This window comes from Portunus trituberculatus, chromosome 36 (assembly GCF_017591435.1).
Source record: "Portunus trituberculatus isolate SZX2019 chromosome 36, ASM1759143v1, whole genome shotgun sequence".
Classification (NCBI taxonomy): domain Eukaryota; kingdom Metazoa; phylum Arthropoda; class Malacostraca; order Decapoda; family Portunidae; genus Portunus; species Portunus trituberculatus.
In genome coordinates this window covers 3,214,573-3,286,661 of record NC_059290.1, presented here as the reverse complement: position 1 = coordinate 3,286,661, position 72,089 = coordinate 3,214,573, and the positions used below count along the sequence as shown (strand labels likewise).

Here is a 72,089-nt window from a genome sequence, read left to right as displayed (position 1 = left end):
CCACCATAGATACAACATACGACTAATTGTTAGCTTGAAAAAAAGTATTCATGCACGACACACTAACAAACGAGGACTTAACAATAAACATGCTATACACAAAATAGATTACATACCTTTTCCTTCACAGGCCATATTGAAGCTGAAATCAATACAATATCATAACAATATAAAGTAAGTCCTCGTTATACGGTACATATGCGTTCCTGAAAACCTTAGCGTAAATCAAAATTACCGTATACCGAACCCATTACAACATGTAATAGTAAGAAATGCGTTCCGGCACGTCAAAAGTCACCAATACACAATTTAAAGCTACACGAATTTCTTTGCAGACGACACAAAACTTTTGAAGAAAGTTGGCTCGCACGATGATGGTGGAACTCTACAGCAGGAATTAGATAGACAATGGGAATGGAGGAAAAGATGGGAGATGGAATTCGACATTAATAAATGTGGCATAATGGAATTTGGGGAGAGCAAAAATAGGATAACAAGACACAAGAGAGAGAGAGAGAGAGAGAGAGAGAGAGAGAGACAGAGAGAGAGAGAGAGAGAGAGAGTGTGTCTTGGGTGGTAGGTTAGCTTAAAATACATTATCATCATAACACACGCTGAAACACACAAACACACCCAAAACTGCACCCAAACACTTGTAATAGGAAAAGAAAAAAACACATTCAAATGCAGAGAGAGAGAGAGAGAGAGAGAAAGACACATGAATCATACAATCAAAACACACCCAAACACAGTAATATCAACATTCATGCATCAAAACACCAAACACACCCAAACACACTCAAACATACCAAAACACATATAAACACACTCAAAACACATACAAAACACCTCAAAACACACCCCAAATGCACCCAAGAACCCTAAACACACTCAAAACACCCCAAAACACACCCAAAAAGACCCAAAACACACACAAACGCATCCAAACACACTCACACGCATCTCTTCCTTATGTGTGTGTGTCCTTGATCTGAGAGAAGGTGTTGATGGTGGTGGACAAAACGGGTGTGGTGTTTTTCAAGGCCGTTTTAATCTCCGTCCTTGACTTCAAATACATCGGCGTGTCGTTTTCTGCGGACCTGCAAACGTTTGGTTAGATTAGATTAGGTTAGTTAAAAATAAATAAATAAATAAAAAAAATTACAAGGTTAGGTTAGACTAAGAGAAGAATATCACATTCAAACAACAAGATCGCATAGTAAAAACCTGAGGAAGGAAGATGTCTAAGACATGTTACAAAATAGAGTTTTCAAAGATGTGTTGAGACGTGGAACAGTTTGGGTGAAAAAGTGATGTCAGCAATGAGTGTGCATAATTAGGGTAAAGAAGTGGTGTCACCAACGAGTGTGCACAGTTTTAAAGAAAAATTGGATAAGTGTAGATATTGAGACAGGGCCACACCTGTGTAAGGCCCAGGCCCTATAAAACTACAACTAGGTAAATACACAAACACATAAACACACACACACACACACACACACACACACACACACGGTAGTTCAGTGGTTAGAGCGCTGGCTTCACAAGCCAGATGACCGGGTTTGATTCCGGCCGGGTGGAGATATTTGGGTGTGTCTCCTTTCACGTGTAGCCCCTGTTCACCTAGCAGTGAGTAGGTACGGGATGTAAATCGAGGAGTTGTGACCTTGTTGTCCCGGTGTGTGGTATGTGCCTGGTCTCAAGCCTATCCGAAAATCGGAAATAATGAGCTCTGAGCTCGTTCCGTAGGGTAACGTCTGGCTGTCTCGTCAGAGACTGCAGCAGATCAAACAGTGAAACGCACACACAAACACATACACACACACACACACACCAGCCATCACCACAATCACACCACACACGGCATTAAATCTCCACCTCCAGCCATCACCACAACCTCACCACACCAGCATTCAATCTCCACCTCCAGCCACCTCCACCACAACCACTCCACACCAGCATTCAATCTCCACCTCCAGCCATCACCACAACCACACCACACCAGCATTCAATCTCCACCTCCAGCCGTCACCACAATCACACCACACCAGCATTCAATCTCCACCTCCAGCCGTCACCACAACCACACCACACCAGCATTAAATCTTCACCTCCAGCCATCACCACAACCACCCCACACCAGCATTCAATCTCCACCTCCAGCCGTCACCACAACCACGCCACACCAGCATTCAATCTCCACCTCCAGCCGTCACCACAACCACACCACACCAGCATTCAATCTCCACCTCCAGCCGTCACCACAATCACACCACACCAGCATTCAATATCCACCTCCAGCCGTCACCACACCACAAGCATCCAGCATTCAGCACACACCAAAATCATACCCACACACACATGCACAGACCACTTAAGACAGCCAGCACACACCGAAATCATCCCCAAACACTCCACACACATGCACAGACCACTTAAACCTTAAAACTAAACTAAAACACACTCAATACACCATGCAACACCTCAAAATTCCTCAGAACACACCCATATATTCAAACACCCCTCTACACCACACTCAAGATATGTAAAATATACCTAAAAATATCTCACACACAAAATACACCCAAAACACCCTGCAACACTACCAAACACACTCAAAATACTTCAGATATAACCCAAAACACCAAAATGCGTTATAAAGAACGGTAACATTAAAAGGGACTTACCTAAATATTGTGGCTTGGCTCCTCCTCTTCTTCCACTTCCATTTCTCCTTTCTTCTTCGTTCTCCTCCTTTTTTCTTTCTTCTACTGCTTCCATCTACACGCCTGAGCCTAGAAACACATAAAAACACTTAGAAAACACGAGATATTAGGCAAAATATTGAGGAAGTGGAGGGAGAGTACCTATTGTGGCTTGCCTTCTCCTCCACTTATTCCTCCCTTCCTCCTCACCCTCCTTTATTTATCTTTCCTTCTTCCTTCTGCTACTAATATCTACACACCTGAGCCAAGAAACACGGGAAAACACGTAGAAATCACTAGATATTAGGCAAAATATCGACGAACTGGGCGGTAGGGAGGGAGGGACACCGGCCTGGGCTATGATGATTGGCTGTGACGTCATCAAGAGCGCAGGAACAGTGGCTGAATTACGTAAATAATTTTAAAAATGACTTCAAGAAAAAACGAAGCCAAGGCCGAATGCTTACTTTTTTATGACTTGATAGATACTTTAATTAATATCCAAAACATCAAAACATCTCCTGCTTAACTAGTTTTAAAAAACGGTCTAAACTAAGTATATAAAATGTATATAAACATTTCCACTTATAACGCTGCCAAAACGTCCAGCCATTTCGACTTTATATTTATTTCGAAAAATATTAGACAATATAAACTCTCTTCTCAGGCATCCAACACTGACCTAGAACCAGAAGTGAACCAGTGAAAGAGCATTTATGTAAAACAAAACCATTAAACTCTAAACTCATTAAAACCTCTTGTAAAGTCCACCTATTTTCACTTGGCGAGTATTCTAACACATTCTACAGAGTCTGAGCTTTCTTTTAAGGCATTCTACAACGAGTTTGACCGTCAAACAGAAACGTAAACAAATAAAATCGAAAAAATTAAACTTACGTTAAACGGGACAAAACACCACTTCAAAGTCCTCATATTTCACTCAATGGATTGATTTCACGCTTAAAAAAGTACAGACGATTCTTTGATCAAATAAAGGCCCAGTTACACCTCAAAATAAAAATCTTGATATCAGGAGATGGAAAATTTGGACGGTTTTGGCAGCTCCTATTTAAGCTATAAAACACCACTAAACGCCACATATTTACCGAACACAGGCGCGGAACACACTTCAAACACAACCAAATATTTACAGAAACCATAAAATCACATCATGGAAGCGTAATATTATTTTTAGAGAATATATCAAAAAAAGTATTGGAACCCGCAGGTTGCCACGGGGGACAGGGGTGGAGCACGGGGGACGGGGCGGGCGGGAACACTGCAGGGCGGGTTCCATAATCCTTATGTTGCATTTATTATCTCACCACAACAAAATTAAGCCCCATCGAGAAAACTTGGCCAGGGAACATGCAATGGTACAGTAGTAGTGTCTCCATTCTGACACATGTTTGGCTTACGGTGAGTCAAAGAAGCAAATAATAGCTGGTAATACTGACAACTGCTCCTTATATATATATACCCATCACCTTTTCAACATTTGGGCCCTGTTTTCACTCTCATATGCAAAGAAAACCTACAAATAAGAGAGTGGACTTAGAAATACCTGAAATAAATGATGGTGAGGCGTTGTGGAGAGTCGTGGTGAAGAGTTGCATTGCTCTCTTGTCTCGCCGCTGGTGCTGTCGGGAATGTCATCACTTCACTTTGTGTGTGTGGGTGTTTGGCGTATATGGACATGTTGCGGGGTGTTTGAGTGTGTTTATGGGGTGTATAAGCAACACCAAACACCACACGGCCATCATCACCACTGTTTGTTGACATGGAGCAGACGTGCACTCGACACACCACACTTCTTTCCCTCCTTACACACTAATCCCTTATCAACACCACTGCCACACCTTACACACCTGTTCCTTGGTGCATTAATAACCTCCACCACCTCTGTCACGGCCCTGTCACCTCTATACAGGCTGAAAATATAACGGCACTCAAGTGAGCTCAACCGTGTGTCTCGGCGGGAGGTATATACCGACGCCATCATCAGCTGTGGCTCTCTAAAGGAATTCACTCTCTTCTCCTTCCCCGCTATCAATTCCAATACTATGTCCTTGTATGTGTTCAATTCTCAGTGTTAGAAAATTATCACGGAATTATGTGTGGGATATTCAGTGTTATCATGGTTTTAGTTTATTTAAGGATACAAGTTGCCGTATGAGCTTCAAAATGTCGACATTTCTAAACTCAGCATTCACAACACAATACATTCCAATACTATGTCCTTGCTTGTGTTAGATTCTCAGTATTTGAAAGTTATCTGGTAATCATGTGTGGAATACTCAATGTTTTTATGGTTTTAGTTTATTTAAGGATACAAGTAGCCGTGGGGAGGACATTACCACACATTACATAACATAACATAAATAATAGGATAACAAAGGGCCACCAGGACCCATCTAGGTTATCCTGTATCAGTCGCACAGCGACCTCGTCATCAGTACTTAAAGATACACTTACAAGTACACAATACATTATATACTAATTTTAAATATTTGGCCCATTAACAGGGCTAAGTCCTGCAGTGAATTCCTCTACAATCTGTGATCCCCATACATGGGGATCATGTCTTGTTTAACTATAGTAAATTTCTTATAAAAACTATCATGGAGCACTATACATAATTATAAATCTAATAAATTTAAGTGCTTATCTATTCTGCTTTTAAACATTGTCAAACTAGTGCTATTTACAACCCTCTCTGGCAATGCATTCCAGAACTCTACCACCCTATGACTAAAGAAATATTTTCTTATATCTAACCTGCAGCCTTCCTTTCTAATCTTCCTGCCATGATTTCTAGTCCTACTTCCTCCTCTAAGGGAAAGGAAGATCTCACATCTATGTAGTCTGTATCTGAGAACATTTTAAATAACTCTATCATATCCCCTCTTATACATCTCTTCTCAAAGGAAAACATGTTTAATTCCTTTAATCTATCTCTATACTCCAGGCGCTTTAATGCTGGTATCATCCTAGTTGCTCTTCTCTGAACTGCTTCTAACATGTTGATATCCTGCCTATAATGGGGTGTATGCAATACTCTTACTGCAGCCTAACATAAGAATTATATAAGCTACGCACCACTTCCTTACTTTTATAACTAACATTTCTATTTATAAAACCCAGGATCCTATTTGCCCTATTTCTTGCTTCTAAACATTGCTTTGAAAATTTCATGTTCTAATCTTCCTTTATCGTATACCTAGTGGCCATGGCGTTAATACTAGCCTTAGAGGTTTCGTTGATCTCAAGGGTGCCTTCGACAGGACCAAAAAAGATGTTATTATGGAGGAACTCATTCTCAAAGGTAGATTATTAGGATGGATCAGGGACTATTTGTACAAGAGAACAGCACAGGTTTGGTTTCAAGGTCCAGTCTCCTCTGAAGAAGTCTTTGAGCTTGGAAAATCAGAATGGAGTCCTTAGTCCAAAATACACATGCCCAAAGGTACATACACAGTATGTGTGTAAGTACCTTTTTGTAGTGTGTTGAGTCAACACTTATAATAAAGGTAGCAGAAAAAAAAAAACAATGGTTTATTTGTGTTTTTATTTCATATTTAGTATCTAAACATGGTATTTAAACAATAATGAATACTTCAATGCTGTCTCTCATCATAATTGTTGCTATCATTGTTCTAAAAATCTTGAAGACAAAACTATAAGTCAGGGTACTCTAGTTACTCAATCCTAATGATGATCCAAACTGTAAGGCAAACTGTGTCTTACATGATAAAGGTGTTAACCTAAGGCAACACACAAACAAACAAAGGGGTCTCACAAAATAATAACAAGGTGGGAGGCCCAACTTAGTTTGATTTGTGTCTTAACGCTTAATTCTCTTCCAAAGGGATTATTTTGAAAAAAGTGAAAAAGTTAAGCAGTGAAAAATTGACATTTGAGTAATTATCAGGATAATGGGTAGGAATGACGTGTAGGAGGGGCTTAGTTTCACAGAACAGAAAATACTTGAGTCACTAATGATTATAATGGAACACATGCAGCATGTTGAGTGAATTTCAGTTTTTTGAAGCATACACAATAAATGTAACAAGCAAAAGAAGTAAGGTATTTATACAGAGAAAAGTAAATTAGTGTACATGCAGACAAAAGCTACATAGTTGATCACATCAAGTACTATGCAAGATGCCACAACAGAGCGTACACCATTACCACAGACCTCAGATATTATTAACATTATATATCAGCGTTGAAACTAACACAATAAGCATATCACCATTCAAAGTTACAAAATAAAAGATGCATGTTTAAGCACCTAGAAGCAGGTGGGGGTGGTTTTGTGGGAAGAGCCACGTGTTTGTAAGCCCTAGCTAGCTACAGCCAAAATATCACTAAAGAGTATGGAAAGCAGAGACGTCACACAAGCAAGTCAAATATACATTAAGCATTTTAACACATAGCTAGGTATCCTACATCAATGCAAACAAACATGTTTCAATTCAGAACAAAAAATCATACCATTGTCTTTCCATTCATGAAAACCAGTTAGACTGGCAATAAAGTCTATTTGGTCAAGGATATGAATATAATCAGTGAGGCAAAGCAAAGCAATACAAACTACACACAAGTGTAATAGGAAAACCTAAAGGTAATAACATTCACTTCTCATGCACAAAACTGTACTACAACACAATAAGCACACTTTAGTATTGGCTAAACCTAAATCAAGCAAACACCACCATAGATACAACATACGACTAATTGTTAGCTTGAAAAAAAGTATTCATGCACGACACACTAACAAACGAGGACTTAACAATAAACATGCTATACACAAAATAGATTACATACCTTTTCCTTCACAGGCCATATTGAAGCTGAAATCAATACAATATCATAACAATATAAAGTAAGTCCTCGTTATACGGTACATATGCGTTCCTGAAAACCTTAGCGTAAATCAAAATTACCGTATACCGAACCCATTACAACATGTAATAGTAAGAAATGCGTTCCGGCACGTCAAAAGTCACCAATACACAATTTAAAGCTACACGAATTTCTTTGCAGACGACACAAAACTTTTGAAGAAAGTTGGCTCGCACGATGATGGTGGAACTCTACAGCAGGAATTAGATAGACAATGGGAATGGAGGAAAAGATGGGAGATGGAATTCGACATTAATAAATGTGGCATAATGGAATTTGGGGAGAGCAAAAATAGGATAACAAGACACACAAGAGAGAGAGAGAGAGAGAGAGAGAGAGAGAGAGAGAGAGAGAGAGAGAGAGAGAGAGAGAGAGAGAGAGAGAGAGAGAGAGAGAGAGAGAGTGTGTCTTGGGTGGTAGGTTAGCTTAAAATACATTATCATCATAACACACGCTGAAACACACAAACACACCCAAAACTGCACCCAAACACTTGTAATATCAAAAAAACACATTCAAATGCATAAAAAACACATGAAATACAATCAAAACACACCCAAACACAGTCAAACACACCCAAACACACTCAAACACACCCAAACATACCAAAACACATATAAACACACTCAAAACACATACAAAACACCTCAAAACACACCCCAAATGCACCCAAGAACCCTAAACACACTCAAAACACCCCAAAACACACCCAAAAAGACCCAAAACACACCCAAACGCATCCAAACACACCCAAACACACTCACACGCATCTCTTCCTTATGTGTGTGTGTCCTTGATCTGAGAGAAGGTGTTGATGGTGGTGGACAAAACGGGTGTGGTGTTTTTCAAGGCCGTTTTAATCTCCGTCCTTGACTTCAAATACATCGGCGTGTCGTTTTCTGCGGACCTGCAAACGTTTGGTTAGATTAGATTAGGTTAGTTAAAAATAAATAAATAAATAAAAAAAATTACAAGGTTAGGTTAGACTAAGAGAAGAATATCACATTCAAACAACAAGATCGCATAGTAAAAACCTGAGGAAGGGAAGATGTCTAAGACATGTTACAAAATAGAGTTTCCCGCAAAGATGTGTTGAGACGTGGAACAGTTTGGGTGAAAAAGTGATGTCAGCAATGAGTGTGCATAATTAGGGTAAAGAAGTGGTGTCACCAACGAGTGTGCACAGTTTTAAAGAAAAATTGGATAAGTGTAGATATTGAGACAGGGCCACACCTGTGTAAGGCCCAGGCCCTATAAAACTACAACTAGGTAAATACACAAACACACACACACACACACACACACACACACACACACACACACACGCCCGGTAGTTCAGTGGTTAGAGCGCTGGCTTCACAAGCCAGATGACCGGGTTTGATTTGCCGGGTGGAGATATTTGGGTGTGTCTCCTTTCACGTGTAGCCCCTGTTCACCTAGCAGTGAGTAGGTACGGGATGTAAATCGAGGAGTTGTGACCTTGTTGTCCCGGTGTGTGGTATGTGCCTGGTCTCAAGCCTATCCGAAAATCGGAAATAATGAGCTCTGAGCTCGTTCCGTAGGGTAACGTCTGGCTGTCTCGTCAGAGACTGCAGCAGATCAAACAGTGAAACACACACACACACCAACACACAATCACACACACACACACACCAGCCATCACCACACCTCACACACCACAACGGCATTAAATCTCCACCTCCAGCCATCACCACAACCTCACCACACCAGCATTCAATCTCCACCTCCAGCCGTCACCACAACCACACCACACCAGCATTAAATCTTCACCTCCAGCCATCACCACAACCACACCACACCAGCATTCAATCTCCACCTCCAGCCGTCACCACAACCACTCCACACCAGCATTCAATCTCCACCTCCAGCCGTCACCACAACCACACCACACCAGCATTCAATCTCCACCTCCAGCCATCACCACAATCACACCACACCAGCATTCAATCTCCACCTCCAGCCGTCACCACAACCACACCACACCAGCATTAAATCTTCACCTCCAGCCATCACCACAACCACCCCACACCAGCATTCAATCTCCACCTCCAGCCGTCACCACAACCACGCCACACCAGCATTCAATCTCCACCTCCAGCCGTCACCACAACCACACCACACCAGCATTCAATCTCCACCTCCAGCCGTCACCACAATCACACCACACCAGCATTCAATATCCACCTCCAGCCGTCACCACACCACACCACACCACAAGCATCCAGCATTCAGCACACACCAAAATCATACCCACACACACATGCACAGACCACTTAAGACAGCCAGCACACACCGAAATCATCCCCAAACACTCCACAAACATGCACAGACCACTTAAAACCTTAAAACTAAACTAAAACACACTCAATACACCATGCAACACCTCAAAATTCCTCAGAACACACCCATATATTCAAACACCCCTCTACACCACACTCAAGATATGTAAAATATACCTAAAAATATCTCACACACAAAATACACCCAAAACACCCTGCAACACTACCAAACACACTCAAAATACTTCAGATATAACCCAAAACACCAAAATGCGTTATAAAGAACGGTAACATTAAAAAGGGGACTTACCTAAATATTGTGGCTTGGCTCCTCCTCTTCTTCCACTTCCATTTTTCCTTTCTTCTTCGTTCTCCTCCTTTTTTCTTTCTTCTACTGCTTCCATCTACACGCCTGAGCCTAGAAACACATAAAAACACTTAGAAAACACGAGATATTAGGCAAAATATTGAGGAAGTGGAGGGAGAGTACCTATTGTGGCTTGCCTTCTCCTCCACTTATTCCTCCCTTCCTCCTCACCCTCCTTTATTTATCTTTCCTTCTTCCTTCTGCTACTAATATCTACACACCTGAGCCAAGAAACACGGGAAAACACGTAGAAATCACTAGATATTAGGCAAAATATCGACGAACTGGGCGGTAGGGAGGGAGGGACACCGGCCTGGGCTATGATGATTGGCTGTGACGTCATCAAGAGCGCAGGAACAGTGGCTGAATTACGTAAATAATTTTAAAAATGACTTCAAGAAAAAACGAAGCCAAGGCCGAATGCTTACTTTTTTATGACTTGATAGATACTTTAATTAATATCCAAAACATCAAAACATCTCCTGCTTAACTAGTTTTAAAAACTGTCTAAATTAAGTATATAAAATGTATATAAACATTTCCACTTATAACGCTGCCAAAACGTCCAGCCATTTCGACTTTATATTTATTTCGAAAAATATTAGACAATATAAACTCTCTTCTCAGGCATCCAACACTGACCTAGAACCAGAAGTGAACCAGTGAAAGAGCATTTATGTAAAACAAAACCATTAAACTCTAAACTCATTAAAACCTCTTGTAAAGTCCACCTATTTTCACTTGGCGAGTATTCTAACACATTCTACAGAGTCTGAGCTTTCTTTTAAGGCATTCTACAACGAGTTTGACCGTCAAACAGAAACGTAAACAAATAAAATCGAAAAAATAAAAATTACGTTAAACGGGACAAAACACCACTTCAAAGTCCACATATTTCACTCAATGGATTGATTTCACGCTTAAAAAAGTACAGACGAGTCTTTGATCAAATAAAGGCCCAGTACACCTCAAAATAAAAAATTGAAATCGGGAGTTGGAAAATTTGGACGGTTTTGGCAGCTCATATTTAAGCTATAAAACACCACTAAACGCCACATATTTACCGAACACAGGCGCGGAACACACTTCAAACACAACGAAATATTTAGAGAAACCATAAAAACACATCATGGAAGCGTAATATTATTTTTAGAGAATATATAAAAAAAAGTATTGGAACCCGCAGGTTGCCACGGGGGACAGGGTGGTGGTTGGGGGGGGGGGGGGGGGGCCGGGCGGGAGGTAACATCCGGGAACACTGCAGCGCGGGCTCCATAATCCTTATGTTGCATTTATTATCTCACCACAACCAAATTAAGCCTTATCGGGCAAACTTGGCCAGGAAACATGCAATGGTAGCGTAGTGGTTCCATTCTGACACATGTTTGGCTTACGGTGAGTCAAAGAAGCAAATAATAGCTGGTAATACTGACAACTGCTCGTATAGACCCATCACCTTTTCAACATTTGGGCACTGTTTTCACTCTCAGATGCAAAGAAAACCTACAAATAAGAGAGTGGCCTTAGAAATACCTGAAATAAATGATGGTGAGGCGTTGTGGAGAGTCGTGGTGAAGAGTTATTGCTCTCTTGTCTCGCCGCTGGTGCTGTCAGGAATGTCATCACTTCACTTTGTGTGTGTGGGTGTATATGGGCATGTTGTGGATGTGTTGCGGGGTGTTCATGGGATGTATAAGCAACACCACACGGCCATCACCACTATTTGTTGACATGAGCAGACGTGCACTCGACCCACCACACTTCTTTCCTTCCTTACACACTAATCCCTTATCAACACCACTGCCACACCTTACACACCTGTTCCTTGGTGCATTAATAACCTCCACCACCTCTGTCACGGCACTGTCACCTCTATACAGGCTGGAAATATAACGGCACTCCAGTGAGGTCAACCGTGTGTCTTGGCGGGAGGTACCGACGCCATCAGCTGTGGCTCTAAAGGAATTCACTCTCTTCTCCATGCCCGCTATAAATTCCAATACTATGTCCTTGTATGTGTTAAATTCTCAGTGTTTGAAAATTATCACGGAATTATGTGTGGAATATTCAGTGTTATTATGGTTTTAATTTATTTGAAGATACAAGTAGCCGTGGGGAGGAGCTTCAAAATGTCGACATTACCAAACTCAACATTAACAACACAATATAGATTCTCAGTATTTGAAAGTTATCTGGTAAATGTGTGAATACTCAATGTTTTTATGGTTTTAGTTTATTTAAGGATACAAGTAGCCGTGGGGAGGACATTACCACACATTACATAACATAACATAAATAATAGGATAACAAAGGGCCACCAGGACCCATCTAGGTTATCCTGTATCAGTCGCACAGCGACCTCGTCATCAGTACTTAAAGATACACTTACAAGTACACAATACATTATATACTAATTTTAAATATTTGGCCCATTAACAGGGCTAAGTCCTGCAGTGAATTCCTCTGTAATCTGTGATCCCCATACATGGGGATCATGTCTTGTTTAACTATAGTAAATTTCTTATAAAAACTATCATGGAGCACTATACATAATTATAAATCTAATAAATTTAAGTGCTTATCTATTCTGTTTTTAAACATTGTCAAACTAGTGCTATTTACAACCCTCTCTGGCAATGCATTCCAGAACTCTACCACCCTATGACTAAAGAAATATTTTCTTATATCTAATCTGCAGCCTTCCTTTCTAATCTTCATGCCATGATTTCTAGTCCTACTTCCTCCTCTAAGGAAAGGAAGATCTCACATCTATGTAGTGTGTATCTGAGAACATTTTAAATAACTCTATCATATCCCTCTTATACATCTTGTGTAAAAGGAAAACATGTGTTATGGTGTGTGGTGACATCTCTCTACTCCAGGCGCTTTAGAGCTGGTATCATCATTGTTGCTCTTCTCTGAACTGCTTCTAACATGTTGATATCCTGCCTATAATGGGTGTATGCAATACTCTTACTGCAGCCTAACATAAGAATTATATAAGCTACGCACCACTTCCTTACTTTTATAACTAACATTTCTATTTATAAACCCAGGATCCTATTTGCTATTTCTTGCTTCTAAACATTGCTTTGAAAATTTCATTTCTAATCTTCCTTATCGTATACCTAGTGGCCATGGCGTTAATACTAGCCTTAGAGGTTTGTTGATCTCAAGGGTGCCTTCGACAGGACCAAAAAGATGTTATTATGGAGGAACTCATTCTCAAAGGTGTAAAAGGTAGATTATTAGGATGGATCAGGGACTATTTGTACAAGAGAACAGCACAGGTTTGGTTTCAAGGTCCAGTCTCCTCTGAAGAAGTCTTTGAGCTTGGAAAATCAGAATGGAGTCTTTAGTCCAAAATACACATGCCCAAAGGTACATACACAGTATGTGAAGTACCTTTTGTAGTGTGTGTTGAGTCAACACTTATAATAAAGGTAGCAGAAAAAAAACAATGGTTTATTTGTGTTTTTATTTCATATTTAGTATCTAAATATGGTATTTAAACAATACTTCAATGCTGTCTCTCATCATAATTGTTGCTATCATTGTTCTAAAAATCTTGAAGACAAAACTATAAGTCAGGGTACTCTAGTTACTCAATCCTAATGATGATCCAAACTGTAAGGCAAACTGTGTCTTACATGATAAAGGTGTTAACCTAAGACAACACACAAACAAACAAAGGGGTCTCACAAAATAATAACAACTTAGTTTGATTTGTGTCTTAACCCTTAATTCTCTTCCAAAGGGATTACTTTGAAAAAAAAAAAAAAAAAAAAGTGAAAAGTTAAGCAGTGAAAATTGACATTTGAGTAATTATCAGGATAATGGGTAGGAATGACGTGTAGGAGGGCTTAGTTTCACAGAACAAAAAATACTTGAGTCACTAATGATTATAATGGAACACAGCATGTTGAGTGAATTTCAGTTTTTGAAGCATACACAATAAATGTAACAAGCAAAGAAGTAAGGTATATACAGAGAAAAGTAAATTAGTGTACATGCAGACAAAAGCTACATAGTTGATCACATCAAGTACTATGCAAGATGCCACAACAGAGCATACACCATTACCACAGACCTCAGATATTATTAACATTATATATCAGCGTTGAAACTAACACAATAAGCATATCACCATTCAAAGTTACAAAACAAAAGATGCATGTTTAAGCACCTAGAAGCAGGTGGGGTGGTTTTGTGGGAAGAGCCACGTGTTTGTAAGCCCTAGCTAGCTACAAAATATCACTAAAGAGTATGGAAAGCAGAGACGTCACACAAGCAAGTCAAATATACATTAAGCATTTTAACACATAGCTAGGTATCCTACATCAATGCAAACAAACATGTTTCAATTCAGAAAAAAATCATACCATTGTCTTTCCATTCATGAAAACCAGTTAGACTGGCAATAAAGTATATTTGGTCAAGGATATGAATATAATCAGTGAGGCAAAGCAAAAACAATGTACAAACAAACTACACACAAGTGTAATAGGAAAACCTAAAGGTAATAACATTCACTTCTCATGCACAAAACTGTACAACACAATAAGCACACTTTAGTATTGGTTCAACCTAAATCAAGCAAACACCACCATAGATACAACATACGACTAATTGTTAGGTTGAAAAAGTATTCAGAGAGAGAGAGAGAGAGAGAGAGAGAGAGAGAGAGAGAGAGAGAGTCTTGGGTGGTAGGTTAGCTTAAAATACATTAGCATCATAACACACGCTGAAACACACAAACAAACACACCCAAAACTGCACCCAAACACTTGTAATATCCAAAAACACATTCAAATGCATCAAAAACACATGAAACACACTCAAAACACACCCAAACACACCTGAATATACCCAAACACACCCAAACAGGATTTTTTTTTTTCCAAACATACCCAAACACATCTAAACACACTCAAAACACATCCAAAACACCTCAAAACACACCCCAAATGTACCCAAGAACCCCAAAACACACCAAACACCTCAAAACACACCCAAAGACACAAAACACACCCAAACAGACCCAAAACACACCCAAACGCATCCAAACACACCCAAACACACTCACATGCACCTCTTCCTTATGTGTGAGTCTGTAATACACTTTGTCCTTGATCTGGGAGAAGGTGGTGATGGCGGTAGACAAAACAGGTGTGGTGTTTATCAAGGCCGTTTTAATCTCCGTCCTTGACTTCAAATAAATCGGCGTGTCGTTTTCTGCGGACCTGCAAATGTTTGGTTAGGTTAGATTAGGTTAGTTAAAAATAAATCAATAAATAAATAAAATGACAAGGTTAGGTTAGACTGAGAGAAGAATATGACATTCAAACAACAAGATCGCATAGTAAAAAGCTGAGGAAGGGAAGATGTCTGAGAGATGTTAAAAAATAGAGTTTCCGCAAAGATGTGTTGAGACAAATCTAGGTTGGGTGAACAAGTGGTGTTGGAGTTTGAGTGTAATGGAGTTTGGGTGAAGAAGTGGTGTCAGCAATGAGTGTATGGAAGTATTTAAAGAGAAAAATTGGATAAGTGTAGGAAAAATATCTGGGGCCACATACAGCAAAATCTGAACCCAAACACATAAGTAAATATTACAACTATCATATCAATACAACAAGGTAAATACTTCAAACACAATAGCACAATACACCTCAAAAATTCACAGTCATAACACATCTAATCGTTTGATCAATGAGGCAAACATCAAACAACACATAAACACATCCAACACACACTCAAAACCCCCAAAACATCCCTAAACTCACTCATCACATGGAGGGTTGAAAGGCTAAACTGCCAGCCATCACCACCACACCTCAGCTGCGTCCATCACCATGAAATTATACAAGAGTAACAACCTCCAGGACATTAACTCAAAACACACTCAAAACACACAACACTTCAAAATATCAATAAATAAACCCATAACTAAACAAAAACACTTAGCACACACCAAAATCACCTCCACACACACACACACACAATTAAACACATCCAGCACACACCACAACCACACCACACACACACACCACTTCAAACACCCAGCACCACCAAATCATCACCACACACACACACACACCACATTCAACACTCAGCACACCAAAACCATCACCACAACACACACCTCTTAAAATACCCAGCACACACCAAATCATCCACACACACACCACACTTCACACACACTCCACTTCAACCACACACACACACACCAGCACTTCAACACTCCACCTCCACACTCCACACACACACATGCACAGACCACTTAAAACCCTTAAAACTAAACTAAAACACACTCAATACACCATGCAACACCTCAAAATTCCCCTAACCGCACTCAGAACACACCCATATATTCAAACACCCCTCTACACCACACTCAAGATATGTAAAATATACCTAAACACATCTAACACACACTGAAAACACACAAAATACACCCAAAACACCCTGCAACACTACCAAACACACTCAAAATACTTCAGATATAACCCAAAAACACCAAAATGCGTTATAAAGAACGGTAACATTAAAAAGGGGACTTACCTAAATATTGTGGCTTGGCTCCTCCTCTTCTTCCACTTCCATTTTTCCTTTCTTCTTCGTCCTCCTTCTTTTTTTTTCTTTCTTCTACTGCTCCCATCTACACACCTGAGCCTAGAAACACATCAAAACACTTAGAAAACACGAGATATTAGGCAAAAATATTGAGGAAGTGGAGGGAGAGTACCTATTGTGGCTTGCCTGCTCCTCCACTTTTTCCTTCCTTCCTCCTCACCCTCCTTTATTTCTCTTCCTTCTTCCTTCTGCTACTAATATCTACACACCTGAGCCAAGAAACACGGGAAAACACGTAGAAATCACTAGATATTAGCAAAATATAGACGAACTGGGCGGTAAGGAAGGAGGGACGCCGGCGCTATGATGAGTCACCACCTTGGCTGTGACGTCATCAAGAGCGCGGGAACAGTGGTGACTCGTCTGAATTACGTAAATAATTTTAAAAATGACTTCAAGAAAAAACGAAGCCAAGGCCGAATGCTTACTTTTTTATGACTTGATAGATAATTTAATTAATATCCAAAACATCAAAACATCTCCTGCTTAACTAGTTTTAAAAAACTGTCTAAATTAAGTATATAAAATGTATATAAACATTTCCACTTATAACGCTGCCAAAACGTCCAGCCATTTCGACTTTATATTTCTTTCGAAAAATATTAGACAATATAAACTCTCTTCTCAGGCATCCAACACTGACCTAGAACCAGAAGTGAACGAGTGAAAGAGCATTTATGTAAAACAAAACCATTAAACTCTAAACTCATTAAAATTCTTGTAAAGTCCACCTATTTTCACTTGGCGAGTATTCTAACACATTCTACAGAGTCTGAGCTTTCTTTTAAGGCATTCTACAACGAGTTTGACCGTCAAACAGAAACGTAAATAAATAAAATCGAGAAAAATAAAACTAACGTTAAACGAGACAAAACACCACTTCAAAGTCCACATATTTCGTTCAATGGGTTGATTTCACGCTTAAAAAAGTACAGACGATTCTTTGATCAAATAAAGGCCCAGTTACAGCTCAAAATAAAAAAGTTGAAAATGGGAGCTGGGAAATTTTGAGGGTTTTGGCAGCTCATATCTAAGCTATAAAACACCACTAAACGCCACATATTTACCGAACACAGGCGCGGAACACACTTCAAACACAACGAAATATTTAGAGAAACCATAAAAACACATCATGGAAGCGTATTATTATTTTTAGAGAATATATCAAAAAGTATTGGAACCCGCAGGTTGCCACGGGGGACAGGGTGGTGGTCGGGGACGGGCGGGGGCCGGGGGGAGGTAACATCCGGGAACACTGCAGCGCGGGCTCCATAATCCTTGTTGCATTTATTATCTCACCACAACAAAATTAAGCCCCATCGGGAAAACTTGACCAGGAAACATGCAATGGTACAGTAGTAGTGTTCCATTCTGACACATGTTTGGCTTACGGTGAGTCAAAGAAGCAAATAATAGCTGGTAATACTGACAACTGCTCGTTATACCCATCACCTTTTCAACATTTGGGCACTGTTTTCACTCTCATATGCAAAGAAAACCTACAAATAAGAGAGTGGCCTTAGAAATACCTGAAATAAATGATGGTGAGGCGTTGTGGAGAGTCGTGGTGAAGAGTTGCATTGCTCTCTTGTCTCGCCGCTGGTGCTGTCGGGAATGTCATCACTTCACTTTGTGTGTTTGGGTGTATATGGGCATGTTGTGGGTGTTTCAGTGTGTTTATGGGGTGTATAAGCAACACCAAACACCACACGGCCATCACCACCGTTTGTTGACAAGGAGCAGACGTGCACTCGGCCCACCACACTTCTTTCCCTCCTTACACACTAATCCCTTATCAACACCACTGCCACACCTTACACACCTGTTCCTTGGTGCATTAATAACCTCCACCACCTCTGTCACGGCACTGTCACCTCTATACAGGCTGAAAATATAACGGCACTCCAGTTAGGTCAACCGTGTGTCTTGGCAGGAGGTACCGACGCCATCATCAGTGTGGCTCTAAAGGAATTCACTCTCTTCTCCTTGCCCGCTATAAATTCCAATACTATGTCCTTGTATGTGTTAAATTCTCAGTGTTTGAAAATTATCACGAATTATGTGTGGAATATTCAGTGTTATTATGGTTTTAGTTTATTTGAAGATACAAGTAGCCGTGGGAGGAGCTTCAAAATGTCGACATTACTAAACTCATTCACAACACAATAAATTCCAATACTAAGTCCTTGCTTGTATTAAATTCTCAGTATTTGAAAGTTATCTGGGAATTGTGTGGAATACTAATGTTTTATGGTTTTAATCTATTTGAATATACAAGCAGCCGTGAGGAGGAACTTCAAAATGTCGACATTACCAAAACTCAACATTCACAACACATAATATATAAATCTAATTAAAAATACACACAATAAAATAAAAAACAACAAAAATAACACGATCATAAAAACAAACATTATAAACAGTGAGAGAGTGCACAAAATATCAACATTCCAACATACACACACACACATACACAAAATAATGAAAAAAATAAATATATATATATATATATATATATATAAGTGTGTAACAAATACAGTCATGTGTGTGTGTGTGTGTGTGTGTGTGTGTGTGTGTGGTGTGTGTGTGTGTGTTGTGGAAAGTGGTGTGTGACAAACACATAACACAAAGTATGTTACAGGTGTGGTGATAAGTGAAAACAGTGTATGTGTGGTGAAGGGAAAAAAAAAATGTTGTGTGTGGTGTGTGGTGACAGAAAAATCAAATGAGAGTGGTGAGAGAGAAAAAAAAGAGAGAGAGAAAGAGAGAAATGAGAGTCTGATGTGTCTATCCTTTCTCACCTGACTCACATTGTGTCCAGTACCTATTCATTGATCTTAGTGACATTCCTCTCAATCTATTGAAACTATAGCATTTACAAGTCTGAAAATAAATACACACTGAAATTCAACTGAAATTCAATATGGCTTCATAGACAGTCCACATTTCAATATAAGAGGTATTACTTTGTAGACACGTAGTTAGAATGTAAAAGTATACCATTTATTTTTCCATTCTTGAATCAAATTGGTGCAGTTGGATAAAGTCTATTATTTGCAAGCAAACTGTCAAAACTAAAAGCCACAAAAACTTTTTTTCATGTAAAACTGTACAAAATGCATGCTGTCAAATTCTAAAAAATTAATCAGTGGATCCAGTTTTCATAAAAATTAACCATGAATACATTTTAAATAAAGCTAATGAACTCAGCAGCAGTCTTGTTTCAGACTACGTTTTCTTCCTGATGCTAAACAAAACACTGATACAATGATCAATTTTGTTGATGAAAAAAAAAAATAAAAAAGAGCATTGAATTTTAAAGAAATAAAAGTAGCTTTATGAACAACTATCAACCTTCATGCTGAGAGTACAGCATTACAAAGTACAGAAGTTGAAAGCATTCTGAAACTTAACAACAAATCAAAACTTGAAATAAGTTATCGACTAAGACACTGAATCAATAATTAAAACATACAGAGATTTCTATCAAATTTTCCCTGACCCTTCTCTGTGTAAGCGGTATTCAAGTGCAAGAACCAGTCACTTCTCAAAATACCGGTCAAGACAGAAAATGCTATGTTCGTTGCAGCACAGAATCTCATAATCATCATCAACTGCTCACATGTAAGTAAACACTTATACCATGTGTATCTTTATTTCAGTATATAATCACATTTTACAGTAAAAAAACCATTCCATAGCATAAGTACAGGACAATCTTACATCTTGGCTAGCCTCACGTAGCCTACACATGCCGTGCTGCCTCCCCCGCTCGGCTCCCATTGCCAGCTCGCTCACTTGCTCATCCACACCACACGCGAACATTCACAACCTTATTCATGTTACAAAGGAATATGAGATTCAGAACACTAGTGAGAAATGTGAATAGAAAAAAGATAGATGCGAGTAAAGAGAATATAGAAGGTATAGAAATATAGAAAATATATACACTAAATAAGAATCGAGATGATAGAAATAGGAAAGGAAAGATGGAAAAGATTTTTAAAAAATTAGAAAAACAGACGAAAATAAAGAAAGACAAGGATCGAGTCAGAATTGATAGAAAATAAGAGAGGATAAATAAAGTTAAGAAAGGTGTGCGTGTGCGTGCGTGTCCAGGTCCCCCTCACCGAAGCGAGTATTATTCCCTCGAATGGGAGACAGGGTGTAACAGTGGTGAGCTGCTCATTGTTGCCTGGTAACGCCATAAGTAATAAATAGGATCAGAGGCGAGGTATGATAATGGAATAAGAGTAGTGGTAAAAATACGATTTGTTTGACATAGGTGCATGAGAGAGAGAGAGATTTGTTTTCTTGCCATACTTTCGCACAGGGACATGGAACAAGAGGCTGCTAATTGCTCGTTATCCTCACGCCACACACTCCCCCTATCCCCTCCCGCTTGTCTTCCTTGGACCCCATCCACCCTGCCGGGCTACCTTCAACCTTCCGCTTCCCTTCCCTGAATCCCTCGTCTCTGCTTCTCCGTCACGTACAGGCTACCCAACGCCAGCTCCCTTATCCATGTTCTAATCTTCCTTTATCATATACATAGTGGCCATGGCGTTAATACTAGCCTTAGAGCTTTCGTTGATCTCAAGGGTGCCTTCGACAGGGCCAACAAAGATGTCATCATGGAGGAACTCATTCTCAAAGGTGTAAAAGGTAGATTATTAGGATAGATCAGGGACTATTTGTACAATAGAACAGCACAGGTTTGGTTTCAAGGTGCAGTCTCCTCTGAGGAACTCTTTGAGCTTGGAAAACCACAGGGTGGAGTCCTTAGTCCATTGGTTCCCAACCTGGGGGTAAATTACCCCTGGGGTAATTTAGCAATTTTTCGGGGGTAATGGAGGGGTGACAGAACCACGAAGCCAAGAATTCCTCAACTAGCTTCAAATATGCAACTCCAACCATCTCACTGATGCTCTTGACATCTTTGGTAAGTCATTAGAGATGCAAAATGTACTAATACAATAAATAAAAGAAATTATCTCTAGTGTTTTAGTTTAGCCATATATATAAATGTTGACAACATTTTGTGAAAGGGGTAACATGCTTAATGTGGCATGCTAAATTGGGTAACAAGCTGAAAAAGGTTGGGAACCACTGCCTTAGTCCAATATACACATGACCAAAGGTACATACACAGTATGTGTGTATGTACCTTTTTGTAGTGTGTTGAGTCGACACTTACAATAAAGGTAGCAGAAAAAAAAAACTGGTTTATTTGTGTTTTTATTTCATGTTTAGTATCTAAATATATTTAAACAATAATGAATACTTCAATGTATTAATCATGCTGTGTCTCATCATAATTGTTATTATCATTGTTCTAAAATTGTTGTAGAGAAAACTATAAGTCAGGGTACTCTAGTCTCTCAATCCTAGTGATGATCAAAACTGTAAGGGAAACTGTGTCTTACATGATAAAGGTGTTAACCTAAGGCAACACACAAACAAACAAAGGGCTCTCATAAAATAATAACAAGGTGGGAGGCCCAACTTAGTTTGAAATGTGTCTTAACCCTTAATTCTCTTCCAAAGGAATTACTTTGAAAAAAGTTAAAAAGTTAAGCAGTGAAAAATTGACTGAGTAATTATCAGGATAATGGGTAGGAATGACGTGTAGGAGGGGCTTAGTTTCACAGAACAGAAAATACTTGAGTCACTAATGATTATAATGGAACACAGCATGTTGAGTGAATTTCAGTTTTTTTAAGCATACACAATAAATGTAACAAGAAAAAGAAGTAAGGTATATATAGAGAAAAGTAAATTGGTGTACATGCAGACAAAAGCTACATAGTTGATCACATCAACTATGCAAGATGCCACAACAGAGCATACACCATTACCACAGACCTCAGACATTATTAGCATTATATATCAGCGTTGAAACTAACACAATAAGCATATCACCATTCAAAGTTACAAAATAAAAGATGCATGTTTAAGCACCTAGAAGCAGGTAGTGGTTTTGTGGGAATACCCACATGTTTGTAAGCCCTAGCTACAGCCAAAATATCACTAAAGAGTATGGAAAGCAGAGACGTCACACAAGCAAGTCAAATATACATTAAGCATTTTAACACATAGCTAGGTATCCTACATCAATGCAAACAAACATGTTTCAATTCAGAAAAAAAAAAAAAAAAAAAAAAAAAATCATACCATTGTCTTTCCATTCATGAAAACCAGTTAGACTGGCAATAAAGTATATTTGGTCAAGGATATGAATATAATCAGTGAGACAAAGCAATACAAACTACACACAAGTGTAATAGGAAAACCTAAAGGTAATAACATTCACTTCTCATGCACAAAACTGTACAACACAATAAGCACACTTTAGTATTGGTTAAACCTAAATCAAGCAAACATCACCATAGATACAACATACGACTAATTGTTAGGTTGAAAAAAAGTATTCATGCACGACACACTAACAAACGAGGACTTAACAATAAACATGCTATACAGAAAATAGATTACATACCTTTTCTTGGTGTACATTAATGATTTAGATATAGGAATTAGTAGCAAAGTATCAAAGTTTGCAGATGATACTAAGATAGCATGTGCAATACAGGGTGAAAAGGACAATTACAGAATACAACAAGACCTGGACAAGCTGATAGCATAGGCAGACAGGTGGCAGATGGAGTTTAATTCTAAAAAGTGTCAGGTTATGCATTTAGGTAAAGACAACACAAACTTTAGCTATGAGATGGAGGGATGTTGGCTAGAGGCAGTAGAGGAGGGAAAGGATTTAGGAGTAGTGATAGACAGGACTATGAAATTTTCAAAGCAATGTTTAGAAGCAAGAAATAGGCAAATAGGATCCTGGGATAAATAGAAATGTTAGTTATAAAAGTAAGGAAGTGGTGGAGCTTATATAATTCCTATGTTGGGCCCCATTTAGAGTATTGCATACAGGCCTGGTCACCCCATTATAGGCAGGATATCAACATGTTAGAAGGAGTTCAGAGAAGAGCAACTAGGATGATACCAGCATTAAAGCGCCTGGAGTATAGAGATAGATTAAAGGAATTAAACATGTTTTCATTTGAGAGGAGATGTATAAGAGGGGATATGATAGAGTTATTTAAAATGTTCTCAGAAACAATCTACATAGATGTGAGATCTTTCTTTACCTTAGAGGAGGGAAGTAGGACTAGAAATCATGGCAGGAAGATTAGAAAGCAAGGCTGTAGGTTAGATATAAGAAAATATTTCTTTAGTCATAGGGTGGTAGACTTCTGGAATGCATTGCCAGAGAGGGTTGTAAATAGCACTAGTTTGACAATGTTTAAAAACAGATTCGATAAGCACTTAAATTTATTATATTTATAATTATGTATAGCGCTGCATGATAGTTTTTATAAGAAATTTACTATAGTTAAACAAGACATGATCCCCATGTATGGGGATCACAGATTGTAGAGAAATTCACTGCAGGACTTAGCCCTGTTAATGGGCCAAATATTTAGAGTTAGTATATAATGTATTGTGTACTTGTAAGTGTATCTTTAAGTACTGATGACGAGGTGGCTGTGCGACTGATACAGGATAACCTAGATGGGCCCTGGTGGCCCTTTGTTATCCTATTATTTATGTTATGTTATGTTATGTTACCTTTTCCTTCACAGGCCATACTGAAGCTGAAATAAATCAATCAAAAATACAATATCATAACAATATACAGTAAGTCCTCGTTATACGGTACATATGCGTTCCTGAAAACCTTACCGTAAATCAAAATTAACGTATATCGAAGCCATTACATGTATTAGTAAGGAATGCGTTCCAGCACGTCAAAAGTCACCCATACACAAATTAAAAAGCTGCACGACACAAAACTTTTGAAGAAAGTTGGGTCGCACGATGATGGTGGAACTCTACAGCAGGACTTAGATAGACTATGGGATGGAGGAAAAGATGGGAGATGGAATTCAACATTAAGAAATGTAGCATAATGGAATTTGGGAAGAGCAAAAATAGGATAACAAGACAATACAAACTTGGAGAAGAGAAGATTAAGAAGGTGGAAAGTGAAAAGGACCTAGGAGTTCTCATAACAAAGGAAATGTCCCCCAATAAACATATCAATAAAATGGGATGGAGGAAAAGATGGGAGATGGAATTCAACATTAAGAAATGTAGCATAATGGAATTTGGGAAGAGCAAAAATAGGATAACAAGACAATACAAACTTGGAGAAGAGAAGATTAAGAAGGTGGAAAGTGAAAAGGACCTGGGAGTTCTCATAACAAAGGAAATGTCCCCCAATAAACATATCAATAAAATTGTTGGTGAGACCTCCAACTTACTGGGAAATATTACCATTGCATTCACATATATTGATGAAGATATGGTGAAAAGTTATTGGCATCCTTGATCAGACCACAACTGGAGTATGCAGCAGTACTGTGGTCACCTCACACCAGGAAGAATATCACCAAAATTGAAAGGCTACAAAGAGTGGCCACCAAACTGGTGCCACAACCTTGTCAGCTCTTACGTATGAAAAGAGACTGGAGAGACTGGACTGACCAACACTGGAGCAGAGAAGAGAAAGAGGCGACCTGTTGACCATCTACAGAATAATGAATAATATGGAGCTTCCTGATAGGATGGACCTGCTGAAGAGGGACACAAGGGACACAAGAGGACATGGACTAAAACTCACAAAAGACAACTACAGAAGAGACTTCAAGAAAAACAGTTTCCCCCATAGAGTGATAGATATATGGAACGGACTGGACAGAGAGGTGCTGTGTGCAAAGTCCACCACCACCACTTCAACACAAAATTAGACACTGTGAGATACAGAGACGGGACAACTCCAGCATAGGCTCCCCCGTACAATACAACTAGGTAAACACACACACACACACACACACACACCAATTTGGGAAATAATTACAAGTTCACTAAATGAAGTGAAAGTTCCACTAGAATGGAAGACAGCCAAGGTAATATGTACCGATATTTAAAGGAAGAAAGGCAACTGAACCACTAAACTACAGACCAGCGTCACTTACAAGCATTTTGGGGAAGTTGTGTCAAATAATTATCAAAGAAAAATGGGTTAAACATCTGGAAGAAGAACAAGTCATATAGAACAGACAATTTGGGTTCAGGACAGGATGGTCATGTGTATCAAACTTATTAAGCTTCTACTCCAGAGTTATAGAAGGACTGGAAAGCAGAGACGGATGGTGGACACAGTATACCTGGACATAAAAAAAGGCTTTTCATAAAGTTCCTCATGAAAGATTACTTAAGAAACTAGAGAACATAGGAGGATTGCAAGGAACCTTATCAGAATGGATAAGGGATTATTTGAAGGACAGGGAAATGAGAACTGTGATCAGCGATACATACTCAACTTGGGGTAAAGTAACTAGCGGAGTGCCACAAGGATCAGTGTTAGCCCCCATTATGTTCCAGATTTATGTAAACGACATTCACAATGGGGTAAACAGTTATATTAATCTATTTGCTGATGATGCAAAGCTGCTAAGAGTTATCAAAACCAGGGAGGACGTTTTGCTGTTACAGGAAGATATAAACAAGATCTATGAATGGAGCAGGAAGTGGGAATTGGAGTTTAATGCCAAGAAATGTCACGTAATGGAACTAAGAAAGAGTAAGAGAAGACTGGTATGGAACTACCTCATGGATAAGGAACAAATAATGAAGACTAAAGAGGAAAAAGATCTGGGAGTGATTATACAGGAAAATCTGAACCCAAAAAACACATAAGCAAGATATTTGGATTATCATGTAAAATGTTGACAAATATAAGAATGACATTTCAATTCATGGACAAAGATATGATGAAAAAAATCATCACAAGCATGATACGCCCAAGGGTGGAAAATGCAGCTGTGGTGTGGTCTCCACGAGTTCTGAAAAGGATATAAGAAGATTAGAACAGATACAAAAGATTGCTAAAAAGATGGTGCCAGAACTAAAGGACCTAATATACAAAGAATGGCTGAAGGAAATGTGACTGCCAACCTTACAAGATAGAAGAGAATGAGGGGACCTAATAACAAAGTTGTTTTGTTGTGTTTTTGTGTTTTGGTTTTGAGGTCTTCTGCAGTATTTTTGGTGTGCTCAGAGTGTGCTTTGGTATGTTTTGGTGTGTTTTGAGGTCTTCTGGAGTGTTTTTTGGTGTGCTTAGAATGTGCTTGTTTTGGTGTGTTTCAACACGCAGATGAGAGAGACATCTAAATATCACCCAAACACATTCAAACACCACCAAACACACCCTAAACACACCCAAAGCACACTCAAATCCCCCAAAAACACTCCTAAACACCCAAAATACACATCCAAATATCCCCAAACCACCCAAAACACTCAAACACCACAAAAGCATACCCAAACCCCACAAAAACACTCTTTCACCCCAAACACCCCAGAAACAGCCAAACCACTCCAGTTTTTAAGAGATGTTTAATGATCTTTTGACAGAGTAACATGATATTTATCAAATCAAAAGCAGAAACACTCTTAAGAACAAACTTCCTCCTAACTGTGGACTTTGAAAAACAGTGGTCGCCTAAGTTGTATTTCTAAAAGACACTTGTTTCAACACTACTATTTCAATCACCTGCAAAAACCAACCCCCAAAAATGTGTGTGCCCTGCGCTTTACAAATCAGAATCACACGGGTTTTTAAGGGAGGTTTGATGGCTGTATTGACAGATTACAATGATATCTACCTTATCAAAAGCCACATGCGGGCATTGAAAATCGTGGCAACATAACCTATACTTTAAAAAGACTCTAATTTCAGTCACACGGGTTTTTAAGGGTAGTTTGATGGTTCTATTGACAGATTAGTATGACATCTACTCTATCAATAGCACAAAACTCAAAACTCTTAGAGAGAGAGAGAGAGAGAGAGAGAGAGAGAGAGAGAGAGAGAGAGAGAGAGAGAGAGAGAGAGAGAGAGAGAGAGAGAGAGAGAGAGAGAGAGAGAGAGAGAGAGAGTCTTGGGTGGTAGGTTAGCTTAAAATACATTAGCATCATAACACAAGCTGAAACACACAAACAAACACACCCAAAACTGCATCCAAACACTTATAATATCCAAAAACATATTCAAATGCATCAAAAACACATGAAATACAATCAAAACACACTCAAACAGACCCAAAACACACCCAAACGCATCCAAACACACCCAAACACACTCACACGCATCTCTTCCTTATGTGTGAGTCTGTAATACACTTTGTCCTTGATCTGGGAGAAGGTGGTGATGGCGGTGGACAAAATGGGTGTGGTGTTTTTCAAGGCCGTTTTAATCTCTGTCCTTGACTTCAAATAAATCGGCGTGTTGTTTTCTGCAGACCTGCAAATGTTTGGTTAGGTTAGATTAGGTTAGGGAAAAATAAATAAATAAATAAATAAAATTACAAGGTTAGGTTAGACTAAGAGAAGAATATGACATACAAACAACAAGATTGCATAGTAAAAAGCTGAGGAAGGGAAGATGTCTGAGAGATATTAAAAAATATAGCTTCCCGCAAAGATGTGTTGAGACGTGGAACAGTTTGGGTAAAGAAGTGGTGTCACCAACGAGTGTGCAGAGTTTCAAAGAAAAATTGGATAAGTGTACACCTTTTAACTTTCAAATTAAAAAACCTTAACTTCAAATTAAAAAAAGTTGACTTTCAAATTTTAAAAAAATTAATTTTGTCTATTTCCACCATCACTGGTTTCCAACACCACCCATTTTCACCATCACCCATTTCCGCTGATCCATTTCCACTACCACCACCCATTTCCACTACCACTACTCTTTTCCATTCACCCATTTTCACTGATCCAACTCCACCATCAACTATTTCCACCATCACCCATTTCCTCCACTATCCATTTCCACCATCACCCATTTCTACTCAACCATTACCACAACCACCACTATCACCACTACCATCACCACCACCACTAACACCACCACCACCACCACACCACCACCACAACCACCATCACCAACACCACCACCACCACCACCACCACAACCACCACTATCACCACAACCATCACCACTACCACAACAACCACTACCAAAACAAAAAAAAAAAAAAAAAAAAAAAAAACATGCTAGTGTTTGAACATGCAGATGAGACACACACCCAAACACATCCAAACACATCCTAAACACACCCAAAGCACACTCAAAACACCCAAAAAAACATCCCTAAACACACCCAAATATCCCAAATCCCCAAAACACTCAAACACCCCAAAAACACACGTAAACCCCACAAAAACACACTCTTTCACCCCAAACACCCCAAAAAAACCCAAACACACCCAAACCCCTCCAGTTTTGAAGTGATGTTTGATGATCTATTGACAGATTAACATGATATCTATCAAATCAAAAGCAGAAACACTCTTAAGAACAAACTTCCTCATAACTGTGGACTTTGAAAAACAGTGGCGCCTAAGTTGTATTTCTAAAAGACTCCTGTTTCAGTAATACGGTTAATGAAAGACAACACTAATATTTCAATCACCCCCAAAAAACATGCCTGCCCTGCACTTTACAAATCAGAATTAGAATGTACACCAATAACACCCCTACACCACAAAACGCACCCAAACCATTTTAAAATGCTCAAAATCCCAAGATCCTGGAGGGCCTTGTACCAAATGTGGGCATACAACTTAACCACATCCAAGAAGGCAGTTGTGCTATGTGAAGAGGAAAGAAACAATGGCTCATAAAATAAAGACTTGCATGCACAACTCCTTCTCACACAATGGTGCTCACCTCTTCAACGCTGTGCCGGACACCATTAGGAACCTGACGGGTCACACCGGACCTCTTCACGAAAAGATTACACAGATGGTTGTCTGCAATACCAGACGAGCTCCCAATACCAGGACACTCCAGCTCAACCGGCAACTCACTCATCACATGGAGGGTTGACGGCAAGGCTGAACTGCCTGGCCACAGCGAAGGCCCACCTCAGCTGCGTCCATCATACCATGAAATTATACAACACTAACAAAAGTAAGTGAATATATTAACCCAAAACACACTCAAAACACTACGCAACACTTCAAAATATTAACAAATAAACCCATAACTCAACTGAAAACACCTTACATAAACCAAAATCATCCCCACACACTACCACATCCTCCACACACATGCACAGACCACTTAAAACACCCAGCACACACCAAAATCATCCCCACACACAACTTCAAACACCCAAATCATCCCCACACACTACCAAGACACTCCACACATACGCACAGGCCACTTAAAACACCCACCACACCAAAACCATCCCCACACACTCCCAAGACACTCCACACACACATGCACAGACCACTTCAAACCCTTAAAACTAATCTAAAACACCATACAACACCTCAAAATTCCCCTAACTGCACTTAGAACACACCCATACATTCAAATACTCTTCTACACCACACTCAATATATGTAAAATATACCTAAAAACATCTAACACACACTGAAAACACCCTGCAACAATACCAAACATACTCAAAATATTTCAGGTATAACCCAAAAACACCATAATGCGTTATAGAGAACGGTAATATTGAAAAGGTGACTTACGTAAATATGTGGCTTGGCTCATCCTCTTCTTCCATTTCCATTCTTCCTTTCTTCTTCGTTCTCCTTCTTTCTTTCTTCTACTGCTTCCATCTACACGCCTGAGCCTAGAAACACATCAAAACACTTAGAAAACACGAGATATTAGGCAAAATATTGAGGAAGTGTAGGGAGAGAAGCTATTGTGGCTTGCCTGCTCCTCCACTTATTCCTTCTTTCCTCCTCATCCTCCTTTATTTCTCTTTTCTTCTTCCTTCTGCTACTAATATCTACACACCTGAGCCAAGAAACACATGAAAACACATAGAAATCACTAGATATTAGGCAAAATATCGACGAACTGGGCGGTACGGAATGAGGGTCGCAAGCCTGGGCCATGATGAGTCACCACCTTGGCTGTGACGTCATCACAAGCGCGGGACTAGTAGCGAATCGGCTGAATTACGTATATAATTTTAAAAATGACTTCAAGAAAAAACCAAGCCAAGGCCGAATGCTTACTTTTTTATGACTTGATGGATACTTTAATTAATATCTAAAACATCAAAACATCTCCTACTTAACTAGTTTTAAAAAACTGTCTAAATTAAGTATATAAAATGTATATAAACATTTCCACTTATAACGCTGCCAAAACGTCCAGCCATTTCGACTTTATATTTCTTTCGAAAAATATTAGACAAAATAAAGTCTCTTCTCAGGCATCCAACACTGACCTAGAACCAGAAGTGAACGAGAGAAGGAGCATTTATGTAAAACAAAACCATTAAACTCTAAACTCATTAAAAACTCTTGTAAAGTCTGCCTATTTTCACTTGGCGAGTATTCTAACACATTCTACAGAGTCTGAGCTTTCTTTTAAGGCATTCTACAACGAGTTTGACCGTCAAACAGAAACGTAAACAAATAAAATCGAAAAAATAAAACTTACGTTAAACGGGACAAAACACCACTTGAAACTCCACATATTTCACTCAATGGATTGATTTCACGCTTAAAAAAGCACAGACAATTCTTTGTTACCATAAAGGCCCAGTTACACCTCAAAATAAATAACTTGAAACTGGGAGATGGAAAATTTGGACGGTTATGGCAGCTCATATTTAAGCTATAAAACACCACTAAACGCCTCATATTTACCGAACACAGGCGCGGAACACACTTCAAACACAACGAAATATTTAGATAAACCATAAAAACACATCATGGAAGCGTAATATTATTTTTAGAGAATATATCAAAAAAAGTATTGGAACCAGCAGGTTGCCACTGGGGGGACAGGGGAGGAGCTCGGGGGGCTGGGCGGGGGCCGGGCGGGAGGCAACATCCGGAAACACTGCAGCGCGGGCTCCATAATCCTTATGTTGCATTTATTATCTCACCACAACAAAATTAAGCCCCATCTGGAAAACTTGGCCAGGGAACATGCATTGGTAGTGGTAGTGGCTGCATTCTGACACATGTTTGGCTTACGGTGAGTCAAAGAAGCAAATAATGGCTGGTAATACTGACAACTGCTCGTTATACCCATCACCTTTTCAACATTTGGGCACTGTTTTCACTCTCATATGCAAAGAAAACCTACAAATAAGAGAGTGGCCTTAGAAATACCTGAAATAAATGATGGTGAGGCGTTGTGGAGAGTCGTGGTGAAGAGTTGCATTGCTCTCTTGTCTCGCCGCTGGTGCTGTCGGGAATGTCATCACTTCACTTTGTGTGTTTGGGTGTATATGGGCATGTTGCGGGGTGTTTGAGTGTGTTTATGGGGTGTATAAGCAACACCAAACACCACACGGCCATCACGAGTTTGTTGACATGGAGCAGACGTGCACTCGGCCCACCACTTCTTTCCCTCCTTACACACTAATACCTTATCAACACCACTGCCACACCTTGCACACCTGTTCCTTGGTGCATTAATAACCTCCACCACCTCTGTCACGGCACTGTCACCTCTATACAGTCTGAAAATATAACGGCACTCAAGTGAAGTCAACCGTGTGTCTTGGCGGGAGGTACCGACGCCATCATCAGCTGTGGCTCTTTAAAGGAATTCGCTCTCCTCTCCTTGCCCGCTATAAATTCCAATCCTATGTTCTTGTATGTGTTAAATTCTCAGTGTTTGAAAATTATCACGTAATTATGTGTGGAATATTCAGTGTTATTATGGTTTTAGTTTATTTAAGGATACAAGTTGCCGTGGGGAGCTTCAAAATGTCGACATTACTAAACTCTGCATTCACAACACAATAAATTCAAATACTATGTCCTTGCTTGTGTTAAATTCTCAGTATTTGAAAGTTATCTGGGAATTATGTGTGGAATACTCAATGTTTTTATGCTTTTAGTTTATTTAAGGATACAAGTAGCCGTGGGGAGGAACTTCAAAATGTCGACATTACCACACATTACATTACACACAATATATAAACCTAATAAAAAATACACGCTCGTGAGCGCCTAAGACTGAACCTTATGTATTATTCCCTCGGCAGTCGTGTAAATACCAGAGTGAACCAGTCACCGCCTCACCACTCACCAGTCACCGGTCACCACAGGCTCCACGTCATGTGCCCCAGTGCGCAGCCTGCACCCACACCCTGGCTCAACCATCCACCCACCATACACAGTTACACACTCACATACACCGGAAACTTATACACAAGGAAATCAGCCATATTTTTTTATCTTTCTTAAGTATGCTTTACAGTAACAAAACCATTCCATAGCATAAATACAGTACAATCTTCATGCATCTTGGCTAGCCTCACGTAGCCTACACATGCTGAGCTGCCTCCCCGCTCGGCTCCCATTGCCAGCTCGCTCACTTGCTCATCCACACCACACGCGAACATTCACAACCTTGTTCATGTTACTGTATTAAAACAAAGGAATATGAGATTCAGAACACTAGTGAGAAATGTGAATAGAAACAAGATAGATGCGAGTAAAGAGAATATAGAAGGTATAGAAAGATAGAAAATATATACACTAAATAAGAATCGAGATGATGGAAATAGGAAAGGAAAGATGGAAAAGACTTAAAAAATTGGAAAAACAGACGAAAATAAAGAAAGACAAGGATCGAGTCAGAATAGATAGAAAATAAGAGAGGATAGATAAAGTTAAGAAAGGTGTGTGTGTGTGTGTGTGTGTGTGTGTCCAGGTCCCCCTCACCGAAAGAGAAAAAGAGAAAGATTACAGTTTGTCCTGCATAAAAAAATAAATAAATAAAAAGTTTGGCCTGGAAGAGAACAATATAAATGGTTAGTTTGACCTGCATGAGAAAAAGAAAGATTAGTTTGACCTGCAAGAGCTAAAGAGAAAGATTATTCTGTCCTGCATAAGAAAAAGAAAAACATTAGTTTGACCTGTAAGAGGGAGAAAGATTAGTTTGTCCTGCCAGAGAAAAGGAGAGATATTAGTTTGACCTGTAAGAAATAAGTATTAATTAGACCTGTAAAAAAAAAAAAATCTTACCTACACATACACACACACACACACACACACACACACACACACACACACACACACACACACACCACATGAGCATAAAGCCCAGGCCCTGTAAAACTACAATTAGGTAAATACACACACACACACACACACACACACACACACACACACACACACACACACGGCCCGGTAGCTCAGTGGTTAGAGCGCTGGCTTCACAAGCCAGATGACCGGGGTTCGATTCCCCGGCCGGGTGGAGATATTTGGTGTGTCTCCTTTCACGTGTAGCCCCTGTTCACCTAGCAGTGAGTAGGTACGGGATGTAAATCGAGGAGTCGTGACCTTGTTGTCCCGGTGTGTGGTGTGTGCCTGGTCTCAGACCTATCCCAAGATCGGAAATAATGAGCTCTGAGCTCGTTCCGTAGGGTAACGTCTGGCTGTCTCGTCAGAGACTGCAGCAGATCAAACAGTGAATTACACACACACACACACACACACACTGGCTTCACAAGCCAGAGGACCGGGGTTCGATTCCCCGGCCGGGTGAATCGAATATTTGGGTGTGTCTCCTTTCACGTGTAGCCCCTGTTCACCTAGCAGTGAGTAGGTATGGGATGTAAATCGAGGAGTTGTGACCTTGTTGTCCCGGTGTGTGGTATGTGCCTGGTCTCAGGCCTATCCGAAGATCGGAAATAATGAGCTCTGAGCTCGTTCCGTAGGTATAACGTCTGGCTGTCTCGTCAGAGACTGCAGCAGATCAAACAGTGAAACACACATTATATATTGTTCTTTTTATCTATTTGTTTTGCTTTTTATTGGTTTTGAATATCGTGATTTGTAATGTCGATATTTTGTGTCCATCACTCATTGTTTTTCATGCGCGTTATTTAAAGTGATTATGTGTTATTTTTTGTTGTTTTGTATTGTTTTATCATTTATTTGTGTTGTTTTTTATTAGTATTATATGTTGTTTGTTGTGAATGTTGAGTTTAATAGTGTCGACATTTTGAAACTTCCCCACGGCTACATGTATCCTCAAATAGACTAAAACCATAACGCTGCGTTTACACCGAGCGAGTCGCGTCGAGTCGAGTCACGTCAAGTCAAGATGATTCATGACGCATCATGAATCGCCACCCCAGCTATAACATTGATTTGTATGGGTTTCTGAACGAAACCGTTTACACCGGATGCTTCGAGTCACGTCACGTCCTCTCGCGTCGCGTCACGTCGAGTCACATATATAATAACACTGAATATTCCTCACATAAATCCCTGGTAATTTTCAAATACTTAGAATTTAACACATACAAAGACATAGTCTTGGAATTTATAGGGAGAAGGGAGAAAAGAGTCAATTTCTTTAGATAGCCACAGCTGATCAAGGCGTCTGTACACCTCCCACCAAAACACACGGTTGACCTCATATAACATAACATAACATAACATAACATAACATAACATAACATAAATAATAGGATAACAAAGGGCCACCAGGGCCCATCTAGGTTATCCTGTATCAGTCGCACAGCGACCTCGTCATCAGTACTTAAAGATACACTTACAAGTACACAATACATTATATACTAATTCTAAATATTTGGCCCATTAACAGGGCTAAGTCCTGCAGCGAAATCCTCTACAATCTGTGATCCCCATACATGGGAATCATGTCTTGTTTAACTATAGTAAATTTCTTATAAAAACTATCATGCAGCGCTATACATAATTATAAATCTAATAAATTTAAGTGCTTATCTAATCTGTTTTTAAACATTGTCAAACTAGTGCTATTTACAACCCTCTCTGGCAATTCATTCCAGAAGTCTACCACCCTATGACTAAAGAAATATTTTCTTATATCTAACCTGCAGCCTTGCTTTCTAATCTTCCTGCCATGATTTCTAGTCCTATTTCCCTCCTCTAAGGTAAAGAAAGATCTCACATCTATGTAGTTTGTATCTGAGAACATTTTAAATAACTCTATCATATCCCCTCTTATACATCTCTTCTCAAATGAAAACATGTTTAATTCCTTTAATCTATCTCTATACTCCAGGCGCTTTAATGCTGGTATCATCCTAGTTGCGCTTCTCTGAACTGCTTCTAACATGTTGATATCCTGCTTATAATGGGGTGACCAGGCCTGTATGCAATACTCTAAATGGGGCCTAACATAGGAATTATATAAGCTACGCACCACTTCCTTACTTTTATGACTAACATTTCTATTTATAAAACCCAGGATCCTATTTGCCCTATTTCTTGCTTCTAAACATTGCTTTGAAAATTTCATAGTCCTGTCTATCACTACTCCTAAATCCTTTCCTTCCTCTACTGCCTCTAGCCAACATCCCTCCATCTCATAGCTAAAGTTTGTGTTGTCTTTACCTAAATGCATAACCTGACACTTTTTAGAATCAAACTCCATCTGCCACCTGTCTGCCCATGCTATCAGCCTGTCCAGGTCTTGTTGTATTCTGTAATTGTCCTTTTCACCCTGTACTGCACATGCTATCTTAGTATCATCTGCAAACTTTGATACTTTACTACTAATTTCTATATCTAAATCGTTAATGTACACCAAGAAAAGAAGAGGTCCTAGCACTGATCCTTGGGGTACCCACTAACCACTTCCTTCCACTCAGACATTGCCCCATTTAAATCTACTCTCTGTTTCCTATCAAAAAGCCATTCACTAATCCAATCAACTAACCTACCCCCTATCCCATGTAGTCTCAATTTGTACACTAGCCTCCTATGCGGTACCTTATCAAACGCCTTGCTAAAATCTAGATATATAACATCTATGTTATTTCCATCATCTAACTCCATGGTAATATATTCTAAGATATCGAGCAAATTTGTAAGACAGGACCTCCCTGATCTAAAGCCATGTTGGGTATCTCTAATTAATCTATTCTCATTTAAATGCTCCCAAATACTAACCTTAATGATTTTCTCTAGTATCTTACATACTATAGTAGTTAAACTGATCGGTCTATAATTATTCGCATCATCCTTCCTACCTTTTTTAAATATTGGAGTAACATTAGCTAACTTCCAGTCCTGAGATATCTCAGCAAACCTAAGTGATCTTTCAAAGATTAACTTAAGTGCTTCAGAAATACTGTCTACACCCTCCCTAAGTACTCTGGTATGTAGCTCATCAGGACCACTAGTTTTCCTATCGTCTAGTTCAAGAATAAATTTCCTAATAATTCCCGGTTTTATATCAATATTTTCTAAAGCTTTTAAACTAGTCGTCGCACTGTTTGTAACAGGATTTTCTATTCTTTCCCTAGTAAATACTGAAGAAAATTGTTCATTCAATAATTCTAGTATGTCTTCATTTTGATCCACTACTACACCATCTGGTGTATGCTGGATGTTTCTAGTTGAATTATGGGTTTATTTATTGATATTTTGAAGTGTTGCATAGTGTTTTGGGTTAATTTACTTACTTACTATTGCTACTTTTGTATAATTTCATCCTATCATAAACGCAGCTGAGGTAGGTCTCCGCTGCGTATTTGAGGCTCGTCTGGTATTGTAGACAACCATCTGTCTAACCTTTTCTTGAAGACTCCTGTCAGGTTCCTGATGGTGTCTGGCACAGCGTTGAAGAGACTAGCCCTATTGTGTGAGAAGCAGTTATGCATGGTTTATTTTATGAGACGTTGCCTCTGCCCTCTTCACATAGCATAACCGCCCTCTTCTTGGATGTGGGTTGAGTTGTTTGCCCACATTTAGTACAAGGCTCTCCAAGATCTTGGGATTTTGAAGTAATGTCTCTGTATATGTATATATGTGATACATCAACATCAGGTACACTCACATATGTATATATGCATGCATGCCGTGGCTTCCTACATAAATTAAGCGTTTTCCTACTTATACTTAAAACAAAAGTGACATCTGTCAAATTTTTTCATGACAGTTGGCATTTGTTACAGATCGACGCCTATGACGTAGCCACCCTGTGTGATTGTGATTTATCCCTCCCTCCCCCATGCCCTGACAAAGGACAATAGTTTTGAGATAGGTATAGGATCCCTGTGTGAATGAAGCGTGCATGAGGATATGTGAAGTCACTTAATGTTAAGATTTAAAAAAAAAAAATAAATAAATAAAAAAAATAAACAAAAATATATAAATAAATAAAGCCACTAAAAAACTGTATATATGTTAAAACAAAAAACAAAAAAAAAAAAAAGTTTATTTTAAAAGAATAAAAAAAAAGTTAAAAATAAATAAAGGGCCTAATACCCAAGACAGGGTGATGGCCAAAAAAAAAAAAAAAAAAAAAAGCCTGCCTGCCATCCACATCCCACCTTTCCTTCCGTCCTTCATACCTTTTCCCCTCCCCTATGTTTCTCATACCTCCTTCATCTGCCTTCCCCATCTCTCTCTCTCTCTGTGTGTGTGTGTGTGTGTGTGCGGGTTCTAGTTAAAGAAACGCTAGTTTTTCATGGTGTTTTTTTTATTGTAGTGACAAATTACCGTGATTTTTGGTTTGTTAAAAGAAAACCTCGCTTCAGAACTAGACCAGTCATCTCTGTGGCCCTGAAAAATAGTCTTCTTGATAGAATAAAGTGTTTCTGGAGCTGCAGCGTCCCTGTCTCCATGGCAACGCTGCATGTAAACACGAGGAAAGGTTGCCTAGTCACTTATCATTTTTTTAATCCTCGTGCAGTCGTTCCTGTCTTTCTTCTCTCGTTTCACCCTTCTCTCCTCCCGTCACCAACACAGGGGAGGCTTACAGATCCTCAGTGCCTCGGGGTCTATCTTGGTGAGTGTATAGGTAAGGTTACAATGTATAGGGTCATTGTAGTGTTGGTGTATTGTGTCTTGTGACTGCCCAGTGTTAGTGTTTAGGGTTCCTCTCCCCTGTGGTGTGTTAAAGGGATGATAATGAAGAGTGTTTTTTTTTTTTTTTTTGTCGGTTTACTTCTTTTTCTGGAAGTGTTAAGGTTAATGGAAGCTTTCATTTTTTTTTTTTTTTCTAGTTTGAGGGTGATTGATTTTGCGGTTAACAGCATCCTCGATTTTCATGATAAATTTGTTGTTTTGACTATTATTTTTTTTTATTTTTTAGAGGTGCTTATGGAAGCTTTCACGTTTTTTTTTTTTTTTTTTTTGTGGAGAGAGAAGTTAATTTTTTTGTTAACAGCATCCAGGGTTTACATGCTAGATGTGTTGTGTTTTGCTATTCAGGCAAGCAGGAAGTTAACATTCTGTAGCCTTAGTGTTATGTCTCAGGGGAAGGGAGGAGGCAAAGGTGTCTCTTCACAAGCTGGTATTGGTGGTTTGTAGAGCGTGTTCTTGATAAATATTTATAAAGGATCCTCAGTTTGTCAAATGTGGCTGTTTGTCGCATGACTTAGATGTTTTGAGGAAATGTGAAATTTAGTCTATTTTTGTATCACCGACCAGCCAAATCAAAACAAACTGAATCTAAGTTAACCCAACCCTAAAACTAACCTAACTTAAGCTAATCTAACCTGAACTAAACCTGATCTTACTTGTTTTTTGGCATGATATATTAATTTTTAAAAGCATCATTATTACTCAGCCGAGCACATGAGAAAGGCCTTCATAGATGTGAAGTACAGTGAGTCTACTACCACACCATGTAGTCATGTCATGCGTTACTGACAAGGGCCGCCGTGGTACAGTGGAACCATGCGTGCTTTGGGGTCCGAGGGGTCTCCAAGCGCACAGGTTCGAATCCTGTCCACTGTATGAGTGTAGGTTGGGCTTCCTCACTCGGGGCAACAGTTTCCTAGCGGGTGGGCTTTAAGATATGAGGTACCCCAAAAAGTATCCCCTTTAGCCCATAAATTAATGTGAAAAGGCCACATGGTATAAATGAAAAAAAAAGGACCGAGAGTAAATATTAACCCACTCTCCATATTAGCCTTATGACCGTCTTGTAACTAACACTCGTAAAAAGCCTTCATAAATGTGAAGTACAGGGAGTCTTACTACCACAACATGCAGTCATGTCATGCATTACTGACAATGACCAATAGTAAATATTAACCCACTCTCCTCTCACCCTTGTAACTGTCTCCTTACTGCCATACCAGGCCCACTTCACACTATCCACTCCGTTCATTCTTCCTGAGTGTGCTGTCTGTAACATCACTTCATTGACAGGAAAAAACTAACTGGAGCTGCCAAATATTGTTCCATGAAGTGCAGGAGTGTTGCATTTCAGTAGTGCTGGGCAGTATTTCTGTATACTTTGGCATTTCGGTACATTTTAGTATTAGTCACAACTGTTCCTTTCCTTGTTGCTGTCTGCATGTGTTATATAACTTTTCAGTTTTTTCCTCAGGTTATGTCCACTTGGAATCTATTATTTTTTCTTTTAGGCAGAGTTTGATGTGCCAGACTCACACATTTCCTTATCAGGACCTTTTACTTCAATTGACTTAGGTTTTAATGCAATTCTTATTCTTTTAGGACAGAATTTATTGTCTCAGTCTCCTTCATACCATGACAAACTTTTTGCTCAAGGTTCTTCACATTTTTTCCATTTTGAAGCAATTCTTTGTCTTTTTGTAGGACAGACTTTTTTTTATTTTTGTTCCCCTCATATCATGGCAGAAACTTTTGATATAATTTTCTTCATATTTTGTCCTTTTTGAAGCAATTACTGTATTAGTCTATTTTAGGACAGACTTTATTGTTTCAAGGTCTTACTTATCTAAACACAAAGTTTTGCATAATTTCCTTCATATTTTGTGCACTTTGAAGCAGTTCCTTGGCTTATTAAGTTAGTATATAATGTTTCAGACTCCCACAGGCACCACTGCTGAGAGATGCTGCTGTGCATTGGTCCGGAAGGCACAGGCAAGACACTGCTGCTGCGGAGACTTGCCAACCTAACAAAGCCAGACATCAACCTGACCACAGTGCCCACAGTTGGCATGAACATCACCACCATCTCTCAAGGTCCTGACCTGCCTCCCATCAGCATCAGGGAATTGGGTGAGCTTTGAGGCAGCATCACACAGGCCAAACTGAGCACCGAGTGATGTCATGGTGCTAGTTTTCTGCTGTCAGGAAGAATGCACAGTGACTGTGGTGCTGGAATTGTTGGGAGGTTTTCAGATTAATTGGTTATTGTATACTAGAAGCTGTAGATGTAAATGAAAAAAATATTGTACTTTATGAGAAATATTAAGAGGAATATCTGCTATTGGAAAGAATGGAAAGTAAGTGTGGTGTTGGAATTGCTGGAAGGGTTTCAGATTAAATGGCCATTGTGCTAGAAGCAGTAGATATTAAATGAAAAAAAATATATATTGCACTTTATTAGAAACATCGGGAGGAATTTCTACTGTCGGGAAGAATGGAAAGTGACTGTGGTGCTGGAATTGTTGGGAGCAGGTTTCAAATTTAGATGTAATCATCTTCTCTCAGTTAGTTTTCTTGATTTTCTTTCAATTCAGTCAGTTCCTTGCTTTCTCATCATACTATGTGGCCAAACCATCTCATTGTGTATCTTCCTATCACTTCCATAACACAGTAGGAGTGACAATGCACCACACATCCTTTCTTTATGTTGCAGGGGGTAGCATGGCACCCATCTGGCACAGCTACTATGGAGGTGTGCCCAAAGTCATGTACGTCATTGATGCCGTTAACTTGACACAGCTGGGAGAGGCGACAATGCTGCTGATGGACCTTCTGTCACACCCAAGGTTGAGGGCATCACAGGTGGGTCAGTTACTGGTATTGTGAAGGCTTTGTTTTGGCATTGCTGTTCAGAAGTTTGCATATATGGAAAGCTTAGTGATGCAGAGTCTGTTTCTTATTTTTGGCTTTGGTTATTGGTGTAGGGTTATTGTTATTATTGTTTAGTTGTTGTTGTTATTTATTGATTTGTTTATTTGCCTCTGAATTGCATGTTTAGTTTAGTCTTTGTAGCTCAGTGTTGTTTCTTGCATCCAGTAAATGAATTCTCTCTTTATTCACTGGAGTCTTCAATTTTATGTTCTCTTTTTCAGTGCACCGTGTGATTGTGGCTGCTTGTTGCACTGCACATAATTGCTCTAAATACTTGAACAACTGAACCTAACCATCCTTGAATACCCTAATCCTGATGACAGTAAAGGGAATTTGGTGCAAAACAGTGTGAGGTCAGTGTGTCTTGTCCATGAAATGCTAGTGTAGCTGGCTTTCCTTTCCAAGTGCTTGATGGAAACTGACGTTGTTGTGAAGTGCTAAAAGTGAAGTGAATTCGAAGTGTCAAGTCAGTGTAAGCTTGGTGCATCCTGCCTATCAAATCAGCAACTTGATTTCCATGGGTAGTGGTGCAAAGAAAACAGTGACTCATGTGTGAAGATTGTGAGTGGTTGTGAGGGAGTGGAAGTGAAGTGTCCAATTATTTAGTGAGTGTCTGGACCTGCCACCGGGACAATGCCAGTGGGAGGGTTTTCTCGGCCGGTGGTGATCAGGGAGAGTTCCGCCCGCCACTGCTTCCTGTCCCTGCCGCGCTCCTTGGCTGTTCTGGTCACGCCTGTGCAGACGCCAACCTTCAGCCTTGTGGATACTGAGAAGAACAGACTGCTGCTGTCCTGGGCTGGGGAGATGCACAGTCACGGCCACTCCATCAGTGATGCAGGGCTATGTGAGGAGGTGTATGTGAGCAGGGAGGTGCTGAGGGAGAATGGCATGAGTGACGGGGCCTCAGCGGTGCTGGTGCAGGTTGCCGTGCCTCCGCAGTGCTCCAGTGTGAGTGTGAAGGTCGGCTCCCTGGACCAGTGGGAGGTTCTGGCGCTTAATGCTCAACTGGCACAGGAGGCGTTTCTGAGCCAGGTGCGTGTGATGGGCCTGGGCCAACGTGTTCCCCTGTGGCTGGAGGGTGGTGCTTGTGTCACCCTCCAGGTCATTGGTCTGGAGCCCCCGGTGTCTCAGCTCACCCTCCACCCCATGAGCCAGGTGGAGGTGCTGCCACCCTCCGAGGGTGACTACTCCCCCACCCACACAGCCATTAACTTTGTCCCCTCGGCAGAAAACACACCTGAAGAACTCTACCAAGAAGAGATTAATGAGGACAATAAAGTGGAGGAGGATTCACAGGACATACTAACACTGATCCTGGAGTTCATGATGGGGAAGCTAAGGGACAGGAGGGCCACTCAGAATGACTTCCCCGTCAGGAAGGACATCCGCCTGGGTACTCGAGTGGTAGGCTTGCCAGACAAGTTGTTAGACTCTTTAGGAAGCCTTGCTCACCATCCATCCCTGGTGATAGTAGGTCAACACAGTTTCTTCGGGACTGCCTATAGTGGCACAGTGAGTTTTCTTGCCAGCATCCGTGTCATCAAGTCTCCGAAGGACCTTGCTGAAGGTCTGAAAGAAGACAAGAAGCCTAATAGTGAAAAGAAGCAGGAGAAGACCTCAAGAGACTACTCAGACAATGTTGTGTGTGCAGTTCTTGTGTGGGAGAATTACCTTGATGAAAAAAGCTTACAAGGTCCACACTACAAGGAAATATGTGATACTCTGAAGGATGGTAATTGCATCGTGCCAGATGTGTTGAGGCGATTCATGAAACTAAGCGACTTCAGTGTTATTGAGATACAAACATCAGACATCACCACCAAGACTGCTCCGGTTTGTGTTGACGTGCTGGCCATCACCAACGACAACAATGTATCACTCTCACCACCACTTCTGCACAATATCAAGACAGTGCTGAGAGACCTGACTGACCAGTGTCCCGTTGTCATCAATGCAAACACTCTGCTGGAAGTTGAGACAGATGATGGCAGACTGGATGTGCTGGCGAGAACAAGAGACAACACACCTCTTCAGCTCTCCAGGAAGTCTGCCATGGTGCTGGATGTCACCCCACTGAAGCAGCACCCTGACATCCCACACATCCTGCCCACAACACACAACCTGAGGACCTGTTTCCACACCAAGCATCCTTATGTTGGCAACCAGGAGGTCTTGGGCAAACTGAGGGAGCACATTGTCTTTTCCCTGGGCAACTGGTCAAGTGTTGGGCCTCAGTTTGCTCTTGTTCAGGGCAGCAAAGGCTCAGGGAAGACAAGTCTCCTAGAATCCCTCATGGAGAGTCTTTCCCAGCACCCTCACCATGTGCACAGCAGCATGGCCAGCCTCAAGGTGCTCCGGGGAAAGAAAGCAGAGACTATAGAGAAGAAGCTGCAGTTGGTGTTCAGAGAGGCCATCTTCCGGAGACCAGCTGTTGTGTTCCTCGATGACCTGGACAGCCTGGTGCCATCTGCCCCCGAGGAACAGCAGGACTCTGGGCCCCTCCACAGCCACTCAATGCAGGTGGTGACAGTGATGAAGCTCCTCCTAAACCAGCTGATGGAGTTCCTGGGCGAGGTGTCACACAATGGAGGTGCAGTAAGTGGTGGCGTCCTGGTGGTGGCATCGTGCTTGAACAGGTCAGGCATCCATCCATTAGTGGTGAGTCCTCAAGGGTGCCACTACTTCCCCTGCACTCTCACCATCCCTCCTCTCGGCCCTGATGGCAGAGTGGCAGCCTTCAGGGCCATGCTTGCCTCACACTTCACCAGTCACTGTGGACATGAGGCACCACACATGGACACACAGGCCACTGATGCACCAACACAAGGCCACGCTGACACCTCACGGTACTTGGCATTTGAAAACAGGTTACTTGCCAAACGAACAGAGAGTTTCACCCTTCCCGACCTAAGCCACCTGGCGTTGCGGACGTACCTGATTGTGTGCGACAGGTGGCGGCGCGGGACAAGGGAGGAGGGTGAGCCATGCTTCCAAGTGACCCCAACAAGTGATGAGAGGAAGTGGCCAAGCCAGACTGCAGCCAAGAGGGAGGAAGATGCAGTGGTGGATGGTGACTTGGAGGCTGCACTGGAAGGATACACACCACTGGCACTGAGAGGTGAGGCTCCAGGGACCTGTGTCATCCATGTCATCTTTGTTAACAGTGTCTTTCACATGTAAGATAAAAGAAGGTTGTTTGTTACAGTAGAATATTGATGTGTTCATGTAAGGCACAAGTTAATTTTTTCCAGTGTTGTAACAATTAACATACTAGAAGGTAGAGAGATTGTTTGACTGTGTTCAGTACTACACATAAAGAGAAATGTACTTAGATTTACCATAGAAAATGTAACTTAAAAGATTGTGAAGGCAGGGAGCACATTCAATCACTCATTCACACCTTGACAGGCCTGAGTCTGTCCGAGAAGAGCAGCCGGGCAGGGAGGCTTGGGGTGGGTGGGCTGGCAGAGGCTCGCACCGTGCTGGAGGAGACCCTGACCTGGCCTGCTGCCCACCCGACCCTCTTCAGCAAAGTCAAGTTGCGGCTGAGGTCTGGGGTGCTGCTGTATGGGCCGCCAGGCTCCGGAAAGACACTGCTGGCCCACTCCATCGCTGCTGAGTGCCATCTCAACTTCATCACTGTCAAGGTGAGTCTGCCGCTCACTGTGAGACGCAACACAGGCCTGGATCTGAGGAATTGTGGTGCTTTACTCACACAAGGAGGGAGTGAAGCTGCTGGATTATTCACTGCTTTCTATTTCTTCTCTTGGTTTCAATTTTGACTATTGGAATGCAAGAATGAGTTTTTTTTATATGTAGGAGGTGGAAATCTGGCCAAGGGCAACAAAATGATTAAACAAAAGGCCCACTTATATGCCAGTCCCCAAGCAAGTCAAGGAGAGTTAGCCAAAAAAGAATGGGATAGATGTCTTGACTGTGTGTGTGACTCATCAGTAAGTGGCAGTTGTCTGATGCGTAGCTTTCTGTACGTTGATGATGGCTTTTACATTCACCCACACAGGGACCAGAGCTGCTGTCTAAGTACATTGGGGCAAGTGAGGAGGCTGTCAGGGATGCCTTTGAGAGGTAAGTAAAGCAACATAGTGAAAATAAAATGAATGAATAAATGAAAAATACAATGTGCAAAAACCCAAATATAAAAGAAAATTAACATGAAAATATGCTTCATATCAGCAAATAGAATGAACTGATAGTGACAGAGGCCAGTGCTAGACTAGGTTAGGTTAGGTTAAGGTTAAGGTTAGGTTAGTTTAGGTTAAGATGGGGTTTGATTAGCTTAGGTTAGGTTTAATTAAGGTTAGGTTTGGTTAGTTTGGGTTAAGATGGGGTTTGATTAGCATAGGTTAGGTTAGGTTAAGGTTTGGTTAGTTTAGGTTAAGATTGGGTTTGATTAGCTTAGGTTAGGTTTAATTAAGGTTAGATTAGGTTTGGATAAGTTTCCTATTCCTCTTAAGATTTGTTATTTTATCTTTTGACAACATTACAGTTTCTGTATATAAGTCCACTTAGATGACTCAGCTGATAGCATTCCCCACAGATGTCCCTTCCAGCCACTAGCCCTGACACCTTCCCCCCCACCCCCCTTGCTTCCCCCCAGGGCTGCCAGTGCCAAGCCTTGTATCCTGTTCTTTGACGAGTTTGAGTCCATTGCACCGAGACGAGGCCACGACAGCACCGGGGTGACGGACCGAGTGGTAAACCAGTTGCTCACTCAGATGGACGGGGTGGAGGGCCTGTCGGGGGTGTACGTGCTTGCTGCCACCTCCAGACCTGACCTTATTGACCCCGCGCTGCTCAGACCAGGTGAGGCAATACTGTCAAGACACTTTCCTTGGTGCTTTTGTGTTTGTATGGGTCTGGCACATCAATTTTTTTTTTTTTTTTTTGGCCCTTGCTGATGCCATTCCTACATAAAAGACAAGTAAAGTGTGTGTTGTGTGTGTGTGTGTGTGTGTGTGTGTGTGTGTGTATTTACCTAGTTGTATTTACCTAGTTGTAGTTTTACAGGGCCTGGGCTTTATGCTCGTGTGGTCCCATCTCCATATCTACACTTATCCAATTTTTCTTTAAAGCTATGCACACTCTTTGCTGACACCACTTCCTCACTCAAACTGTTCCAAGTCTCAACACATCTTTGCGTGTGTGTGTGTGTGTGTGTGTGTGTGTGTCTGTGTCTGTTTCTCTTTGTTTGCTTATCTTATCTTGTTCATGCCAGGTGAGGCAATACTTTCAAGACACTTTCCTTGGCTTTTTAATTGGTGCTTTTGTCTTTGTATGGGTCCAGCACCTCTTTATTTTATTTTATTTTATTTTGTTCCTGCTGATGTCATTCTTACATAAAAGATAAATAAATGAATTACAGTGATTAGTGTGGTGTGTGTCTGTGTCTGCTTGTGTTTGTTTGCTTATCTGTGTGGTTGTGTGGATGAACTGTTATTAATGAATGAGCCTCTTTCCTTCTAAATTGTCTTTTAATTAAATTATGAAAATGGAGAACAGCTACAGACTCCTAACATTTCTTCTTGATACTGTTCTATATTTTTTAGGCAATTAAAGGAATATATAAGTAAAATCTTTATTAGGACAGAGGACATGACTATTATATTGAGAAGTATTTCACCAGATGGTTTCTTTATTCACTGTCTTCCATGCAGGCCGGCTGGACAAGTGTGTGTTCTGCCCCATCCCAACACACAGCGACAGGGTGGAGATCCTGCATGTGCTGAGTCGAGACATGGAGCTCGGGGAGGAGATTGCCTGGTGTGAGATAGCAGACCTCACAGAAAGCTTCACTGGGGCTGACTTGCAAGGCCTCCTCTCCTCTGCCCAGGTGCTGGTGGGGCAGGAGGCACTTGGGGACAGTCTGTACGAGGGCATCATCCCCACTGACCCAAGGCAGGACACACAGGAGTCGGGTGCTGAAGGAGACTCAGATGTTGGAGAGGAGAATGAGTTAATGGAGGCAGAGAGGGACTATTGTATGCTGGCTGAAGGGGAACTTTCCGGTGCTGACTCCTACAATAGCATCAAGGAGGTGGTGTTTGAAGGGAAGGGAGAGAAAGTGGTGTATAAGGAGCGGGGGTCCTCTGCCTCACCTCAGACCGCCAGAGAAGAGGAGACAGTTTCCAGTGAGGCCAAAGAGAACTCACCAACCACCACAACAGTCAGGAAGCCACCGTCATCATCCCCAGACCCTCGGAACCCAGACTTCAGGGTTTACCAGAGGCACATCCTGGCTGCTCTGAGGGAGGTGAAGCCCTCAGTCACCTCAGCAGAGAGGCAGAAATATGAGAAGCTGTACAGGAGCTTCAATAAATCTAGAGAGGGAAATTTTGGCCAGCCATCACCAGGGAAGAGAGCAACACTGGCATGATGTGAGTGTTTGCAGCTTGAGAACTCCTTGGTAGATGCTGGTGTGTTGGTGTGCTGGTGAGCTGGTGTGGGGGTCACTTGCCTCAGACTTGTGCATTGTGTACATAGACTCAGATTTTCAACCCTTCAGTGCTATGATACAATTTCATATCCATTCTGCTTACTATTTAATGATTTTACACAGCTTCAGAAACTCATGTGGGGGGGATTAAAATACTGAAGACAGGCCATTAATCTTCTAACCTCCATAGACCCTTCCTAATGTCAATAAAATGGTCTAATTGTACACAAAAATCAAGGTAAAAATGTATCTCAGTACTGAAGGGGTTAATGTGCTCAAATCGAGAAGTCAGAAGAAGAAATTATTGTATAGAGTGTTTAATTATATGTATATTATATATGTTAAGGTTAGTTTTCAAGGGTCACAAAGTTTTTATATGTGAGACATTATTAACAAGGTGCTATTATCTGTTTATGTATGTGTTGGGTGTTCAGATTAAGAATGACTATCTTGTTATTGAATCATTTACAAAACTCTAACAAAACTTTATCATTTGCTCAAAACTGTTGTTCCTGCATTATTTTTAAGAGGTTGGTTGTTTTTACTTTCGTCCTGCAGTGAGGGGGAGACCTGATGTCTTGTCCTGGCTCCACTGTGGAAGGGTTGTATAAAATATACATGTCTTGTTGTTTTCACATTCATTGTTTTTATTTTCTGCACTGGCTTTCTGCTTCCTATCAAGCTTTAGCACATAAATTATTTTCACTCCTAAATTAAATTGTTGGTAATGATAGTGAATTGATTAGTGGTAGTGGGATGTGACTGTTTCAATAAATAAACCATGAAATGTTTGGTATCTTTGCCTCGGATCAGTTGACTCATGAGTGTTGTATCATTTGTCACTGAGCATTGACCTCACTATCTGCTCCTCCACCTTTGACCATGGCAAGTAGAAACTAAGAAGAAATTGTAAAAAAAACATTCCTGGCTTTCATTTCACATTAATTAATCGTATACATTCAATATTCAATTCAGTCTCAGCCAGTTAAGAGGTTAATGAGTTTGGCACACCTGTGAAGATAACGTTTTGTAAAATAATATTACACTGCATATCAAAATAAATCCTCTTTTGCCATATTTGTCTAAAACTCATTCTCTCTCTCTCTCTCTCTCCCTCCCTCCTCATCAACTTTCCCTCTCCTCAGGTGGCCATTGTGCTCAACAAGATAGACGGGGCAGTGAGCCGGGGGTCGAATGAGCTGCTGGCTGTGATGCGTTATGACACACTTCAGGAGAAGGTGCCACAGAAGCTGGTCACCTTTGAAGTCAGTGCTCTCGCCGGCAAGGGTCTGCGGGCACTGCTTAAGTGGATTACAGGGGAGAAGTGAGGAGATAGGTTAGTTGTGGTAGTAGCCTGGTTGTGGTGTATGTGCTGTATTTGTCATTTTTCTATATACTTATGTTGTTAAGAGGCTCAGATGTAATTTTAAGTTGACTCTTAGGGAATTTGTGTGTGTGTGTGTGACATAACATAGTATTTCAAGTTTATTTCCTGATACTTGATCCTCTTTTTTGTACCCCAATTCTCAAACAGACTCATCTCCTCTACCAGCAGCAAAATAAACTACCACACAGTATATCAACCTTTTATTAGAAAATTCTTATAGCAGATTCTACATACAATTGGGTTTTTATGGCATAGAAAACACTTATGTACAACCCAAGGGAGGGGAAGAAAGGGGAAAGGGGATAGGAAGAAGTGAATGGTGACACAAAATAGGAAAGAGACAAGTGACATAGAAAGAAAAGAAAATAGAGACAGTGGTGACAGAAAGGATGGGAAATAGAGAGAGGTGACATAGAAAGCAAAGGAAAGAGGCAGTGGTGACAGAAAGAATAGGAAATAGAAAGTGGTGACAGAAAGGAAAGGAAATAAGAGACAGTGGTGATAGAAAGAATAATAGAGAGTGGTGACATAAAAAGGAAAGAAAGAAGTGACAATGATGACAGAAAAGATAGGAAAAAATTAACAGTGGTGACATAAAGGATAGGAAACAGTGGTGATAAGGATAAAGACAAATAAAAGAGCTAGGATAGGATAAAGAGAAATGAGAACCAGGAATTTAGGACAGAGTAATGATAGGATATGGAAACAGGACCCAGATGGAACGGAATCCTCAGACTGGAACGGGACAAGGGCCTGGTACTGAGGTGGAGGAGGGTGGAATACTGGAGGGGCTAGAAGTCGTGTGGCCTGATGGGATTGTTGGGGTCAAACAGCTTCGGGTCCTTCAGGAACTCTACACTCTTTAACATCACTGCCATGTAACCTGAAGGGGAAGAAAAAGGTGTTAGCAAGACTTCAATACTGTTTTTAGCCTGAAGGAAAAAAAAGATGCGAAAAAATTCAATACTTTTATGTACTGTACATTGAAGGAAAAACAGGTGATAGAAAAAAACTTCAGTACTTTATGTAAATTGAAGGAAAAGAAAGATAATAGCGAAAAACTTCAATACTTTTTTTGAAGTCTGAAAAAAAAAGTTATAGTAAAAAATTTCAATACTTTTTGTAACTTGAAGGAAAATGAAAATGAGGATAGCAAAAAAATTCAACAGGAACAGAACTCGACCTTTTTGTGTACCCAAGGAAAAAAAACGATAACAAAAATTTGAATAGTAATGCCAACTTATTTTTTTATGGCCTGGAAAAAAGTAAATAAAATAAAAGCAAGAAAGTTCAATAAAAATGGCAACTTTACTTTTTTGTAGCATGAAGGAAAAAGTAAGAAATGAGAGCAAAATACTTCAATAGAAATAGGAACTTCCATTCATCTGTAGCCTGAAGGGAAGAAAAGATAAGAAAAAAACTTCAAAATAAACAGCAAAACGTTCATTCATCTGTAGCCTGAAGGGAGGAAAAGATTACAAAAATAAAACTTCAATATAAACAGGAACTTTGTTTTTTGTAGCTTTAAAGGTGAAAAAATGAGGGTATTGTAAAACTTTAATAAAAACGACAAATTAACTTTTACTCATTTGTAGCATAAAAAAAAAAAAATAAATAAATAAAAAAAAAAAAAAAAAAAAAAATAGAAAGAATTTTACTTTCATTCATTTGTAGACTTAAAAGAAAGAAATAACAAAATAAATAAATAAACAAATACTAAATAAATGAAAAATGAAAAATGAAAAAATAAATACCGCAACTTTACTTTCACCCACCGACTTTAATTCCTTTCCTATTCCCTCATCTAGCCAAACAAACAGTGGCTTAACCCCTTCAGTACCACGACACATTTCTATATTCACTCTGCTTACTATTTGGCCATTTTACTCAGCTTCAGAAACTCATGTGGGGGATAAAAATAGTGAAGACTGTGACCATTAATCTTCTGACCTCCATAGACCCTTCCTAATGTCAATAAAATGGTCTTAAACACAAATCTCAATGTAAAATGTGTCCCAGTACTGATTAACTTTCACCCATGTTAGTTCCTCCACTCATACCTTTACCTTTCCTCACACCTTTCCTGCACTCACCAGCTTTCCTACTCTGTGAAATTACAGCCCACAGCTCCTCCTGCCTTCTCTTGCACAGCCGAGTAATGTTCCTCCCATACAGCTTGCCCGTGTAGGGAGACAAACTGAGACAAGAGCCGGACATTCTTGTAGTTCAGCTTGACATTGTACTTACAAAGGAGACACTGCACCTTCTCCTTCTCGTAAGGGTTTGGCATCTCCACTGGCTGAGGGAGAGAGAGAAAAGGTGTCAGGCTGGCGGGAGATGAAATGTAAAGAGTGATAGAGTGAAAGATTGTGTGAGAGAGAGAGAGAGAGAGAGAGAGAGAGAGAGAGAGAGAGAGAGAGAGAGAGAGAGAGAGAGAGAGAGAGAGAGAGAGAGAGAGAGAGAGAGAAGGGGTATGAGGGTGGAGGAGATGAAATGTAAAGACAGATTGACAGAAAGTGAGACTAGCACCTGCATAGGCTCTTTTTTGCTCTTTCTTTTCCTTAACCAATGCTACTCTTTACTCCATTACTAGAACATGTTTTACCATGAGTTTACGACTGAATGATTTTATTGACATTAGCGAGGGTATATGGAGGTTAGAAGATTAATGGCCACAGTCTTCACTATTTTAATCCCCACATAAGTATCTGCCGCTGTATAAAATCACCAAATAGTAAGCAGAGTGAATATGGAAATGCATCATAGTACTGAAGAGGTTAACCCCTTCAGTACCATGACATGTTTTCATATTCATTCTCTTTACTATTTGGTGATTTTATACAGCTTCAGAAACTTATGTGGGGACTAAAATAGTGAAGACTTTTCCTTTATGCAATTCATGCCACTCATAAACCCTTCCGAATGTCAATAAAATAATCTAATCATACACAAATCTCAAGGTAAAAATGTGTCCCAGTACTGAAGGGATTAAGTGGAAAAAAGAAAAGAAAAGAAATGAGAAAGAACAAAATAAAAGAAAACAACAGGGTGTGAAAAGAACCAACCATGTCATCCTTGAGTAGCTCCTCCAACTTTGCCGCATCGAAGGTCACAGCATCCTCGGGAGTGTGTGGCCCCTTCTGTCCCTCCTGCCCTGCCTCGCCACCCACGCCAGTGCTGCAGGAGGCACGGTCAGAGTCTGTGGGGGAGTGCAAGAAGGGAAGAAGGAAGAAGGAAGCGTGCAGAGCGAAGGGAAAAAGGAAGAAGGAAGCGTGCAGAGCGAAGGGAAAAAGGAAGAAGGAAGCGTGCAGAGCGAAGGGAAACAGGAAGAAGGAAGTGTGCAGAGCGAAGGAAGAAAGGAAGGTGTGCAGAGCGAAGGGAGAAAGGAAGGTGTGCAGGATGGAAGGACGAAGGAAGGAGGTGTGCAGGATGGAGGGAGAAAAGGAGGTGTGCAGGATAGAGGGAGAAAAGGAGGATGTGTGTAGGATGGAGGGAGAAAAGAAGGTGTGCAGGATGGAGGGAGAAAAGGAGGTGTGCAGGATAGAGGGAGAAAAGGAGGATGTGTGTAGGATGGAGGGAGGAAAGGTGTGCAGGATGGAGGGAGGAAGGAAGGAAGAAAGGAGGTATGAAGGGCAGAGGAAAGAAGGAAGCAGGCAGAAGGTGTGTAGAGAAGAAAGAAGAAAGGAAGAAGGAGGCATGAAGGAGAGAGGGACGAAGGAAGTGTACAGGATGGAAAGAAGAGGGAAGGAAGGAGATGTGAAGGGCAGAAAGAAGGAAGAAGGAGGCGTGTAAAGAAGGAAGGAGATGTGAAGGGCCAAGAGAAGAAGGAAGGAGGAGGAAAGAAGAACTGGTATTAGTTTATTTATCTATCTATTGATGTAAGAGAGGAAAACTGGCCAAGATCAACAACAAAAATAACTAAAAAAAAAATCCCCCACTTAGATGCCAGTCCCCAGGTAGATCTTTTATATCTTTACTTTTTATGTAAGAGGGGAAATTTAGCAAAAAACAAAAATGACTAAACAGAAAGCCCCACTGAATAGGAGGAAGAAGAAGTTGATGAAATGATAAAAAAAAAAAAAAGAAAGAGAAGGCAAAGAAGAAAGGGGAGATAAAAAGAGAGAGAGAGAGAGAGAGAGAGAGAGAGAGAGAGAGAGAGAGAGAGAGAGAGAGAGAGAGAGAGAGAGAGAAACACCCCCTCCCCAAACCTTAACACTTCACACACTACACAAACATGACCGGCGCCAGTTAACACAGACCAAATTGACCTTTAAACACCTCGCCACACCCTCACACACCACACACAGCACCACAACACCACACAGCTCACTTACACACAGCAGCAAGAGGCCGTAAGAAGGCAGGGTGGCTAAATAAAGAATCCCTGGCTAATGTAAAAATTCGTCTGCCACAAGGAAGCGCCATGGCGGAACACAAAGGAAGTGCAAATCGAGATGTGGCTAAAAATCTACTTATTTCTCCTCGTCTAGTTATTTAAGTCTCAAATAAACAGGAAAAATAGACGAAATTATAAGGTGTGTTTTCTTAAAGTATTATGCATGCTGGTAAAATTTTTGATAATACGGTTTTTATTTCAAAGTTCAAATATCCGCTCACATCATTTCTTTTTTTCTTCATTTTCAAGAATATTTCGTTTTCTTTAATAGTGTAACAATGGAAGCAGTAATATTACTTACAAATTACTGCCCACGAGTTGAAAAAATGGCTTTCTGTAATATTAATTCTTTACTCATGCCTCGTTGTGACTGCTTCTTTAATCTTAAAATGCTTTGCAAAAACATGCCAAATTGCCTTAAAATGCTCTACAAAACATGCCAAAGTATCGTTAAATGCCCTCAAAACATGCCAAACTGTTTTAAAGCCCTCAAAACATGCAATATGTTTTAAAATGCCCTCCAAACATGCTAAACTGTTTTAAAATGCCCTCAAAACATGCCAAACTGTTTTAAAATGCCCTTAAAACTTGTCAGACTGTTTTAAAATGCCCTCAAAACATGCCAAACTGTTTTAAAATGCCCTTAAAACTTGCCAAACTGTTTTAAAATTAACTCAAAACATGCCAAACTGTCGTAAATACCCTCAAAACATGCTAAATTGTCTTAAAATTCCCTCAAAACATGCCAAACTGTATAAATCTGCCCTCAGAACATGCCAAACTTTTGAAATGTCCTCAAAACATACCAAACTGTCTTGAAATACCCTCAAAAACATGTCAAAGTAATTTATTTATAACAAATGAAGCAACCATTGTCAACCTATTTCACCTATACATTATTTTAACCCCTTCAGTACCAGGACACATGTTCATATATATTTATTACTAATTATTTGATTTTATACAGCTTCAGAAACTCAATTGGAGTGATTAAAAATAGTGAAGACTGGCCATTAATCATCTCCATAGACCCTTACTAATATCAATAAAATCATGTAAACACATCAAAAATACACGATAAAAATGCGTTCTAGTATTGAGGGGATTAAAATGACATCAAAATAGACGACATTAGTTTTTCATTTGACAAAGAGACCAAAACAAAGCTAACTACACGGCAAAAATGGACAATTAAATACTCAAAAACCCGCTTAAATTCACTACTTTCCGACCACTTGATGACCAACCAATGCCAATAAATTAAAACCCTGCACAATATGGCGTTTAAATAACCCACAGACCCCAGTATATAGAGAAACACACGGGCAATCTATATACCACTCTTGCATTAGAGACTGTCTGGAGGGAGTTCATTTAACCTGAGGGAGGTGGTGGAGTAGTGGAGTGACTTTAAGACCTTATTTACTCCCACTACTCCTTTCTTCCGCCCTGTTTCCTCCTCGCAGGGGCCGGAGGAGTTCAACATGGCATTATGGAATTAATAGAACGCATTAAGACAACGTGAGGCGAGGTGGGTGAGGCGGTGTGGCGTTGTGTGGAGTGGATGTGGATGTGCGGTGGGGTGGAGGGGCGGTAACTGGAGTGGTGCGTCTCGTGGGTTATAAAAGTAGGGTGGAGTAGTGGTGTGGTAGGTTTCGTGGGTTAGTGGAGTAGGGAGTGTGTGGTAGTGTGGTGAATGTGGTGTGGTGTGGTGGAGGGGTGGGAGTGGTGGGTCTCGTGGCTTAGTGTAGTAGGAATGTGTGGAATTGTGGAGTGGATATAGTGTGGTGGTGTGGTGGTGGAGAGGGGGGTAACTGGAGTGTTGGGTCTCGTGGATTATAGGAGTAGGGAGTGTGTGGTGTGGGGGGAGTAATGGAGTGGATGTCGAGTGGTGGTGTGATGGGTCTCGTGGTTTAGTGGAGTGAGGAGTGTGTGGATGTGTGGAGTAATGGAGTGGATGTGGTGTGGTGGGGGAGTGGCTCTTGTGAGTGATAGGAGTAAGGAATGAGTGAGGGTTGTGTGGTGTGTGTGGAGTAATGGAGTGGATGTGGTGAGTGGAGTGGTGGTGTGGTGGAGGGGTGAGTCTCGTGGGTTATAGTAGGAGTAGGGAGTGAGTTAGGAGTGTGTGGCGTGACTGGTGTGGCATGCCTAATGCTGTGCTACTCTTTCCCTCATCAGTGTTTGCAGTAGTATTTTTTTTTTTCATATAAAAGGGGAAAGCTGTTTAAGGGGAACATAAAATATAAAAGAACATGCCCACTTATTTGCCAGTCCCCGTGCAGTTCCGAGAAAGTAATTCCATTGTCTATTCTTTCTTTTTCGTAATAGCCGTCATTCTTACCATGCCAAGATAGGTATATGCTGGTTAGGTGTATTTAATTGTCGTGTTTTATAATGTGAAACTAATATTTGTTGGGTGTGATATGGAGTTAACCCTGATCTCTTCTCCCTGAGGTTGATAATTACATGGTTGATGAAACTAAGGATGCAGAATAATGCAGAATATCGTGAAATATATGTATATCAACTTCCAGAAATTTATTGAAGTAAAAAAAAGAAAAAAAAGAAAGATAAAAGTAAACTGGGGCAAAATAACATTAGATATCAAGAAAAGGCGTGTGGTCCTGTTCTTTTTGTGATGGCCGCTATGTTATTGATCTTGACCTTGCCTAATTAAGCCTAACGTGTCCTATCGTAACCTTACTAATCTTAAGCAAATAAGAATTGTCCCGTAGGTATGGTTTAGTCAGGTTAGGATACTGGCGACAAGTTCAAGATTACAAACATGTCGGCCATCACAGTAACAAAGCCAGCAGGGCCACACTTACTGTTCTTTAATATTTACCAAGTTGATTCATTCACACACATATCGTAGCATGTAACCGGTGACCAACTTGTACTAGTCTTACATTCCTCACTTATATCTGGCCATGGGTGGTGTTTGTGGGTGGAAGTAGGTGCCAGGAATGCTTGAGTAGGTAACAGTGGAGTGGTCAGGGGGTGGAGTGGTTAGGGAGCTGGAAGTAGGTGCCAGAAATGCTTCAGTAGGTAGTGGCAGAATGATCCGGGGGGTGGAGTGGTCAGGGGTGAAGGGATGGAAAATGAAAATTATTCCATTAGGTGCTGCAACAGCTTAAGTTTTTGAAGCTGTATAAAATCACCAAATAGTAAGCAGAATGAATATGAAAATGCATTATGTTACTGAAGGGGTTAAGGTTTGTGTATGATTAGACCATTTTATTGACATTAGGAAGGCTCTATGGAGGTCAGAAGATAAATGGCCACAGTCTTCACTATTTTAATCCCCAAAAGTTTCTGAAGCTTTGTAAAGTCACCAAATAGTAAGCAAAATAAATATGAAAATGCATCATGGTACTGAAGGGATTAATGTTTGTGTATGATTAGACCATTTTATTGACATTAGGAAGGGTCAGTGGAGGTCAGAAGATGAATGGCCACAGTCTTCACTATTTTTATCCCCCACATGAGTTTGTGAAGCGGTATAAAATCACCAAATAGTAACCAGAATGAATGTGGAAACATGTCATGGTACTGAAAGGGTTAATGGTCACCCTCCACCAGATGCTAGAAACTCTGCAGCAGAAGGAGCCGCTGTCTGAGTTTGTGGACGTAGCCGAGAGGAACCGCAAGAACCAGGACCACGGAGCCACACGGACCGACAGGAGGCTGAGGTGAGTGCCCGCCAGATCAGTGTGACTCTCTTTTTATTTTTTTTCTATGTAAAGAAAAATCTGGCTTAGAGAGGAACAAAGTGACTACAAAAAAGGCCCACTTCAATGCCAATTCTCAGGCAGGTCTTTTTTTCCACATAAGAGGGAAAAGCTGGCTGAGAGAGAACAAAACTGAGTGAACAAAAAGGGCTTAGATGCCAGTCCCCAAGTAGGGCCTTTTTGTTTTTCCTCTTTTTTTTCTTACCTTTTTTTCTTTTCTTTTCTTTTTTTATGTACGAGGGGAAATCTGACCAAGAGGGAGCAAAAAATCACTGGTCAGAAAAGGCCCACTTAGAAGCCAGTCCCTGAGCAAGTCGGAGAGAGTTAGCTAAAAGAATGGGATAAATGTCTTAAACCCTCCCTCTTAAATGAGCTCATGTGATGGAGTAGGTATTATGTGACAGTGGTATGTGAGTCTCGTTATTGATGTGACGGAGTAGGTATTATGTGAGTCTCCTTATTGATGTGACAGGTTGGTATGCGAGTCTCCTTATTGATGTGACAGTGGTATGTGAATCTTGTTATTGATGTGACAGAGTGGTATGTGAGTCTCCTTATTGATGTGACAGTGTTATATGACTTTCCTTATTGACGTGACAGTGTTATGTGACTTTTTAATGTGACAGTGTTATGTGATGTGCCTTATTTGTTTATGTAAGAGGGTGAAGCTGACCAAGGGCAACAACAAAAAATAAAAAAAAGGCCCACTTAGTTGCCAGTCCCCTTACAGGTCAGATATAGTTAGCCAAAAGACAGGGACAAATGCCTTGAAACCTCCCTCTTAAATGAAGTCAAGCCATAGGAAGTTGGAAATACAGAAGCAGGCAGGGAGTTCCAGAGTTTCCTGTTTGATGAGAGATTTTATATTTATTTCTAACAAAAAATGACATCTTTTATCCTTTATCATGACAGCTGCCATGGAAAGAGGATAACAGATGTCACTTAAGTTACAAATACAGATAGGAAAGCTGCCTCATCAAATAGAGAGCAGACTGTACAACTTTAGGCATGTGTTTAGTTAGGTTAGGTTAAGTTGAGGTTCAGGTTTACATAAGATTTTTATTTTTTTATCTATTTATTTTTTGTGGTGAAGTTTGGGTTGGGTTGGGATGGGTTGGGTTGGATTAGGTTTGATTGAATTGAATTGGTTAGGTTGCAAGGTTAGGTTAGGTTAGGTCAGGTCAGGTCAGGTCAGGTCAGGTTAGGTTAGGTTAGGTTTTGGTTTGGTTTGGTTTGGTTTGTTTAGGTTAAGTTAGATTAGATTAAGTTAGGTTAGGTTAGGTTTGGTTTGGTTCGGTTCTGAAAATATCCTATCCATTGCAGTCACGATGAGGAGTTTGCAGCGGCGCAGGAGGAGTGGGAGGCTGTGCAGTGTGTGGAGCCAATCCTGCGCTCCCCACACAAGGACAACTACCACAAGAGTCCCAAGAAGTACATTGACAGCTCCTCCTCCTCCCCCGCCAAGACCCCATCCAAGCCCCCGCCTGTGCTGCCCCCCACAGTCCGGGTCACGCCTCACACTGACTTTGATGAGGTGTGGGATTACTTCATGCGGCAAGATATGAGTCATGTCATGGTGAGTCACTGCACTACACGGCTCTTACTGTTTGGATGGTGGTCTCTCTCTCTGTCTCTGTCTGTGTGTCTGTCTCTGTCTTTGTCTCTGTCTATCTCCTTCTCTGTCTGTCTCTGTCTCTGTCTCTGTTTCTTTCTCTGTCTGTCTGTTTGTCGTCTCTGTTTCTTTTTCTGTCTCTGTTTCTCTCTCTCTAGTGAGGGCACCAGCAAGAGCAACAAAAGTCACAGTAGAAAGACCCACTGAGTTGCCGTGCCCAAAGTTATATTGTTTATCAGCACTTGTTTACTTTTATTAGGTTTTTTGTAAGATGGACACTTACTAAGACAACAAAAGAGCAAAAAATCAATGCACACCAAGGTGCTAATTTGAAGAGAGGAATGAAAAGGGTTGTTTAAGATTGGAGATAATTGACTTTCTATCCATCGAAAAGAATGTTGTTTAACTCCTTTGGTACTGGGATGCATTTTTACCTTGTGTTTTGGGTATGATTAGTTGATCTTATTGACATTAGGAAGGGTCTATGGAGGTCAGATCAATGGCCACAGTCTTCACTATTGTAATTCCCCACATAAGTTTCTGAAGCTATATGAAATCACCAAATAGTAAGCAGAATGAATATGAAAATGTGTTATGGTACTGGAGCGGTTAACTGCATTGAATTGAAAGGAAATGGAATGACACCTTAACTTGCTGTCAAGAGTCATAGAGTAAAAACAGTCAGGCATTGTAACTCCAGATGCATTTTAATACTCCTATTCTTAAGCAGTTAAAAATCATGGGGTTGTTTTTCATGTCTCTCTCTTATCAGTACATGTAAGGATTTAATACTCATAGAGACTAAAATATAACAGTGAAACAAAGTGTTGGTTCGTATGTAGCAAAAAAAAAGGAGGAAAAAAAAAACGAATACCTGCTTTTGTATTTCTATTTACCTATGGCCGGAATTAATTTAAGAGGGAGACTTCAAGATATTTATCCCTTTCTTTTGGCTAACTCTCAACTCTGTTTGTGGACTGGCATCTGAGTGAGCCTTTAGGTTCATTTGTTTTTGTTATCCTTGGCCAGATATCCCCTCTTACATAAAGAAAAAAAACAAAAGGAAAGATTTGTCTCATTACTGGTGTGTTGCAGGGTTCCATCAAGCCCACACTGGAGCAGAGAGGCTTCAACGGACTCTTCCGCACACTCTTTGGGCCCAAGAAACTGAAGGCAGAGCTGGTGGATGAGCGGAATCTACTCTTTGCCATCGCCCAGTGTAAGTCCAAACCACAGATTGGAGGAAAGGGAACCCAGCTTGTGCAAATGAAGTATGAAAGATATAAGACCATAAACAATTGAAACAGATTTAAAGAAGGGAATTCAACCTGTGCAAATGAATTAGTATGTTTTGTATGAAAGATATGAGACCAGAATCAGTTGAAATGGATTGAAAGAAAGGAAGTTTGAGTTGTGTGGATGACGTAGGATGTTTATTACCATAGATATAAGACCAGAAACAGTTGAGATGGATTGAATGAAGGAAAGTTTAAGTTGTGTGAATGAAATGTGATGTTTTGTATGAAAGATATAAGAAAAGAAACAATGAACAGTCTCCCACAGATTGAAAGAAGGGAAGTCAACTCGTTCAAATGAAGAAGAATGTTTTTACAATTGATATAAGACCAGAAACAGTTGAAATGGATTGATGGAAGGGAAGTTCAAGCTGTATGAAGGATTTAACACCAGAAGTAATTGAAATGGAAAGTTTAAGCTGTGTAAATGAAAGAGAGTGTTTTGTATGAAAGATTTAAGACCAGAAACAGTCGCCATTTTCTCATTGATTGAAAGAAGGGAAGTTTAGGTGGTGTAAATGAAGGAGTAGCTATGTTTTGTATGATAGAAGCAATTAAAATGAATTGAAAAAAGGGAAGCTTAATTTGTGTAAATGAAATAAAATGCAGTAAAATATTTTGTATGAAAGCTATATGACCTTGAAGAGCCACAGTTTCACCACAGATTGAAAGAAAGGAAGCTCAAACAGTGAAATATAATAGAATGTCTTATATGAAACCTGTGGAAATAGAAATATTCACTAATTTGTCTACAGAATGAAAGAAAGGAAGCTTAAATTGTGTAAAGAATGCTGAATACTTTTTATGAAACCCGTCGAAGTAGAACCACTCATCAAATTTCCCCACAGATATGAAGAAAGGAAACTTAAGCTATATAGATAAAATAGAATGCCTAGAAATAATAAAAAAAAATTATGTAGAAAGCCTTGTATGAAACCTGTCAAACTAGAACCAGTCATCAATTTTCCCCCACAGATAAGAAGAAGAAAGGAAACTTGAGCTGTATAAATAAAATAGAATACCTTTTATGAAACCTGCAGGACTAGAAAAATGATGTAGAATGCCTTTTATAAAACCTGTCAAACTGAGCCACTTATCAATTTTTCTCCACAGATAAGAAGAAAGGAAACTTGAGCTATATAAACAAAATAGAATACTTTTCATAAAATCTGGAAAACTAGAAAGAATCACCAACATTCCTACAGGCTGAGAGAAAGTAAACCTAAACTCTGTGAATGAAATGTAATGTCGTGTGTAAAATCTGCAAACTCAGGAACAGTGACCATCTCTCTCTCTCTCTCTCTCTCTCTCTCTCTCTCTCTCTCTCTCTCTCTCTCTCTCTCTCTCTCTCTCTCTCTCTCTCTCTCTCTCTCTCTCTCTCTCTCCTGTGTAATTCATACAAAATCAATAAACTTTAAAACAATCACTACTTCTCCCTTTCATCCTCTCTCTCTCTCTCCTTCAGGTCAGTTCGACAACAGTGAGCCCATCCACCTCCAGATACTACAGACAGTGTACAAGGTCCTCACTGGCACCAAGATTGACTGTCCTCGCTATGGCAGCCACTGGGACGTCATTGGTTTCCAGGTGGGTGATTTGTGTGGTGGTGGTCATGAGTGGAATTTCTTTTTTCTTTTATTTATTTATTTATGTATTTTTTTTTATGTAAGAGAGGACAATTTGCCAAGGACAACTAAAATGTAAGGAAAAGAGGTTTCGTGCATTTGCCAGTCTCCTTACAGAGCCGACAGAATTAGCCAATTGTGTGGTTCCTTTTCTTATCTAAATCTTTATCTGATTCTACTATTTAGGCTCGATTAATCTTGTTTAATCCATTTTTATTGTAATTTTGTCAGAGGTGTGGGTTCTTTGTATGTTTTTTATGCAACACCGCTATTGCATGATCGCTCGTATTCTCAAACATTTCTGCATTTCACCTCCATTATTTCCAAAGGCTTTGTTTAAATTGACACAAGTTTTTAAATGTGTTTGTAAGTTTCTAGAGGCAGTGACAAAATTTCTACATTTTTAACTGGAGAAACATTTTTGAAAACCCTGCTACTCATCTCTGTGGCCTTGAAAAAATAGTTGTGGTGAGAGACCAAAGTGTTTAAGAATATGGCGCTATATCAGACCACCTCACTTTGTCTTGATCTAGTCCTACTATTTGGGCTGAATTATTATTATTATTATTATTATTATTATTATTATTTATTTATTTATTTATTTATTTATTTATTTATTTATTATTTTTTTTCTGGCCTATAGCGCCTGTAGGTATTCTTGAAGAGTATATATGGGAAGCGCTGTTAAGCTTCCATCCATTAATGGCATAGACCATTTTAATTATAGTGGTACCCACATTAGAGCCCACATCACCACCCAAGCGCATCTTTGGTGTAACCACCTGGAACCTGTGTATCATGGTGACATGTAGGTATCTTTAAACCACTCCACAAATGGCAAAGTTTCAAGGGGGTGCATGGTGGGATTCGAACTTATGTGTGGACGTCTGCCTGATCCCATGCTCACCACCTTATCCACTACACCACCGCCTCCCTGTGTTGTATCTAATGTATTGTTATTGTATTTTTTCATAGATGTGTGAATTCTTTGTTTCTATGCAACACCAGTATCCCATCACATCACCTCACTTCACCACATCTCACCTCACTTCACCACATCTCACCTCACCTCACCTCACCTCACCTCACCTCACCTCACCCCTCCACCACCACCAGGGGGTTGACCCGGCCACTGACCTGCGTGGTGTGGGGCTGCTGGGGTTGGTACAAGCACTTTACCTCCTCACCCATGAGTCTCTGCTCCCCCTGGCCCGAGATGTGTTCCGGCTGAGTCACGACCAGCATTCTCAGTTCCCCCTCATGGTGCTCTCAATCAACGTGACGCGCATCTCCCTTCAGACACTGCGGGAAGGATACCTCAATAAGTGGGTCTCATTTGTTTTCTTTTGTATTTTGTATGTAGGAAAGGCAGTAAAGGAAATATAAATCAGGGGTGTGAAGTCGGATTTTCAAAAGTCCAAGTCCGATTCCAACTCCGACTCCAGTAGATTTAAATGTTGCAACTCCGACTCTGACTCCGACTCCACACCCCTGATATAAATCACAATAAAATGAGGTTCAGTGAGTTGCCATGCCCATATGAAGACAGAAGCATCACAAAGTCAGAGGAATAGTGTCTGGAAAGCTCTCTCTTGAAAGGGTTCAGGTCATAGGAAGCAGGCAGGGAGTTCTGTAGTTCTGTACTGAAACATGGGTTGATATTTCTTCATAATAAACAATAAATGCTTCAATAAATGTATATTCTGCTCAGTTCTTAAACAATACATGAGTTGCCTTTCATGAAAAATAGATATATCTATGTCTATTTGCTGCTCACTTCTTCAGTCAAACACAGGATATATTTTTCATGGTGTTTTTCATTTATTTATTTATGTGTTTAGTGAGGCACCAACTGTTCTTGTGACTGGCATTGTGTGTAATTCACTGTTTGATCTGCTGCAGTCTCTGACGAGACAGCCAGACGTTACCCTACGGAACAAGCTCAGAGCTCATTGTTTCCGATCTTCGGATAGGCCTGAGACCAGGCACACACAACACACCGGGACAACAAGGTCACAACTCCTCGATTTACATCCCGTACCTACTCACTGCTAGGTGAACAGGGCTACGTGAGGAGACACACCCAAATATCTCCACCTGGCCGGGGAATCGAACCCCGGTCATCTGGCTTGTGAAGCCAGCGCTCTAACCACTGAGCTACCGGGCCATGTGTGTGTGTGTGTGTGTGTGTGTGTGTGTGTGTGTGTGTGTGTGTGTGTGTGTGTGTGTGTACGTGCACATGCGTGCATTGTTATTAACTGACAGTGACGCTTACAGGGAGTGTAACAGCCGAGGCAATGTGCGACACGTCCTCAACCAGTTCTTCACTGCTGTCCTCTTCCACATCTTCTGGATCTGGAAAACTGAGTCCAAGACAATAAAGGACTCTGGCTTCATCATTAAAGGTATGTGTCCTGCAGGGTGAGGCTTTGCTGTGGCTATTCTTAGAACACTGTGCAGAGGAGAGGGTTCCCAGCCCTGCACTGTGTCCCTCTTGTTGTCTTCTGTGACATGCAGGGAATACAGTTTTAATATTCTTGACCCCTGCACTCTGGGCCTTAACAATGCTCCTTCCCACTAGACACTAGAGCCTGATGATGATTAAGAGTGTAAGTAAATGATGTTGTGTGTTTGTGTGTGTGTCTGTGTGTAGGTGGCAATTCCACACAGTGTCTGTGACACTGGGAATTGCCAGCCTGATATATAGATGGTAAGTTAAGGTGAAATATATACATGGACTCTATGCACCACGATAAACAAGGTACATTTATCCATTTAACACTGCCACACTTGCCTTTCCATTTTTAATATGTCCACTTCTGAAGCCTTGCAAACTTCCAACTTGATTTCTGTATTGTATTTTTTCTAGTTTAGTTTGTTAATTTTCCCCTTGTGTTGTTGTCTACCAAGCTTTTACTTGATGGAGAGCCAAATGTTGACACAGTTGAAGACATGTTGACGTCTCCTCCTCCGTCAGATGCCGAGGCGTACTGCAAGCGCAACGTGAAGACAGTCCTGCAGAAGCTCCAGGTCCAGCTGCGTAAATACTCCCATGCAGAGGAGGGCCAACTGGTGTGAGGGCTGCGGTGGTGGCCCTGGCCCTGGGATGGGTCTCAGTGCAGGTGGTGTAGCAGGGCAGTGTGGGTGTGGTCCCTTGCCGTGTGGGCTGCCAGTGTCTTATTCCCTCGCCAACGTGAGTCTCCGAGGAGTGCATAGATATTATTTTTTCACTTATAAGTACAGTGAGTTCTTGTCAGGTGATTGCATGACATTTGTGATCTTTCCAGGTAACCTTTGTTGAAAGACTGGTACGGGAAATGCCTTAAGTCTTGCATTTAGAATGCAGTCGTAGGAAGTTTTCAGGTATAGTTTACAAGGAAAACATGACAAATAGCATGCAAAGTAATAGTTTGAGAAGGTGAATTAGTGTTTTGTATCTGACTCCTCGTTTTTGTTGTAATGTTTGTTTTCCTCGTTGTCCCATTTGAGTACACAGGGTGCAGGTAGTCTCCAGTACACGGGGGGCGCGCAGGGCGGGGCCTCGCCGCCCCACGTCAAATAGTATTAGAATAGGTAGGAAGGGAAACACAGATCTTACTCTATCCAGATGGATGCAAAGTGGACATATCTGCATTGGCACAGGACTAGGGTTATGTGAACCAGATTATTAGTGTGATTATCTAAGGCAGTGATTGACCTGAGCACTTTCATAAGATTAAATAAAAAGAAGGCTTTATATGATAGAGGTTGAGAGTTGAAGAGTCTATATATACTATATATATAACACGTATGTATATTTGAGGTTTATGATGTGATCAGTACGTTTATGTGCTTAACTGCTGTAGAGTGCCAGCTGTTGCTAATACATGGGACCAGGTGATGAAAAGTGGGTACTGGCAGACACATTAATACTTACTTGCATGTGCAATCTTACCAGGAGTGATGTTTCTACGCCATGCAGGACTGTTTACTGTAGTTGTTGCTGTGCTGAGTGTGTCACAGCCTTTTATTTTTGTGCATGTAGACAAATATGGGAGAGTGCTGTGAACTAATTGTAATCTTCTCATGGCTCTTATCTGTAGAAATGAGTGTGTTGGGTGTGCAGTGTTTTATTTTTGTCATCTTGAAAACTGCTGCTGTTTACAATATTACTGTTTCTTCATATGCATGTCTACTTAAAGCTGTGGTTGTTTACACATGACATTGGTAAACATGCTTCCCATGTATATCCTTTGAAATCATGGTTGTTTCCATATATTGGTACATATTTATCTCATGTACTCCCACTTGACTGACTGCTGTGGTCATGCACATTCATACACACACACATCCAGTGTTTACATCCTGCAAGGCTGTTGTTTATATTCATAGGCACACGTACAGTATCTCCGTGTATACCTTTTGTGCATTTTCTGGTGTAATGATGTGATAAGCAGCATTTTAATTCACCTTCACCATGCATCCTGTGTGTTTCTAAGGTACTTACTTGCCACCATTTTCACTCACCATGCATTGTTGCACTTGCCTTCACAGATTTTGTGGCACTTTTCTAAGACACGCCAATGTTTTCCACTGACTTTTTTTATCATCTTTTAGCAAATAACCTTGTTGCTCAAGTAAAGAAAATGCGTAATTGACAACTATACAGTGTCAATCACAATGTTCTATGCTTCACCAAACCCAAGCACCAAACACCATCCTGCACCAAGTCTTGCTCTGCTGCATGCTAGCAAACTCACTGACAGGCTGAAGGAAACCCAGACTAGAGGATAGCCAATAGTCTGTGGTGTGTTCCTTTATACCCACCATCATGTCCCTGCCTGGTGTGGCCTGTTAGTGTCAGCTGTAGTGTTTCACCCCCATCTGGTGCATCGGTGTGTCAGCATCACTCGATCCTGTGTGGTCTGTTTGTTGCCTTGTAGTAGCATGTGCCCCCTGTGATTCCTGGGCAGGCTGGCAGTACCTCTTGGCTCCCGTTGGCATGCTGTTGGCTGTCTGTGGTATCTGTAAGTGTATGTGAGGCAATCATTTCCATTTTGTGTTTCCAAGATAAGGCCCCACATCTCCCATTCCTCCCCTGGCTTTCTGTAGGCATGTTGTCACGCAGATCTTTGCCTTCTGTTGTGTTAAGGTGTGTGGCGCAATTCTTTGGGAGTATTTTATGTAATCCCACCATGGTACAACTTAACCAATTGCTGATTTTCGCAACAGGAATGTATCTTATGTACAATCTGTGTGGGCGGGCAGACCTACACTGTTACGTTGAGGTCCTGTCTCCGGTTTTTAGTGCAAATGGTCGCTTTTCTTTTTCTAGTGTCTCAACCAAAAACAATCGCATTAGTTTTAAGTTCCCGGCGCGGAGCATCATTGAGGTGGTCGAGGTTCAGGCTCTCTTGGCGTTGTGTGTCCTGTTTCTCCTGTCAGGTAAAGGTTTGTGTTGTCAGTACTCTATGTGTGTGAAAAACTAAAGTGTCGTCATATTTATTCAAGAAAGTTGACGCTATATATATATTTTTGTGAATTGCTTTGTGAATTAAATTATTGCTATAGCTAATCTTTTGTTTTGTCTGTTTTGTTTTTTGCATTAGGTGTGTTGTATTGTTGTCATTTTAATGCAGGTATCAGTTGTGAAAAGATCAGATATTTTATTTTTTGTGTGGTGGTTTGAACCTGGCCTTAGTGGTGTTGTGAACTTGGAGCTCTTGAGTTCTGGAAGGTTATAGGTTAAGCATACTAGTGTTAAAAAGACCCCAGATGTTTCTCTTCTTAGTTGTAATTGTTCTCTAACCTCCTCTGCTCATGCTCACTCAAGACGAGAAAAACGAATTTGTGAAACGAAGACAATTAGTTAAGAGATAACAAAAGATCTCATAGTTATAGGAAGATGGAGTTTGTAGGTAAATGTTGACAGTACTTTTCCTTCATCACTCCTTTTCTCTTGTTCTCCACACAAAAAAATGTTCTTTCCTTTCATTGCTTGTCACTGCCCATGCATCCCTTCCCCTCTAATATCTGCTGAGGAAGACTGAATAGACACTAAATAAACACATCATTAAGTCAAAGGAAGAGAATCGCTTAAAAGACAGTGAAAAGAAAGTTACTTGAAAAATATCCAAACCCAGAAGGTGACATCAGTTGTGAGCAGAAGAGGTCGGATTGATGCATATACCGTGATAAATGTTTGCAATATAAGTGGGTTGATGTATGTACAATGTTTACTACACTATTGTTGTGAGGTTTCTCATTGGGCACCAGTCTTTCTTGGGACGCGCTCATCGTACGTATTGCAATATTGATGTACTACTATTAATACTACTATTATTGTTTATGTCTATGGTCACTGTTGCATAATGGGAAAGAATGTTGTGTTGGCCTGGTGCATCATTTGTTTTGGAGGAAGAGTTTTGATATGCAACACTGCTTATTTCATTCGTTTATTTATTTGTTATTGTTTTTAATTTATTCATTTTATTTTATTTTATTATTACATTGTTTGTTATTTATTAATTTATTTTTTCTTTATCTGAGTCACTGAGGTTTGCCAGGCTGCATAGTGTTTTGTCCTGTGATCGACTGTCTTTCCTCCTCCAGTGTGTGTGTGTGTGTGTGTGTGTGTGTGTGTGTGTGTGTGTGTGTGTGTGTGTGTGTGTGTGTGTGTGTGTGTGTGTGTGTGTGTGTGTGTGTGTGTGTGTGTGTGTGTGTGTGTGTGTGTGTGTGTTTGTGCAATTCACCATGGTGGTCTGCTGGTCACCCAGCCAGTCTTCCCCATTATGGAGCGAGCTCAGAGCTCATCCGATCTTCGGGTAGGACTGAGACCACAACACACTCCACACACCGGGAAAGCGAGGCCACAACTCCTCGAGTTACATCCCGTACCTATTTACTGCTAGGTGAACAGGGACCACACGTTAAGAGGCTTGCCCATTTGCCTCGCCACTTTCCGGGACTCGAACCCGGACCCTCTCGACTGTGAGTCGAGCGTGCTAACCAGTACACTACACGGTGTGTGTGTGTGTGTGTGTGTGTGTGTGTGTGTGTGTGTGTGTGTGTGTGTGTGTGTGTGCGTGCGTGCGTGCGCGCGCGCGTGTGGAGTCATGTGAGCCTCCCTATCACCACCACTGCTGGCTCATCAACTCCATTGTGCAGTCTGGAGGATTGTGAGGAGCTATTCCTGTCTTGTTTTACCTTTGTTTTAGCTCATACTTGTAACTGGTTTTATGTTTATTTATTTATTTATTTTTGTAATAATTTTGAGAATGAATTTTATGTGTGTGTGTGTGTGTGTGTGTGTGTGTGTGTGTGTGTGTGTGTGTGTGTGTGTGTGTGTGTGTGTGTGTCATAAGTTCCAAATGTCTGTGATGACATCCAGGTGCTGAGATGAAGCATTTTTAAAATTTAAGTGTTTGATAGATGTGCTGTACTACCTTCAGTGTTGTGACTCGGACCACTTTGTAAGTTCTGTCCACTTGTGTCTCAAATAATTAAGATTTCTAATTGAAGAAATCTATCATTGTATTTATTGATTTGTATCCAAAGTGAAATCATGTTTTGATGAATTCAAGTGTGTTTGTATTTCATTAAGGTGTTGGTGTCTGGTTGTTATGTGTTGATTATGGTGTGTGTGTGTGTGTGTGTGTGTGTGTGTGTGTGTGTGTGTGTGTGTGTGTGTGTGTGTGGTTAGATCCCTTTGTTCCCATACCAAAGTTCCACTGTAGTGTTGACTACACGCTTCTTAGCCAGCTTTATATGTTGACAAATTTGTACTTAGTACAAGAGGTGTGTACTTCTCTTAGGTCGACTTGTAAGAGCTTTTTAGCCTGTGCACTTTTCTTTTTGTTTTAGTATTAATGATGTGATGTTTGTTGCAGAAACAAAAGACATCCACCCTCGTGGTGAGACACTGTGGCAGTGTTGTGTGTGTGTGTGTGTGTGTGTGTGTGTGTGTGTGTGTGTGTGTGTGTGTGTGAGTGTGAGCATGAGAGTGTGTGGGTGTGTTTGTGCCCCACTAAGTGTGAAGGGGCCGTGACCTGTGCAATGAGCAACACTACCCCTAGTGACCCCAAGACAAATGTTGGACAATAAAACTTACCCACAGTAGTTTAGTGGTACAGGCTGGCCCTCCACCCTGGCCTGACCTGCCCTGTCCCACCTCTCTGGCCCATGGCAGGCCTGGCTGGGGTGCCCACACACCTTCCCTTGCTGCCCTGCCCTATCCTGCCTCACTCTGGTCCTATCTGCTGATGCATACACTCTGTGCTGGAATGTAGTGAAAAATGTGATCAAACAGAAAGATAAAAAGTTAGAATTGAAGTAAATGGTTGAAGGGGAAACATGGTTAATATTGCCCTGCATGGTGTGTTGGTTGCCACTGTCATGCCCCGCAGTGGTGTGGTAGTGTGGTGGTGTGTGGGCCGGCCAGACAAGCACTGCAGCACTGCCTGGGAGGGAGGCAGCTGCTCAAACCCTCTCGCTCACTCTGTATAATCGGTCAATTTTCATCTTTGTATATTAAAACACAGGCACAATACACATGTTTGATTTACTCCTCTCTTAAGATAGCGATGTATTTATACCTGGATAGTGTGATCATTTAATTATCTTGCTCATTCATTTATTTATTTTCTTGTTTGCAGAATGCGTTGTCAAATAATATAACCATCACCTTTGCTGCTAACTATGAACAGGAACATTACTGCAACACTCCTAATTACATTGAAATAGGCAACTCAACCGCGTAGGAAACATCAATTAGCATTACAGAACTACAAGGTGAATGTCACGCTTCCTGAAATAATGAACCCGTAATTTGAGCGGAAGATAATGTATTAATGAAGAGTTAAACAAGCTCACTTCATTATCTTGACACTATAGGTAGTCTACATGTACAGGTTCATCCACCAGAGAAAAGGTTAATATTTTAATTTGTCTAGTTTTGTATTTTGAAGGAGAGGATGAAGAGGGAAGCATAACTATTAACCCCTTCAGTACTGGGACGCATTTTTATCTTTAGTTTTGGGTATGATTTAGATGATTTAATGACATAAGGAAGGGTGTATGGAGGTCAGAAGATTAATGGTCGAAGTCTTCATTATTTTAATCCCCACGTAAATTTCTGAAGCTGTATAAAACCACCAAATAGTAAGTAGAATAGATACAAAAACGTGTCATGGTAATGAATCAGTTAATAACAAATAGTTTACGAAATATATACTGTAGATTAACTAGTCTCGTTAAATTTTTGCAACTTAGTGTATTTAGAAATCTGTAATTAGATAAATGTTTACGATATATGTAGCCTAACTAATTTAAGATGATAAATGAAGTGCCTTTGGAGTAATTATTGTAGTTGACATGAGTGTGTACTGCAATAAGGTGACGGTGACGCACGACAGCCGCCATTGTTAGACACGTGCACGGGACGGGACAGCTAACTGGAGGCACCGGTGTTATTATCTCTTTTTTTTCTCCAATTCACGGCAAGGACAGACACTCCAGGGCATAGCAGGTAAATAAGGAGTGTGTGCAGCATGTGTGGTGGTGATGTGGTGAGTGAAGGGCAAGGAATAGTGGTGGTGAGAGGCGAGATGAGGGGAAGGGGAACTACAGTGCATTATAGGCGTCTTGTGTGTATTGTGGCCCTTGTAGTGTTGATCAGGGAGTGTTTTCTTGCTTAGTGTTCCTAGACGGTATAAAACAAGCTGGGAAAGTGGAATAAGGTGTCTGGTTATCTGCTGTGTCCGTTATGTCCAGCGTCTAGATATTATAACTGTTTACATCTTTGACAAACTCTGTAGTGG

At 40.6% G+C, this 72,089-nt stretch overlaps 5 protein-coding genes and 1 long non-coding RNA gene across 8 annotated transcripts in view; 4 read left to right on the top strand and 2 right to left on the bottom strand.

Moving 5' to 3' along the window:
* Window positions 1-27,855: 27,855 nt before the first annotated feature.
* Window positions 27,856-30,638, bottom strand: LOC123513667. Of its 2 annotated transcripts, none has more exons than XR_006677424.1 (3): window positions 30,540-30,638; window positions 29,719-29,920; window positions 27,856-28,287 (listed from the first exon to the last, which is right to left on the bottom strand). It is a non-coding gene; the product is annotated as an uncharacterized LOC123513667 (long non-coding RNA). The 2 variants fall into 2 exon arrangements; XR_006677423.1 differs by having other exon boundaries at window positions 29,719-29,952; window positions 30,540-30,614.
* Window positions 30,639-38,622: 7,984 nt separating this feature from the next.
* Window positions 38,623-42,154, top strand: LOC123513502 (ADP-ribosylation factor-like protein 16). Its single transcript, XM_045270700.1, has 4 exons — window positions 38,623-38,784; window positions 40,797-40,991; window positions 41,575-41,723; window positions 42,014-42,154. The coding sequence occupies exons 2-4, from the start codon at window positions 40,823-40,825 to the stop codon at window positions 42,023-42,025; spliced, it is 330 nt and encodes a 109-aa protein (XP_045126635.1). The 5' UTR covers window positions 38,623-38,784; window positions 40,797-40,822; the 3' UTR covers window positions 42,026-42,154.
* Window positions 42,155-42,425: 271 nt separating this feature from the next.
* Window positions 42,426-49,530, top strand: LOC123513500 (peroxisome biogenesis protein 1-like). Of its 2 annotated transcripts, XM_045270698.1 has the most exons (6): window positions 42,426-44,910; window positions 45,201-45,439; window positions 45,814-45,878; window positions 46,411-46,616; window positions 47,468-48,187; window positions 49,392-49,530. In XM_045270698.1, exons 1-5 carry the CDS (start codon window positions 42,426-42,428, stop codon window positions 48,184-48,186), a joined length of 3,714 nt encoding a protein of 1,237 aa, XP_045126633.1. In that variant the 3' UTR covers window position 48,187; window positions 49,392-49,530. The 2 variants fall into 2 exon arrangements, with proteins under 2 accessions (XP_045126633.1, XP_045126632.1); XM_045270697.1 differs by lacking the exon at window positions 49,392-49,530 and having other exon boundaries at window positions 47,468-49,037.
* A 288-nt stretch (window positions 49,531-49,818) lies between these two features.
* On the bottom strand, window positions 49,819-54,088 carry LOC123513501 (28S ribosomal protein S18c, mitochondrial-like). The gene is given in 5 exon segments (XM_045270699.1): window positions 49,819-50,516; window positions 51,727-51,821; window positions 51,823-51,932; window positions 52,699-52,832; window positions 53,968-54,088. Coding segments are annotated over 5 exon segments (522 nt in total). The 5' UTR covers window positions 54,059-54,088; the 3' UTR covers window positions 49,819-50,424.
* Window positions 54,089-55,383: 1,295 nt separating this feature from the next.
* Window positions 55,384-68,981, top strand: LOC123513552 (ELMO domain-containing protein 3-like). The gene is made up of 8 exons (XM_045270782.1): window positions 55,384-55,560; window positions 57,612-57,721; window positions 59,084-59,336; window positions 60,468-60,591; window positions 62,133-62,254; window positions 63,409-63,617; window positions 64,570-64,697; window positions 65,270-68,981. The coding sequence occupies exons 2-8, from the start codon at window positions 57,612-57,614 to the stop codon at window positions 65,368-65,370; spliced, it is 1,047 nt and encodes a 348-aa protein (XP_045126717.1). The 5' UTR covers window positions 55,384-55,560; the 3' UTR covers window positions 65,371-68,981.
* Window positions 68,982-71,686: 2,705 nt separating this feature from the next.
* LOC123513558 overlaps window positions 71,687-72,089 on the top strand; it is a 9,129-nt gene continuing 8,726 nt past the window's right edge. The window contains exon 1 of the mRNA XM_045270793.1: window positions 71,687-71,797. The gene's annotated coding sequence lies outside the window, so the exon portion shown is untranslated. The remainder of the gene's footprint in view (window positions 71,798-72,089) is intronic.

Excerpts from the sequence above, each read along its gene's own strand:
- LOC123513552 (XM_045270782.1), top strand. The coding sequence starts at position 57,612 with ATGCTAGAAACTCTGCAGCAGAAGGAGCCGCTGTCTGAGTTTGTGGAC. Across the intron at positions 59,337-60,467 it reads AAGATATGAGTCATGTCATG|GGTTCCATCAAGCCCACACT; the intron begins GTGAGTCACTGC and ends GGTGTGTTGCAG. Across the intron at positions 62,255-63,408 it reads GGGACGTCATTGGTTTCCAG|GGGGTTGACCCGGCCACTGA; the intron begins GTGGGTGATTTG and ends CACCACCACCAG.
- LOC123513502 (XM_045270700.1), top strand. The coding sequence starts at position 40,823 with ATGCTGCTGTGCATTGGTCCGGAAGGCACAGGCAAGACACTGCTGCTG. Across the intron at positions 40,992-41,574 it reads CATCAGCATCAGGGAATTGG|GGGGTAGCATGGCACCCATC; the intron begins GTGAGCTTTGAG and ends TTTATGTTGCAG.
- LOC123513500 (XM_045270698.1), top strand. The coding sequence starts at position 42,426 with ATGCCAGTGGGAGGGTTTTCTCGGCCGGTGGTGATCAGGGAGAGTTCC. Across the intron at positions 45,440-45,813 it reads TCAACTTCATCACTGTCAAG|GGACCAGAGCTGCTGTCTAA; the intron begins GTGAGTCTGCCG and ends TCACCCACACAG. Across the intron at positions 45,879-46,410 it reads GTCAGGGATGCCTTTGAGAG|GGCTGCCAGTGCCAAGCCTT; the intron begins GTAAGTAAAGCA and ends GCTTCCCCCCAG.